Below are 72,089 nucleotides of genomic sequence, written 5' to 3'. Positions count from 1 at the left end.
TTTGTAACATGTTGAGCAAAGTGTTAAATCTTTGATAACTTCAAATATTACAAGTATTTCTTGTAGGGGTATAATTATATAATAGAAAACACTCACTGAATTGTAAGAATCCTCCATCATAATCATTAGCACAAAACAAAGCAAGATAAACATAGCTATATTGTACTATACATTTGACTTACATAGAACGGATTTTTAACACCACAAATAAACATGCTAAACTATAATAAGTATAGTTAGGGTTGCATATACATTTCAAACATTTTGATAAACTATAATAGGTATATTTTATGATCATTTACGTTACAAAAGTTTTTCACACGAAAAGGGGTACATTACAAAGTACCGGGTTTTCATATAAATGGGGTACATTACAAAGTGCCAGGTCTTTATACAAAAAGGGGTACAAATACAAAGTACCGGGTTTTTATATACATGGGGTACATTACAAAGTACCGGGTCTTTATACAAAAAGGGGTACGGATACAAAGTACCGGGTTTTCATATAATTGGGGGTACATTACAAAGTACCGGGTTTTTATACAAAAAGGGGTATAGATACAAAGTACCGGTTTTTTATACAAAAAGGGGTACAGATATAAAGTACCAGGTTTTCATATAAACGGGGGTACATTACAAAGTACCGGGTTTTTATACAAAAAGAGGTACAGATACAAAGTACCGGTTTCACATAAACTAGTATTTATGATATTAAAACTATACATCATCTACAATTGATAGACTTCAACTATAAGCGCCGAGCGTATATGCTAGAGTCATATATGAATTTAGTCTTGATTGGCTTAGAATTGGTGGGCCCGCCTCATCTCCTGTTCCTCGTTGGGTTGTGGACCTAGGGCAGACCCACTATATTCGACGTTTTATCTAACTTAAATCTTACATAACTTATATACGTTGGACGATTATAGGGGAAATCTACGGGTCATCCTAGGGTTCATTAACACATCATATAGGAATATTTTGTTCACACTTAACTAAGAAAATATTGGATTTTCTGGAAATCAAACTCTATCGATTTTGCAAGGAAAACCGTTTTTACTTCAAACAAAACTCTTATGAACTCACCAACTTAATTGTTGACACTTTTTCAAACTACTTGTATCCTCAGGAAATCAGTGAAACAGGAAAACTTTAGCGCTCTGAGGATGGGACGTTAAACCGTCAACACTTTGTTTTTGTCATCATAATGTAATTGATTTTGAAACATGTAAACATATACTTTGGTGTAACTTTTTCAATTATATTTATGACGGTTGTATTTACTTTGAGCACTATTCTATTCGTTGTTATGATACTGTACATGAAGTCCTCCACCCTCGGACGTTTCCGTCATCCTTGGTTTGGGGGTGTGACACAAGTGTGTGGTATTCCAGGTCACACTGCTTTGACCTGCAGAAATCGATTCAATCACTCGTATCAAGCTGATGAATATCGTAGTGTAAATAGTGTCACGTTTGGTAACTACTGTCATGATCCAAACTGTTACTTGGATACCGGAGCAACAGACCATCTCACAAGTTATCTTGACCGTCTGTCCTTACCAGAACGTTATCATGGCAAAGATCAGATCCAAGTAGCAAATGGAACATGTTTGCCTATTTCCCATGTTGGTCATTCAAAAATCCATAGTCTTGGTCGTTCTCTTATTCTTAAAAATGTCTTATATGTTCCTCATATTAACAAGCACCTTCTTTCAGCTGACAAACTCGTTTCTGATAATAATGTTTTCATTGAAATTCACCCAAATGTTTTCCTTGTTAAGGACATACGCACGAAGAAAACACTTCTAATCGGTAAGAGTAAAAAGGGTCTATTTCCAGTGCCGATCAAGCATATCCCTCATTATGTTGGAGTCAGCACCAAAGTTTCCTCATCTCAGTGGCATCAGCGTCTAGGTCATCCTTCCCCAGCAGTAGTCAAGTCGATTTTGAAGTCTACTAAATTAGGAGTTTCTTTTAATAATGTGTCATCTGTATGTGATGCGTGTCAACGTGCCAAGAGTCATCAGTTGTCTTACAATAATTCTAGTCATGTCACTTCATCACCACTTGAGCTCATCCACACCGATGTTTGGGGACCAACTCAAGTGTCTAGTGGAGGTTTTCGTTATTATGTTAGTTTTTTAGATGATTATAGCCGTTACACTTGGATCTATTTTATCAAGAATAAATCAGATGTGGAACAAGTCTTTTATAATTTTCAAAATCATGTTGAGCGACTCTTAAATACTAAAATCTGTAGTGTTCAATTTGATTGGGGTGGTGAATATCACAAACTTCACAAATATTTTCAACAAACCGGTATTTTGCATCGTGTGTCATGTCCTCATACATCCCAACAAAATGGGATGGCAGAAAGACAACACAGACATATTGTTGAAATAGTACTAGCCCTGTTAGCCCACTCTTCACTCCCACTTCGGTTTTGGGATGAGGCTTTCTTAACAGCTTGCTATCTTATAAATCGTATGCCAATTCGAACCATTAACAATTCTACTCCTATCACAAGACTTCTCAAAATCGCTCCTGATTACACTTTCTTATGAAATTTTGGATGTGCTTGTTGGCCGAGTCTTCGAAAATACAATCATCACAAACTTTCCTTTCGATCCACCTTATGTGTTTTCCTTGGGTACAGTTCAATGCATAAGGGGTATAAGTGTCTAGATAGGCAAACCGGTAGAATTTACATTTCACGAGATGTAATATTTGATGAGTCTCGTTTTCCTTTTGCTTCATCTGTCATGCACGGGACTCCATCACTCAATGCTACGGGTGCCTCGTTTCCCCAAAGTGAACCGAGTATCATGAATGACCACATGCGAAAGTATGACTTATCATTATTGTTAGCTAACCAACCTGATGCAGCTGCAGTTTTATCTAAGAGTAACAAGAGTCAAACAAGACCGGATCACACGGTGCCGTTTCATGCAGTTCAACAGCCCCTGCACCCTGTCACTGAACCTAATAATCCAACACCGGTTTCTCTAGATATGCCAGCTGGTGTGTCCTCCACCAACGATCAGACTCCAGAATTTCAAAATACTAATAACATAGGAAGTGAAACTGATGCTGGTCCAACTTCTCCTATTTTTGCAGCGGTTGACACCTCACCTGAGTCAGCATCTTCTCCAAGTTCTCCAGCACCACAGCACCGGGTTGTTACACGAAGTCAAGCAGGGAAGTATTTTCCTAAGTCATACAACGATGGAACTATTCGGTATGACCCTACTAAGCGAGCATTTTTTGCTGAACCAACTTCTCATCAGGTGGCATTGTCTCAACCTGAGTGGCACCTAGCAATGGAAGCCGAATTCAATGCTCTTCAAAAGAATAAAACGTGGGTCTTGGTTCCACGTCCCACTGGAGTTAACATCGTTGGGTGTAAATGGATATTTAAACTTAAACAAAATCTAGATGGCACTCTTAATAAATATAAGGCACGACTGGTTGCCTGTGGGTTCACTCAACAATATGGTATTGATTACCATGATACTTTCATCCCTGTTGTGAAGCCAGCCACAGTTCGGTTAATTCTTGCCCTTGCAGTATCTAAGAATTGGCATCTTTGACAAATTGATGTTAATAATGCCTTCCTTCATGGTTTCTTAAATGAAGATGTTTATATGAAACAGCCTCCCGGGTTTGAAGACTCTAGTAAGCCGCATTTTGTTTGCAAACTTCAAAAAGCCATCTATGGTTTAAAACAGTCACCTCGTGCGTGGTTCTCACGACTTAGTGATAAATTACATCAACTAGGTTTCCGCTCCTCCAAGGCCGATGCTTCTCTTTTTCTATTTCATCATGGGCAGCATACTATCTACATGCTCGTGTATGTGGATGACATTGTTATTGTCGGTTCCTCTCAAGCGATTGTTGATCAACTTGTGCGTAACCTCTCCGACTCTTTTCTGTTAAAGATCTTGGCAAACTCACTTATTTTTTGGGAATTGAGGTCACTTACAATTCAGGGGGAATTACACTGTTGCAACATAAATATGCATCTGATCTGCTTCATCGGGCGAATATGGCGAATTGTAAGAGTGTCTCAACTCCCATGTCAGTTACTGCAAAGCTCACAAAAGACTATGGCAAACTGTTAACTGAGGATGAAGCATTCTAGTATAGAAGCATGGTTGGAGGCTTGCAATATCGCACCTTAACTCGACCCGATATCTCTTTTGCTGTAAACAAAGTTTGTCAATATTTATCTAAACCCACTGACATGCATTGGGAGGCTGTAAAACGAATACTTAGATATATAAAGGGTACGGTTAACACAGGGCTACGCATTCAAAGTCAAATTCAAGATTGTTAAGTGTGTTTACAGATGCGGATTAGGCTGGATGTCTCGACTATCACAGGTCAATTGGAGGTTTCGTGGTGTTTCTTGGACCAAATCTAATCTCATGGAGTTCACGTAAACAACCCACAGTTTCAAGGTCAAGTACGGAAGCGGAATACAAAGCCCTTGCAAATGGTACATCTGAAGTGACATGGGTACAGTCCATACTTAAAGAGCTTGGAGTTTGTCAATCGAGACCACCTGTCTTATGTTGTGATAATCTAGGAGCTACATATTTAACTGCTAATCCTGTATTTCATGCAAGGACGAAACATATAGAAGCTGACTTCCATTTCGTTAGAGAGAAGGTTGCAATGGGGGCCCTTGATGTTCGTTTTATCTCAACCAATGATCAAATAGCTGATGGATTTACTAAACCAATTACACGTAACATGTTGGATCGATTCAAGTACAATCTTAACCTTGTTCCGATTCAGATTGAGGGGGAATGTAAACTTAAGGATAATACGAGACGTTTGAACGAAGATTAGATAAGATCAATTATATTTTGTATAGATAAGGATCCTAAGTGATTGTACTTATCCTTTGTATCTATTATTGTATATAAATATCGATCTATATCCCTGTGGGATGTTACAAGGAAAAATACACTTTCAACTAAGACCAATGGATCACTTCTGAAGTAGCAGCAAGGCAGGAGAAGCTTGTACTCTGCAAGTTGAACAAAAACATTTGGAAAAGTAATGATTAATGATTAAGAGATTAATTAATGTTGGTAACTAAAACAATTTTCAGTGGGATTAGTGTTTTAGTTAGATATGGACAAAATAGATTATACTATAAACTTGTAATGTGTTCAATAATGCTTTTACTTGGCTTCATGATTTTTTTATTAATCAGATGATATTACCATGTGAAAATTATATAAACAATATTATACCTCCTGAAGCTGACCAATAGTAGTGGTTGTCACATTAGAGTTAAACCAACATTCAGGACTATGTTTGCCTAACCCATCTTCCCACATACTTCAGCGATAGATCTGTTGACCCACAAGCTGTGAACACCTTCATCTGTGGGCAACCATCGACTTCAACCTTTTCCAATGAAGGCCACTGGAACTCGTTCGCCCCTAAAAAGAAAGCCACCAACTCTTGTAGATCAATTAGTTTAATACGCTTTAGACGAGGAAAGACCACAACCTTAGAGGAAGATGCCATTGTTGTTTTCTCTACCCCATGTTCTTCTGCCTTCACCACAATCACTTTCATTGCCTTGCAACTCTCTATCATTAACTCTTCAAGTTGTATGAGGCTTTCAAGTGTGGAAAGTGTGAATATATGTTCCAAAAGGTCACAATGACTAATTGTCACTATCTTTAGGTTGGCCAGTTCAAGCATAATAACACTCTTGTTGATCCCTTTAGTTTCAAACACCTCCTCCATCCCATGGCAAGAGTATATTCTCAGCACTTGAAGCTTTTGCATCTGTCCTGCTGCATAATATGGAATCACACTTGACATTGCATGACAGTAACTTATACTTATCTCTCTAGCGTATTGGCATAAGCTCCAAGAAACACCATCCCCTTGAGAAAACTGTAGCAAATGACAAAGGTAATGTAAAATTATATTTGATTATTAACAAAGCTTAATTACACTTGTTTATAAAAGTAATTTAGTTCAAAATTTGGTTCTTTGTAATGAGTAACTCACTGCTTAACATCACGGAAATGGCTCAGAAACGATGTAGCCTAGGAAATTGTAACACAAAAGTATTTTAATGTGGGACTAAAATTTTGGAATGCAAAATTAAGAAGCTTATAAGTTTCATATTTTCTACTTGAAACGAGGCACGATCTGACCAATGATTTCGTTTCAACTTGGTTAATGCTGGGATGTTTTTGTATACATATAATAGGAGGAGATTATTAGTTATTGAATATCACGCATAAATTAGTAAGCCATAAATTAATTTAAAGAAAGCTATTGATATGTTGCATTATTTAATAGAAATATGAGTTTCATATATATTAATTGTTGGAAATACATATACAAATACATGAATAACTCGGTATCTAATTACGCGCTGTTAAAAATTTCAATGAACTGTACATGTGTTCATATGAATGACGCTTTTTATGCCTTCTAATCTCATTGTTGGGTTGTTATAGCAGCTAATGAGCCAATTACATGCTCTAAGTTTTTCAATATCTTGTAAGCAGTTTGTTGAACTTTTATAGAATATGATTAGTATATATGGAGAATATTCTAAAGAAAAATATGGATTTTAAAATTAAATAGGTAGCTGAATATGTTGAAAATTACATACCCTATATTGATCAAGAAAGGAGGTAGTTGTAATGGTACTGTTGAAAGATATTTCATTGTTCCCACCCTTGGCACCACCACCACTAATACACTTGAGATTTTGCAGGTCATCTAAAATGAGAGAATCAAGAAGAGGGAAGAGAGTGGTGCGTGTTGTGTGGGTAGATGTTGATGTTGATGTTATTTTTTCTTCATATTCATCGTCTCTGTTTGAAACAACTTCTTCCATACCATAACAGTCTTCTATATGGACTCTCTTTAGGTTGGAAAGAAGTTCTGCCATGAGAGGTGAAAACAAGTACTTAATGCGTTTGCATCTGTACAAGTGTATGGTTGTGAGGTTGTGGAATGTGGATTCTGTCGTTTTTCCGTGAAGAGTTAAGAACTCATTCCAATTGCACTTCCACACGTGACTCATACTCTCTGTATTACTAATTTCCATGTTTTCAAGGTTGGGAAGTATTCGATGTTGATTATCTTGACTTGGTGGAGTACTCTTCATCTCAAATATCACCTCCACTCCTTCATATCTCATCAACTGAAGATCACGGAGGTTATGAAACGAGTGTATGAGATCGGGAGGGAACAGAGTATTCTGCACAGATATCCCAACAAGAAATGTAATTAGTAACTTTCATAGTTAAGCTAAAGTTGAATTAACTCAACCACCTGTAACTGCACAACCATTCACAATTCTTTTCCTTAAAAATTCTGATTTGAGAAGGATTATTTTTTTATTTTAAGTATTCTTTCAAGGAATATTTGGAAACGATGGAAATAGTCAACAATGTTAAGGACGTTCCAATGGTTGTCCTTAAAATAGTGAACATTTTGTTATTTGGTTGACTAAATTATGACATGGAAGGCTCAAAACAATCATGGTAAGACAGTGAAAACACTTTTTTTTTTTTTTTGAAATAGGTTGTTTGAATAATAAATTATGAAGAGCCGAAATTGGTTCCTAGCTACCCAACAAATTTTTTTTGGGTATCTATTGAAGAAAATGTGAAATCTTTTCAGTTGGTAATTTGTGTTGATAAGCAATGGTAGTTTATTAAATACAAACTGAAACTCATTAAACCGTACCTCTTTCCCTTGGCTACTTTCCACCGATCCATATTTTCTTCTAATTTCTCCCGAATTAAATATAGACATAGAGGTGAGTGCCCCCATATCAAAATTGGTGGTGGTAGGTGAGTATCCGTTTCTAAACCTGTTACATCTTGCAATATCTATGCTTTCAATTGCTTGAAAGCCACGGATAGGGATTCCAGAGTTATTTTCACCACCTTTTATCCTCCACACCTCTTGTAGCTTCCTTAATCCCCTTACATTAATTTTTCTCAAGTTGTAGGTACCACCTTCTTCTCTGGTCTCACCAACAAGGGCAGGTTTAGGGGGGGTCCAGGGTGGCACCGGCAACCCTTGACTTTTCCGGCCGCAGTGAAAAAGTTTTTGAAAATTTTCAAAATTTTTATTTTTTCTACTATCACGCAATTCCTGACTTTCTCGTGCAACCCCTACTGTGAAATCCTGCGTCCGCCCTTGCTCACCAATACAATCCAAGTCGATGTTGAATAACACTTCAATGGAACCACAATCACTGACTGTTAACTCTTCAAGATGATGCAACAATGGCATGGGATTACACGGAAATAGATTCACAAGATTCTTACAATCATCCACTTCAATCTCTCTCAACTTAACTTCCTCACTCGTCCCAAAGTCACAAGGCCATATTTCCTTCAAATTCTCCATACGCTCAATGTGCAGACGCTTAAGCTTAGGAATCAAAACCTGAAAAATAATGGTTTTCTGTTTATATCCCCTTACAACTATATATCATGCAATCAACTTACAAATAAATTTTCATATATATATATATATATATATATATATATATATATATATATATATATATATATATATATATATATATCACCGTGCGGTTATTAAGCATAATACACCATGTGAATGCAACCTCTTTTGAAGCTTCTAATCGAAAAGATTGTTTGAAATCTATCAATAGAAAAACATATTTACCTCTCCTCTTAAAAAGCAGGATGTTGCCGAATTATTCTTGGAATAAATGCTTGTGATATTTGGAATTTCTTTAATTTTTAACTCCATGAGGTGTGGTAGCGCAATCACGTTCACATTCCCGCACAAACTCAATAGTTGTGGTAGTCCTTTCAAAGATAGAGATATCAACTTGGGGAATGTAACTCTCTCTTCTCCACCACTCTCAACATGTATGAGTTCTTTCATAGCAAAGCAATTGAAAACTACAAGAAACTCAAGATTTGACAGAACATTTGCAACACCCAGTGTGAAAAGGTATTTCAACTCTGCACACTCCGAAACAACAAGCATTCTTACATTGCAGAACGAGGAGGACAAAGGACAAAGTGAGGACTTCATCCCTACATCTTCAAGATCATTCATATCGTCCACACATAAACAAAGCACCACCGTTTTCTCAAACAACTCATTAATTCTAGATTCCAATAGTTCACCTTTCTTGGTTACCAACTTCAATGTGTTTTCGAATGAATATTTTCTCTCCATTGAATATTCTTTATTTAAAGAACGTCCCACTGAGATCTTGAATCGTTCAAGATTCTCAAATGAAAGATTCTTCGGTTGAGCATTGTTTTTATGGAACTCAAACTCCAAGGCAGAAAGGTTCTTCCAATGTTTTGCCCCTTCATTGAAGTCATCACCTGTGATGCTAATACCCCTTCCAAAAGCCCAGAGCTCTTCAAGTCTGACCAAATTTTTAAAGACACCATTATCTATATGAAGACCATAACAGCCTGTCACATCTAGTACCCTTAGCTTCTTCAAATTTCCGATTATAGAAGGTCGCCTATTAAATTCAGAACCAGCAAAGCTGAGAACTTCCAAATTTGGCAAGTTTCCAATAGAAGATAAATCAAACGTCAACGAGCATTGATGCAAAAGAAGCACTCGAAGGTTGGTGGAGCGTTCAAGCGATGAGGAAAGCAATGGATATCTCATATGATCATATGATATAACCTGAAGCTGTCCCATTTCTTCATAAAAGTTTCGAGGGAACTTCAACGACGTATCTCCATGCATAAGTTTCAAAATCGAGACATTTGGAAACTTGAACTCACCAGGAAATTCAATCATACCCTTGCATGTTAATGAGATTCTTTTGCATGAGGAGCTCACATCATTTTCAATTTCAGGCCACCCTGGCTTACTACTACCATGGTTGACGATAGAAGCATGCTCAGCTTTAGAAAACATATCCAAAACAAAAGCACGCACCAGATCGTGCATTTTGACGTGCCTAACATTATCACCTTCAATCAACAAATTGGTATGCTTGAGCCGCTCAATGCACGAGTTCAGCTTGTATCTTGCTTCTCTTATAGTATCCATTCCCTTAAATAACTTCAATCCCCAGCCATACCTCAGTAGGTCCTCAGTAGGAATATTGAAGTCCTCTGGAAATAAACCACAAAGCAAAAAAGTAGCTTTGGTCACCTCGTCTTGGAGATTGTCATAGCTAGTTTGGAAAACAGTAGGCGCAATTGTGTTAATGTCATGGTGTTGTAAACGAGAAAGTGCATTCTTCCATGTATCCTTACTTTTACTTCTAAGAGTGCAGGCCATGGTTTTGATGGCAATGGGTAGACCGCAACACTTCCTTACAATTTCTTCCCTGATCTTATGGAGCTCAGGATCGACATCATCAGAAGGTTCTAAAAATTGGAGGAACAAACTGTGTGCTTCCGCTTCCTCCAGGACACTCACCTTGAGAACTAAATCAGCTTTAACTCCCATCTCAGTGCAAACTGATTGGTCCCGTGATGTAATCAAGACCTTGAAGTCAACGTCTTGATTTGGAAAACGGCTTAAACCAATATCTTCCAAATCAACTGGTTGCCATACATCGTCTAGTATTACCAGGAACTTCTTCTTTCCTCCATCTGAATTGTTTGCAAACCATGTACGGAGCTTATCAGTTCTTGCTGGTTTAGTGGTTTCAGTTAGGCTTATACCAAGGTACTCTGCAACAGCTTGCTGAATAGCAATGGGGTCTGTCTTTTCCCCTATAACCGCCTCAACATAATGATTAAACATTTTCTTTCCTACCACAACGTCCTTCAGCTTCTTCATCATAGTGGTCTTTCCCACTCCACCCATCCCACATAACGCTACCATGTGGGAACTATGGTTGGGCCCGAGTGCTTCCAGTGCTTTCATAAAAGTCAACTCTCTTGAGTGGAAGTCATTTTGATCACTTGATGGTTTAGAGGTGGACGCCATGATGGAATCAATTCTCCCCACAGGAATTTGTAGTTCAGTTCCTTGAATTTCAGGGCATCGTCCCATAACACTCTCAATCTCTTTAAATATCTTGAAGGCTTTCCTTCCGAGCTTGTGCCTACTCTTGAGATCGAGACAGCCGGGGACTTCACTTGGAAAGTGTGCCACCTTTTCATTCATGTGTTCGACTTCTATCAACCAAGGGCCGACTTGCGCAGGAACCTCAAGACGTCTTTCTCTATTTTGCTTCTTCTGGGATTCCACACCGAGTCTTGCAACATCCAAATCTTTCTTTTTGGTGTGCATATCATCCACGTATTTTTTGTAGGACACCAGGTAATCCAGTTGTTTTTTAACCGGAACCATAAGAACCTGAACAACTCCTTTCGTTATTTCACTAGCAACCTCCATTGCTGGAAATTCTCACTTGTTGTAGCACCTGCATAAATAGTATAGATGCTAACTTGTTAACAAAGGGAATTAGATGAAAATCATAGACTGATTCATGCATCCTAAAATCATTTCATCGAGTATAGTTGTATTAGCTTTGGCCCATAGACACATAATGTAATCGTAACCCGTAGAAAGTGTCTTCTCATAATCTACCACTAAAGATTTGATAGTTTTATACAAAATGATGTTAGGCCATCTACAATGGGAGTTGTATGAGAGTTTAATAGAATAAATGTAAATATAATATAGAGGAGAGAGTGTTGAGTTGAATGACCATGCAAGGTTCAATAGAATTCTAATGAAAATTTAAGGATTTTAAAAAAATTAAAGTGAATGTATATATTCTCTTTCCTACTTGGCATTTCATATAATTCTCCATAGGTTAAATACATTGAAGATGACCTTAATAGAAATCAACAAAATGGCTTTTCAATATGGTCAACTTTCTCGGATTATTTATTCTGTTTTTAAACAAAATCCAAAACATATGAAGTTTGAATAATTAAAAGATGAATCTTCAAATGTTTAATCGTTATTATTGAAATATAAAGATAAACAAAATATGAAAATATGACATTGTGATAAGATGATGTTAAGGTAAATCTGAAGGGTTGAAAACCAAATTGACAATGCTTTCTTTTCTAAGATGAAGGACTATAAGTGTAATTTGGAATCGTGGATGTGGCTATCAATAGTTGGTGAGTGCACTTTATTGAATGCACATGGGAAAAGAAAGAAAAGGGAATGAATGAATTCGTTGGTTCTTGTCAAATTCTAAGAAATTAAATATCCTGAAAGGTTCAGGACGATTATAAGTTTTAATTTTTAAATAAAAATATATAATAAAAAAATTAGACCTTGTGTAGCTGCTCACTTTCCCCCCTCAACGCCTCCCATGCACATGATCACAAATATATGTTATATTATATATACCGGATAGCGGATACATAATCATGCAAGGCCTTTCTTTTATATTCTATATGTGCAGCCAAAGTATAGAGCAATGGCCAATGAAATCACCAAATTGTAATCTTCATTTTATTGCCGATAAAAGGAAAACCTATCTGCAGCCGTAGATGTAGGATGAAACCATGTAAATCCTTGTGTTCTTTATTGCTTTATATTCTCCTATTTTGTGTGTGTGATAGTGTTTCCGTTGTGTGTACCCTGATTCATATCAGATGAGTCCACAATAATAACCAACTTGGTGTTACTAGCTTTGGTTCTTTAATATTAATATTACAAGAAAGTTTGTGAAAGTCACTATTTGCATTTAACATCTCTCTCATCATCTAGGTTAAAATGAAAAGACCCATGTTAATGACCATTACTATGTCTGAGTCTACCCAGCAAGGTTATCTAGATAAAAAGTTTTAATTGGGCAGATTTTGCAATGCATTGTCCTAACAAAAAAAAATTGAAACCATAATGGTATAACGGGATAATTTTTCAGAGTAAAATGCAATTCTACAATGGAAAATGAAAAATGAAAAATACAATCGTGTAATACACAAAAATAAAAGTAAGATGGCATATTACACACATGAATGATACTATGTTGCTATTTATTGCATTGAACACTTCTTATGTATATCAACCAACATTGGAGAACTTTTACACGTTGATGATGTTGAAAAGAGTCATTCTACATAGCACCAAACATTGATGTGCAAGCATATTGTAATCAACATCAGACACCATTTTAAATATTGTTTCATATATGGGCTTGTGGGATTTTTAATCTTGACACGACAATTTATTTAATTAGTATTTTAGTTTTGTTATTCAGCAAAACAAATAATTTGGTTTTTTTAATTGAATGGGTCACATGAACCAAGTATTAGTGCTGGAAAACAGGAAACGTGGGCTTAGTTGTGTTTAGGGTCGTTAGGTTTTTTTTGTAGGCTATAAATGCCGTCTTGTTTCATGAATAGAATGCATCCGTTTTGAGTTGATAAACAACTCTCCTTCTTCTTATTCTCTCACGTATTATAACCATGGTTGTAAATCGCTCAACGGTAGCTCGACGGTCGACTGATGTTAAGGGATTAATCGGTCTGGACAGGGATTAATCAGAGATCATAGATTATTAATAAAATATTAAAATTATTCAAATATTAATATATTTTAAAAAAAAACAAGTAGTTCAAAATTAGAAAATAAGAAACTTTGTAATTTAAAATTTTGAAAATACGAAATATGAACATTTTGGTATAATATTTGAAATTTTGAAATTTTGAAAATTTTGGAGTAAAAAAACAAAAAGTTGATTGTTTGAATTTTTAAATTTTTTTTTTTGACATTTTTTTTTTAACTTTTTTCGACTTTTTTTACTTTTGTTGACCGATTAATCCCGCCAAACCCGATTAATCCTAAATTTTTGATTAATACCTTAATCCTTGACGGTTGGAGAACGCCAAATGATTAATCTACAATTAATTGTCGATTAATCCCGATTTCTGCAACCATGATTATAACAGAGTTATATTCTGTTGATTGTTGCTGCAATGAAGTGAATATAAAGGGCCTGATTTTCCAACATTCGGTATCAGGGCCTAGGCTCAATTAGAAGAAGTCGGAGGTGATTTCATGTTGAATTGAAGATCACAATGCTGCAGAAGTAAATGTAAATGTTTGAGATTTCGATGCCTTTTCATTGATATGAGCTAGAATATATACAAGATTACAGGGGGATAATTGAGGAAAGTCTAATCACCTAAAGAGCTAATTTAGGAACATATACTATACAGTAAATACAAAATATACAACATAATTATGCTGAAATTATGGCTGAAATAGTTCTCGCTAATACTCCCCCGCAGTCGAATCGGTAGGTGGTCGAAAAGAGAGACTGGAGCGGAAACGGGTGAAGAGTTGACGTGGCAATCCCTTTGTGAAAATATCTGCATATTGGTAATCTGCTGGGATGTGAAGGACACGTACGGAACCCATACGTACTTTTTCTCGAACGAAGTGGATATCGATTTCAACATGTTTTGTGCGTTGATCTTGAACTGGGTTTTGTGTAAGGTAGACCGCTGAAATGTTATCACAGTATATGATTGTGGCCTGGCGCAATGGGAGATGGAGTTCAAGAAGCAGGTTGCGAAGCCATGTTGTTTCAGCGGCTGTATTTGCGACGCCTTTGTATTCAGCTTCGGCACTTGATCGGGAGATAGCAGGTTGACGTTTGGATGACCATGAGACAAGGTTGTCGCCAAGGAATACGCAGTAGCCAGACGTGGACCGACGTGAGTCCGGACAACCCCCCCAGTCAGCGTCAGAGTAAGCGGTAAGTTTAGTAGACTTGGAGGGATTGATGTGGAGGCCATGATTGGTGGTGCCTTTTAGATATCTCAGAATGCGTTTTAAGAAGTTGTAGTGCGGTTCTCTTGGTGCATGCATAAAGAGACAGACTTGGTGAACGGCGTATGCAATGTCGGGGCGGGTAAAAGTTAAATATTGGAGAGCTCCGGCGAGGCTACGGTATAGAGATACATCTTGCATTGGGTCGCCGATGGTGGCACTAAGTTTTGAGTTGGTGTCGGCGGGTGTAGCGCAGGGTTTGCAGTTTTGCATGTTGGCCCTGTGAAGAATGTCATTAACATATTGTTCTTGTGAAAGAAATAATCCTCCATTTTTGTGTTGAACTTGAATGCCGAGGAAATGGTGGAGAGGGCCAAGATCGGACATTGCGAACTCTTTGGATAAAAGATCAATGAAGTACCGAAGAGTAGTGGTGTCAGATGCAGTCAAGATGATGTCATCGACATAAAGAAGGAGATACGCCATTGTTGCACCGTGTTGGAAAACAAATAGAGAAGTGTCACTGTTAGTGCTTTTGAAACCACATGTTTGAATGTATGTGGCAAACCGATGATACCAGGCCCGTGGGGCTTGCTTGAGCCCATACAGTAATTTTTGTAATCGACATACATGGGTTGGGTTTTGCTTGTCTACAAATCCGGGAGGCTGAAACATATACACAGTTTCTTTAAGGTCCCCATGTAAGAAAGCGTTCTTTACATCAAGTTGATGAATAGGCCATGATCGTGATACAGCAAGACTAAGAACGGTCCGAATAGTGGTAGGTTTCACGACAGGACTGAATGTTTCGTGGCAATCTATTCCGATTTGTTGAGATTTGCCATTGATGACCAAGCGTGCTTTGTATCTCTCAAGATTCCCATTAGCGTGAAATTTATGACGGTAAATCCACATGCACCGTATAACATTAGCATTGTTGGGTCTTGGTACTAATTCCCATGTGTTGTTATCTATTAAAGCCTGGTATTCATTAGTTATAGCGGAGTGCCAGTTTGGATCAGATAAGGCATATTTGTAGGATTTTGGAAGTGGGGATATGACTTTATGGATTGTGGTGGTATGAAGGTTGAATGGTTGGGTTGGTTTTGTGATACCAGATCGAGAGCGGGTTGTCATTGGGTGTTGAAAAATTGGTGGTGGGTGAGTGGATTGTTGTCGTGGGTTTCGGCGAGTGTAGGTCAACGGGTAATGATTGGGAGTGGTTGAGGAGGTTTCAATCGGAGTAGGCTGGTGTGGAGAGGTGGTATGAGTGTTAGAGGTGTTTGGTGGTGGTGAGGTTGGCGGTGTTGGGTCGGCTGGGATAGTAGGTTGGTTATTTGTGATGTGTGGTTGGTAAAGAAGTGGGGATGGGTCAGTGTCAAGGAAAAAGTAGTTATGTGGCTGTGTAGGTGTGGTATTGGCGTAGGGAAAGGTATTTTCATCAAAGGTGACATGACGGGAGAGGATAATTTTACCCGTAGAGATGTCAAGGCAGCGATAGCCTCGGTATTGAGCTGGGTAACCAAGGAAAACACAAGGAATAGATCGTGGGGAGAGTTTGTGTTGGCGTGTGGCGTTAAGATTGGGGTAACAAGCGCAACCAAAAATTCGTAGGTGGTCGTATGTGGGATTTTTGAGATAGAGAACGGAGGTTGGGGTACGGTTGTGAAGTATTTTGGTGGGTAGGATATTGTGAAGATAGGTGGCAGTGTGGAGGGCATCGACCCAAAAGGAAGGTGGTAGAGAGGCGTGGGTTAAAAGAGATAACATGAGTTCGTTGAGACGACGAATCATGCGTTCGGCTGTTCCGTTTTGTTGGGAGGTGTGGGGGCAAGAAAAACGAATATGAAGACCGACAGTAGATGCAAAATGATGAAGCTGGTGATTGTCAAATTCTCCCCCTTTGTCACATTGTAGAGTTTTGAATGTAGTGTTGAATTGAGTTTGTATGTGTTTGTGAAAGTGTGTTATCTTTTCATGGGTTTCAGATTTGTATTTGAGTGGAAACACCCATATAAAATGGGTGAAATCATCAATTAGAATGAGATAATACTTAAAACCACTGTTGCTTCGGAGTGGTGATGTCCACAAGTCGGCATGGACAAGGTCAAAGGGTTTTATTGTGGTGGATGTGGAGGTAGGAAAAGGTAAGCGTTTGTGCTTAGCAATTTGACAAGATTGACAAACAAAAGAACGATCAATTTTATTGCAAGAGATATGTTTATTTGAACTAAGAAAATCCATTACAGAATGTCCTGGATGACCTAGTCTAGAATGCCAAAAGGATGAACTAGATGAAATAAAAAAAGAGAAAGTTGGAGCTGTTTCTGGCTTTGTGAAGGGGTAGAGGTCACCATCGCTATTGTGCCTCGTTAGGAGCATCCCAGTGTTGAAGTCCTTTATAGAAAAACCATAAGAGTCAAATTCAACAGATAAGTTATTAGTTCGACAAAATTGACGTACATATATTAAATTTTTGATGATGTTGGGTGTGTGAAGAATGTTTTTGAGATGAAATGGTTTATGTGGGTTTGGTAAAAGGGAGTGACCTGATCCAATGACTGGCACTTGATTACCATTTCCAACAAATACCGATTTTATAGATGACATACTTGGAATTGAGATTTTACCTGCATCCCCAGTAAGATGAGTTGTTGCTCCTGAATCCATGTACCATTGTTCATCGTTTGGGTCCAAAGTCATTGCCGAGAAAGCTGCTCCAAGTTCTGATGGTTCCAGTGGGTTTACTTCTGTAATATGGGCTTGTGGTGGTCGACCTTGTTGTTGCTGTGTGGGAGGTGCAGGCCAAGGTGAGGCCCAACCAGGCTGAGTAGGATATGGGCATGGTGGCGGTGAAGCCCACCAAGGAGCGGCCCAATAAGGAGGCGGATAAGTGGACCATGAGGGGCGATTCTGGCCAGGAGGAAGATTGCGCCGATTGTTCTGGTGCACAGATTGTTGGCGACTAGGAGGCGCTGGATTTTCCCTGTTTTGAGAGCGAGATGGTGGGAATCGGCGATTGGAGTTACGTTGCTGGGAAGGACGAGTTTTGTTGGTGAAATCCCCACGTCTTGGTGGTGGGTTAGGTCCTGATTCATGATCAACAGTAGCAACGACTTCCACAGGTGAGTGAGTATCTCGGGCTCGTTGTCTTTGATTCTCGAGTTGTAACATCGAACAGGCAGTATCCCATGTGGGAGAGGTCTGATTGATGTAGGCGGCCACTGTGTCAAACTCAGAGGGCAATCCACGGACTAGTTGCAGGACGAGGCGTTTCTCGTTGACAGGGCACTCTACATCGTTCAGTTGCCCGGAGAGATCCTTCAGTCGTTGACAATACGCTTCAAGGGATGTCATGGCTCGAAGGGTTAAGTTATTGAACTCATGTTCTAGGGCTGCTGCTCGAGAACCTTTGTTATTTAGGAAGATGTTCTGAAGTTTGGACCAAGCTTCGTATGCAGTAGAGGCTGGATCAAGGACCTGACCAAGAAGATCATCGGATATAGTCCCATAAATCCATTGAAGGACAATAGCATCAATTTCTGACCAAGTGTCATATGTTGGATCTGTTTTTGCAGGGGATGCTGTTCCGTCAATATGAGATAAAACTTTGTAGCCTTTTGCGTGTAGTTTGAACAGTCGAACCCAGGAGGAATACGTGACTTTGGTGCCATCAAGTACTCTTACTTTGGTCTGTATGTTGGTAACAGTGTAAACGGGATGGATTGCCTTTGTAGGGTTTGTCTGATTTTCACCAGATATGATAAGACAGGGGGCTCCTGGAAAAAAATTAGAAAGGAAGAAGGCTGCACAGCCGTGGCTGTGAAAGAAATCAGTTTTGGTATTGAGCCCTTAGCTCTGATACCATGTAAATGTTTGAGATTTCGATGCCTTTTCATTGATATGAGCTAGAATATATACAAGATTACAGGGGGATAATTGAGGAAAGTCTAATCACCTAAAGAGCTAATTTAGGAACATATACTATACAGTAAATACAAAATATACAACATAATTATGCTGAAATTATGGCTGAAATAGTTCTCGCTAATAGTAAAGACCGAAAGAAAGAAAGACAACAAGAAAGAAAGAAAGCAAGAAAGAAAGAAGAAAGAAAGAGAAAGAAAGAAAGTCATAAAGACGAGGCTTTTACATGAGAAATAGAGACCGGGTATAAAGTCTGTGAAGAAAAAGAAAGTTTAAGAGAAAGAATGACAGGAGGATCAAACCAAGGGGGATCAAAAGAGGTTGTGGCTCAAGGTACTGTTGTACCATTTCAATGTCCTAAACTGACTGAAACTAATTATATTACTAGGTTTATTATGAATGAAACTGTCTTGAAGGCATATGGACATTGGGATGCAATAACCAAGGGTGCAGTTGATGAGAAGAAGAATTATACCACTAAAGGCATAATTTTTCAAACCCTTCCAGAGAATGTTCTTTTTCAGGTTGCTAAACACAAGAATGCAAAAGATGTTTGGGAATCAATCAAGGTTAGGTATATTGGAGTCGAACGGGTGCAAAAAACAAGGTTGCAAACCTTAAGAAATGAATTGGAGATGCTTAAGATGAAGGACAATGAGTCAATCAATGACTTTTCGGGAAAAATAAGTGGTATTGTTGTCAAGTTCAAAAGTCTTGGTTCAACTCTTGAAGAGGAGGTGATTGTAAGGAAGTTTCTCAATTCGGTTCCAAAGAAGTACTTGCCAATTGTAGCTCCAATTGAACAATATTTTGACCTTGAAACTATGACATTTGAAGAAGCGGTTGGAAGGGTCAAAGCCTATGAAGAAAGGCTTCAAATTCATGAAGAAAAGGAAGAAGAGCAAAGTCAACTCATGATGGCAAGTGAACCAAGGCATGCTGATAGTAGTGGACATGGAAAAGGGGGTGAAAGGAACTATGAAGGAGGTGGAAGAGGTCGAGGTGACAAAAATAGCTTCCGGTGCTTTAACTATGGAGAATTTGGGCATTTTAGCTATGAGTGCACAAAGTGGAATGACAATGAAGCGAACTTGATCCAAGATGAAGAACCGGCATTGCTTTGATGAAGAAACGTATCAAGATTAAAGGGGTGAATGTGGGATTTTTAATCTTGACACGGTAGTTTATTTAATTAGTATTTTAGTTTTGTTATCAGCAAAATAAATAGTTTGGTTTTTTTGATTGAATGGGTCATGTGGACCAAGTAATAGTGCTGGAAAAGAGGAAACATGGGCTTAGTTATGTTTAGGGTCGTTAGGTTTTTTTGTAGGCTATAAATGCCATCTTGTTTCATGAATAGAATGCAGCCATTTTGAGTCGATAAACAACTCTCCTTCTTCTTATTCTCTCACGTATTATAACAGAGTTATATTATGTTGATTGTTGCTGCAATGAAGTGAATATAAAGGGCCTGATTTTCCAACAGGGTTCACCAATTGTTCACTTTCTCACCTAACAACGTTAGACGGGCTCCCACTAGAATTCCAAACCATGCACGCATGTCTTGGCGGATCCATGGAAAAGAGTAAGCCAGGGTACATAATATGCTTAACATAAAATAATATAATTTAAAAAAAAAAAAAAAAAAAGTAAAATGTTGATATTTTTTCAGAAACCTTTCCATTTTTTAGTTAAATAATTTATCAACAAATAAATGTAAGTTTAAACATGTGTTTATTCTAACAAAATAAGGATGGTGCAGGAATCAATTCACTTGATTCCTTAAGAATGAAATCTTTAACGGATCACAGAATACTTATGTGAAAATTAATTCACTTAATTCTCTGAGATTGCAACAGAAAAGAAAGAAACAAAGAAATCACAGCAGGGACAGAAATGTGATCAGAGGAACAGGTGAAGAACAGAAACAGGGAAACCAAAATTTCTGGTAAATCTACTTGTTTACCAAGATTTACTTAGAAAGGTGAATGGAAAACTTCATTAAAAATGTCACACAACCATACCCTATTTATACTAAACTAATCGGAATCCTAAAGTAACTCAAAACCTTAAATTAGGAAAGTTTTCCCAAAATACCCCTGGGTATAATTTGTCCCAGATTTCTGGATTAACCCAACAATAACAAGCCAATTAACAATCCCAATTAATATAAAATTTAAACTAATAATAACAATTAAAACTAATAAATAACAATAAAAATAAGAAAAAGAATGTACTTAAATAATTAATGTTTCCATGTTAGCTTCTGCGTTTACTAAAAATTAAAAAAATCCCAAATACTTGACGCTTAAAACTAATAAAATAACAATAAATATTACTTAAATACAAATAAACAATAAAACTAACAAATACTATTAACAAGTAATAATAAAAATTACCTCAATGTGTCTTTACTCAGTGCAGGGAAATCAGAGAGAGGCCAACAGCAGGGAAATGCAGTTCTCTCTTCGGGGGTTTTCAGAGAGAGAGAGAGAGAGAGAGAGAGAGAGAGAGAGAGATGGGTTGAGAGAGAGAGAGAGATATGGGTTGCCTTAGAGAAAAAGTTAATAATATTCTAAAATTTCAAAACGGGAAATCTAAATGGGATAGCTGTATGTAGTAAAGTTTACAATATTGCGATATTTAATTTGCAAAAAGCGTAACATGCAAAAATGGCCCTCCTTTATAAATTTTTAGAAGTTGCAAAACTGCTCCTCCTCCTGTTTGGAAAAAAAAAATGGTCCAGGTTTGGATATATATATATATATATATATATATATATATATATATATATATATATATATATATATATATATATATATATATATATATATATATATATATATATATATTATCTTATAAAAGAAATCTTACTATTTCTAAAAATAGATTGAATATAATAATATTATTTTTTTTAAGACGTTCAAATCATTAAGCTAATAGTACAAGTAGTCATCAATAAAATAATATTAAATTTTAACTTGTGTTTTGAATCCTTATATTTCTCAACAAATTCTATCTTCTTCCCTAAATTTTGGATAATTCAAAATTTGAAACCATCAGAAAATACATGTTGATTCAAATATCCCTCCTGCAGATGGTTTTTTCTTTACAAGTTTTTAATTTAATCCTTGTAATTGATTTCATCATTTTTAACTTTTTGTATTTTTATCTTATAAATATATTGGGTGAAAGCTTTATTATATCAGGTTTGTTTCTAAAAAGGTTTTTACTATGTTTCTTTAATGTGTTGGCTTTGCAAGTTTAAAGAACTCAACCAAGAGGGCCAGTTAGAGCATTGTATTATCATTAGTTTGTATATTTTGACATCTTACTTTTGCAATAAAGAACGGTTAAACACAAGATTTGACATGATTAAGGTAGTTTGTATATTTTTCATCTTGTTTAGTCTAAAAATGAAACCTTTTTCATTATTGGTCCTTATAATATCAAGTTTCATCACATGGACTTCCTGATTACGGTGATTATTGTCCTTATTATATGGTTCTATATAGATTTTGTTCAATATTTTAAGGTTTCGAGAACCTAAATCAATATGATTCCTTGAATTACATACCATCGTTGAAAATGTTTTAATTTGTGACCAAACTTGGTTTAAAATCACAATGAAAAAGTTGACACCTGAGTATTTTGGCATTCTCAAAGGCCTATTTATCGATTTTTGAATCACAACACGTGATATTTTAAATGTTTATTTTTATAAACTATTATTTATATATTTTAGCATTTTACTTAGTAGGACATTAAATTAATAAAGGAATTAAGGAAAACGAAAAAAAAAAAAAAAGAGGACGATAAACAGTACAAGTGGTTTGGGTATGTATAAATGGAAGTAATAACCATTTAGGGGGTGTTTGACAAAAAGGTTTATTGCTTATTAGTTTATTAGCTTATAAGTTAATAAGTAAGTATAGGGTAACTTATGAAAAAAATGATGTATTAGAGGTTCCCCACCGGAATAAGTTATTTTAATCCAAACACTTTTTTAACTTATAGTGATGTGGAACCTAATAAGTTGTTTTAAAAAAACTTAATCAAACACCCCCTTAATATGGTATGGTAATGCTCTTGAAAAATAGGTGTCATTTAATATTCATTTCTCGAAGTGAATGCAAAAGGGTTTTAACTCTAAAGAGATCAAATTATTCGCCGTCCGCCGCTTTGCGCGGGTAGACGGCTAATATATATATATATATATATATATATATATATATATATATATATATATATATATATATATATATATATATATATATATATATATATATATTCTTGACTTTTGTCCCTCATTCCGATATCGTCAACTTCATTCTTTTAAGTTGGTCATCCCTCCACCACTTCACTTCTACATAAAGAAAGGTTAAATTTCAAAATAGGAAATCTAAATGGGATAATCGTATGTAGTAAAGGTTAGAAAATATATTTATAAAAGTGTAACTTGCAAAAATGGTCATGGTTTATAATTTTTTGAGAAAGATTACAAAAATGATCCCTGTTGTTGGTAAAAGAAAAAAAACTTAGTTTTGGTCCAAAAATGTTTGGACTTGCGTACTACTACGAAAAGGCTTATATGACTCAGTTAAATCAATTAAATAACTCGGTTTTAAACCGGGTCTTATAGCCAATGAGTCATATGTGAAAAAAGAAATAAAACCTGGTTTTAAAACTGACTCATATCAGCCTCAAAAGAACACGATTATTTATAAATCCGGAACATATAAGGGGATTATAACACACAAGACCGGATCATACAAGGAGTTTAAGTTGCGGTTCTACCACACAAAACTGGGTCATATAAGAAGATTAGAGCCCGATTCCAATCCCCAAACCAGGTCATATAACGATTAAATATGCACCGGTTCCATTCAAATAATCGACTCTTTTCATCCATAAAAAAACACAACTTTCATTACAAAACCGAGACATATAACTACAGGAAACTGGGTCATATAAGTAAAATGGAGCAGGGTCCAAAACCGGACCATATAAGAATTAAATTGGCAATAGTTTCACTCAAATAAACATGACATTAAAGAAAATAATCGTTTTTGTTGGTTACATTTTTTTTGTAAAACTTTTGGGACTTACATCCAAAACTATACTTCTTTATAATTAACCATCTATAAAAATATGCACTAACTCATACATACATCCAAAACACATATTCAAAACAAACAAAAGGTATGTTGTAACATCCCGTTGTTAAGGTACTTCTAATTTCAACCCTTTAATTTTATTATATTGCATTTTGGTCCCTAAGTCCATGAAATTGTGCATTGGAGCCCAAGTGGCATTTTCGTAATTCAAACAGGGAGGAATACGACATGCGTACTAGTGTGTACGCTGAGCGTACTAGGGCGTGCCCTAGTATGCTGGGCGTACATCTATGTATGCAAGGCGTACTTGCTAAATGAGGAAACCCTAAATTTTAGGGTTTGACTGGTATTTAAGCATCTTAATGGCCTCATTTCCTTTCATCTTAACAACCTTCACCCTCTCTTTCGTGATTAAAACCCTAGAACCACCTTGTGAAGCCATTTCAAGCATTAAAGTGTTTGTTTGTGTGCTTAGAAGAAGAAGGAAGGAACCAAGCTCATCTTGGAGGGAAGAAGCATCTTGGATATGGAAGTTTTGCACCATTCTCCATCATTTCAAGGTATAAAGTTCATACTTTGATGGCTAGTTTACTAGATCTTGTTTATGGGTGTTTTGTGTTACTTATTGGTCCTAAAAGTCTCATCTTGAGCATGACATGTTTTGGACATTTTAAGTCGTCCTTTCAGACTCTAGAAGGGGTCCTTATCCATAAAAATGAAGTCCCATTGGTTAGAATTGCTCTATGCATCTTGTAGGTCTTAATGGATTAAGACCTTGAGTTAAGCACTTATTGGACTTCGAAAGTCATAAAGTTGGAAACTTTATGACTCTAGAGTGTATTTGAGCCTTGGATCTGGAATATGGGCTTAAGTTCTAAAGTTATTAATCACTTAATGGAGTTTGAAGTTTACGAGGGTATGCCCTGCGTACTCTGAGTACACCCCGCGTACTCGATCAACCACCCCGTTGGTAGTCAAGCTGTGAGGCCTCGTGTACTCGTACTGGGTCAACCCTAATTAGTTGACTCGACTGGGTTCACTCAGTTGACTTTGTGGGTTTGACCAGTTGACTTTGACCAAGTTTGACCAACTTTGACGTTGAGGTTATTTTGGGATTTTGATAGAATTGGACAATTTGTAGGATTAGGTGCCAGTTAGAGAGTTGAGATTCAGAGTCGGGACCTTATCAACTTCTGTTCAGTTTGTGAGGTGAGTTTTCCTCACTGTACTTACGGGTCGAAGGCACCAAGGCCGGCGCATTGGATTAATTTCATGTTATGCATGCTATTTTTACTTTAGTGATATGTTAGATCTATATCTTGGTATATAGGACAATGTTATGCTTAGTGATCTATAGATTTGTTTAACTGGCTGTAGACTGTTATATGATTATATGTTATATGTGCACATGTTTGGTCGGTGGTTGAGGCTTTACTGCATTTTGCATAAGCCAACATGTCAGGGCATACCAACCCGATGGTTGAATGGGCCCGAGGGTATTCCATCATGAGGATGATTGGACCCATAGTGTAATGGCATTCTTACCCAATGGTTGAGGGGCTTGAGGTATTCCAACCCAATGGTTGATTGGACCCATAGTATGTTGGCATTCCAACCCGACGGTTGAGGGGTCTGGGGTATTCCAACCTAGTGGTTGATTGGACCCATATTATGTTGTTAATTGTATTTGTTATCTGTTTATATGTTGGTACTTTGGGGAATCTCACTAAGCTTTGGGATTACATTTTTGGATTATGTTTCAGGTACTTCAGATGATCGCGGGAAGGAGAAGGCATGACCGTACACATCCTCATGTTTTGACTTATGATTTTGGGAAACTCTAATATTAAACATGCTTTGAAAACTATGTTGTAAACAATTTATGATTTTGGGTTGGTATTAATAGTTTAAACTTTTCAATATTTTTATGGATGTTACAAGTTGGTATCAGAACCTTGGCTTGAGTGAATTGGAGGAACACTCGTGTGAATCCAGTCTCAAATTAAGGAAAAAAATTTAAAGATGGTTTTCAAAGTGTTTTTAAATAATCAAAAAAGATGCGACGTGTACGATCAGTTGGAGCCAGTGAGTAGACCCCAAATTGTTACTTTAACTAAGGAAATATGTTATGAGATTCTCTAGCTATTTTACTAAATATGTTAGAAAATTGAAAATTTTCTTTGAACTAAGGTGCCTGGCAATGATTCTCTTAAAAAGTTTAAAATTTGCGCAGAGAAAAGTTTAATATGAATGTTTGACTACTGGAAAATGATGGGTTTTATACAAACAATCCTATGTGTGCATGCAACCTTAATTGGATCTATGTTTTTCACTATAAGACATACAACTTTATGAACACATAAGGAACCCTAGCATGCTCCTACTATTTTCGAAAATCATAGAGAACAATAGAACACATACCTTTGTTGTTATATTGCAATAACAACTAGTTCCTAAGATCTCTTGTACTCTTGAAAGCAAACACCACCACTACTAGAAAAACAACATTTTATGATGCTCATTGCGCGTCGTAAAAGGCTCAGACGACGCACAAATGCGCGTCAAGGAAGGCCCTGTCATAAAGAAAGACGATGCACTTTTGCGTGTCGTCTATAGACGACGTGCATTTACGACACTCATTTACGACACACAATTAGCCTTTACGACACGCAATGCGTATCAAGGAAAACCCTATCATAAAGGAAGACAACACGCATTCGCGTGTCGTAACCTTACGACGTGCGTGTTAATGACACGCAATGCGTATCAAGAAAGCCCCTGTCAAGAAAGGCCATGTCATAAATGAAGATGACACACATTTTTGAGTATCATAATTTTAAATGTTTAAAAAAAATATTATTTATAGATTTACTAATTTTCAAATTAAATAATACATTAAAAATCTCATAATACAAAATAAAATACCATAAATAACAAAGATAATTCATTTCACTAATATGTCAAATACAAATAATTACTCCAAAAGTAAGTAAATGTTATAAAAAAATGAACTCATTTATATACAATTGCATCATCTAGCTTACTATATGCCAACAACTCTCTGTGTGTTTACTTTTGCTTGAGTCCCGTTTCCTCCAAGGCTTCTAGCCATGCCAAAATATGATATCTTGAGTCTCGTTTCAAGAACCAAAATCACCTTCAATCACCCAATTAAACTCTAATGTTGGTAGACTGAGAGTTCCAGAATCAAGTTTACATCCATCACCTTCAATCACCCAATTACACTCTAGATCTTCTGTTGTTTGAAAGAAATTGGTGTTTGTAATCTATGAGCAAAACGCAAAGACCAAGGTTACCATTTGCTATATAGAAAGCACAACTAGACATATGAATATATAATACGCAACATAAACATTTTCATGAAAATGATATAGACAAATAAGTAAGAGTGATGATATTGATACCTTAATTACGCCATTGGTGAACGAAATTTTAATTGGTTGATAACAATACTTGACCTCTGAAAACAAATAAACAAAGGATCGCATCATAATTAGCTCAATGAAGTAATTCTTATACATTGTCTCTACCGAAAGATTCATCATGGAAACATTTTGTGTTGGAAATAACTAAACAAAAACCTAAATACTAAGCAAAAAAATTATAGTAATCACCATTTAGAGCAGGACAAGGAGTCCGATCAAGCCATATGAGACCATTTAAGCAGAAATTTAAGTCATTTGGTGTATCTCCAAAGTCACTTCCATATGCCCGGTATTTGCTACCATTTGCATTTTCCTTGAGTAACCCCTGAAACCAGATGCAAATATTTAGAACTACCATTGCACCACATTTACAATTTTATAAAATTCAAACCGCTTAATTTCCTTTTTAGCTTAATAATTTATTAGAAAAAATGTTAATTAAAAAGCTTCTCACCACATGGGTCAGCAATCTGCAAGGTCAAAGAAACCGAATTGTCATCATTCTTTATCCCTTTCAACCTGAGCTCGTTTTGCTGATGAATCCTCTTGAATTTAGCAACTCCATTTTTGGTGTTTAAACATACAGATTGATCAATCTCCATGAAATTCAACGATCTTGGTGTTGCCTCTTTCAGAAAAGGATCTTCTAGAAGCTTTTCCAGCAGATGATCTTTCAGTTGCTGAAACGAGACATTTTTCTATGAATGCCTTCAGTTCAGAATCACCCACTTTACTAAGAGAACCCGGTTTAATCCCATGTAGTTTTTTTTTAAACAAAAAAATCATTTAACTTATTTGATTCCATTAATAAAGCTACCATTTCCAAAACTTACCGAGGTTACTTTTTTATAGATTTGAGCTGGATTTTTGCATTCCCTATAAGGATACTCAAATGTCACCATTTCCTACAAACACATCCCAAAAGAATATATGTTAACAAGTTCATTGTATTCCTCTTCATAAAGCTCCGGTGCCATGAATTCAGGTGTTCCTAGTGAAAAAAACAACAACATTAAATTCATACTACACTTGAAGAACATGTTTTGTTTTTAGTTAGTCTTACCAATAACACTCTTGGCAGTTGGTTGCTGCATGACAGTTGCCAATCCAAGATCACCAATCTTGATTTCTCCATTGTTCCCATTCACAAATATGTTGTCACATTTCAAATCCCTGTGAATCACAGGTGGATTTTGACTGTGAAGGTAGTGAAGACCATTTAGAATTTGTCTTGCCCACTTCTTGATCGCTTTCAAATCAACCGTTTTATGTTTCTTCCGATATCTAATAAATGCAAATTAAGAGTCGAGTAAAATATATAATTTATTACATTGATTATATATATATATATATATATATATGTATATATATATATATATATATATATATATATATAAAATTAAGAGTTGAGTAAAATATATAATTTATTACAAAAAAAAAAAATTGTACATGTAGTACATGAAACTATCACATGTTGGCATCCTACCGAACAAGGGTCCAATCTTTACATAAGAGAGGGACCCCAAATATAATATTTACGGAAATGAAGTAATAACTGTAATCCTTATCCATTATGAGTTAATGACAAATTTTAATCTACGACTTGCAACAAGTAAAATTAGGAAGAACAAATGTACCTGGATGTCAAGTTTTGAGCACTTGTTATCTTGTAATGATAATCCTCTATTTAATTTAGCTTGTCTTAACACAGAGGTAAAATGGTCATTTTATCCGGACATAATTACCCATTCAGCCAATACAAGAGTTAAAGGCATTTACCATTTTCTCCAAATATCAGGGGCCTTACGGAGAGTCCCATCTCCACTGCATGGAACATCACACAGCACACGATCAAATAAAAGTTCAGTCATACTCATACCACCCAAATCAGAACCATTTGTTGTATTATTCTTTTTCCAGCAAAAACTTGGGAAATGTTGAGCTTCAAGATTAGTCACAGCCAAGTTAGAAGTGCACATTCTCTTTGTTAATAGAAACATATAATATTTCCAAGAAAATACACTTACTTCAAGTATGTTACTACGAACAGCTTGTCCAACAAAAAACACTTCAGAAAGATCAAATCTTTGGTCATCAATAGCCTGAACAATACAAAATATATGGTTATATAAACAACAATACTAACATAAATATATATTAAAAAAAATATTAGTAGAGACATAAGTGATAATACCTTGTTTTTAGGAGCAAAACCAGTCAAACGCCTAATGAAACACACAAAACAACCAGTGTCGATGATATTACAGATATACCCCTGAATCAAATGAGATAGTAAGTTATTATATTCAAAAACAAACTGCTGATGTATTTTCCCTTTTTCTACATATGTCATGCTTAACAAAAAAAAGTAAGAGAATCATACATTCACCACTGAATGTGGATAAACTTGACTTACATCTCCAGGCAATTGTTGAGTTGCATCTGCAAAAACAAACTACTGATGTATCAAGTTCTTGTACAGGTTCCTAAAGTACAACAAACCAAAAATAATGGAACAGAAATTCCCTTGATATTAATAAGAATGTGAAATGCCACATCAAAAATTTGTCAGAACTAAAATACATACCGTTGTGTAAGTATTCAATCTTGTGATGTGGAATCCATGCTTAGAAAGACCTTCCTCTGTTTGATTTTAGTACATATATGACCTCATGAGATAGTGAAAATGTCATATGTATAAACATATATAATTATGAAGATGAAATGTGGCTTTCTGTTTGTCACTTATAGTAGGCAAACAGTTATATCATTCTAACCATTGTATCAGAAAATATATAAACAGATACAATTGTTCAAGTTTATAATTTCTTAAAAATCTATTTAATACCTGGACTGCAAACTTATATGCTAAGACTGTGGTTCGGTTGTTGAGTGCACCTATATCAGGAAGCGGATAAGATCCTGATAAGCATAGTATCTCAAAACGGCCCTACAAACAGCTCATATTCATATTCACCCATGTAAGCTTCACATACATAAAGCTTACAACTTTTACAAGAATATGATAAAGGCTAGATAATGTATCAAGTTATGGAAAATGGTTATTATTGTCAACATATTTGAAAGAATATTCACTTTATTTGAAAGAAAAAACTTGAAATACTTACTAAAACATCCTTTTGGATTAGAACTTCCAAGCCTAGTCCCCTGTATTTAAAAATTTGATGAAACCAATAAGGTGTCAACTTGGATTTGAACTTGGATTTAAGGCATGGTGGAAGAATCTAGACCAGGTATACCATCTTCAAGTTCCCCTATATCAGTATCTTCTAATGGAATTACTGAAGTAACAATTTTTATAGATGGTATATCAACAGAAAAGGGAGGGCCTATGGGGACCACATCTTCTTGCTCAGTAACAGAATGTGCCATGTCAACATATTTGTAAGAAATGGAAGTATTTCTAGGATAGCCTTAAAACTAAGTGTTAAAAGTCAAAACGAACCCAAAAAAATGTGACGTAGGCAAGGAAACAAATGTTCTAAACTTACACCCTTTTTCCCCTATGCAGATTTTCTAATAAAACAAACAGGTCATAACATGAAACCACATATTTCTGAACCAGAACATCAATTCAAAACCCTAGATTTCATTTCAGTATGCAATTAACAATCCTAATCAGAAGTTAATTTCCCATATACACAAATACAATTACAAAAAAAATCTCAAATCAAAGATTGTTAGCAAAGAAGGCCGACTTAGTCTAGCAGAAGAACCTTTGTGAATCATTAAGATACATTAACATATAACAATGGAACCAATACCCACATAAATCATATAGACACACTAACATACAACCAAAGACACAATAGCATCTACCTTATTTAAGAGTTTCATAGTTCAAGTTCCATGTCCAAGAGGCACAATAACATATATCCAGAGAGAGCATTACCAACACACATAATATATACTTACCTATAAATGTAATCAAAATTTTAATCAGGCTCATAATAAGAAACAAAATATTAACTGTAGCCAAAGAAATGAAATTAGTATAACACACACTTATCAAATTCTTAATCAGTACTCACAATCATAAATTTTTTAATTAGACCTCAGAATAAGAAACAAGTTTATGGGTAGACAAACCATTAGAGAAAAAACGCAGCAAAGAAAATAGAACAAATAATACATACATGTGGAATAAGATCATTCTGATGGAGAAGAAATCAACTTAATATTTAGTAGGCTTGGACCAGAGATCGATAGTGAGACCTGTAATTACGTGGTCAGTAAAAACCGAAGATCAATTGAAATATTGTGGGTATCAGAGAACACTATTGAAGGTGAGACCCTAACCTGAAGTTCGGCCAGTGAGCGGCGGTTTCCTGCATTTTGTTGAAGGTGAGGGAAGCACGGATATAATCAATCAAACTATAATTTTAGAAAAGAACTTTTTCAATGAAGGGATGGGAAATTTCTTTGGCTGTCGATTTCAAATTTCATGGAGGGAAGGGAAATTTTCGGCTGGAGGGAAAGGGGAAACGAGCCCTAAATATTTCGAAGTAGCTAGGCTGACCGGAAGCAAGGATGTGTAGAATAAAAAATAAAAACCCAAATTAGATGTGTAGAATCCATTACAACCAAGTGAGGAATTTATCAAAATTAAGTGACACTGCGCTTAAATGAGGGATAATCGACCTGGGAGTTTTCGGGTATGACGACGACATAATCTTTACAGGCTTGAAGCTTCTCATCTCCAATAAGGGGTTGTATTTGTGATTCAGTAATTTGTCACGAGAAGAGGTGTCGATCATGTCGGAGTTGTCGATTGGAGTGGCGATGGCGATGACCCAATCGGTGTGGGCCCTCATCGTGCCGTGGAGTACCAATGAGTCTGCCATTTTGTTGATATTGTAAGCTCCTCTCGGATGATACAAGAGGCTGAGAGAAGCGAAGGTTAGAGATACCCCATTTTTTTAGGGTTCATTGGTAGAGGATTGTAGAAGGAGAAGGAGATAAATGGCAGGGTGTTTAATTTTTTGGTATTTCATTTCCCGGCTATTAAAAAAAATTAGAGAACGCGCCCCTTCATTAAAAATAATAAAACGACACCTTTAGAGGACACCCTTTTTTTGTTAGGTGCCCTCCGTGTTTTTTTAGACACTGATTTAAGGGCACGCAAAAATGAGTGACCTCTATCCTTCAGTTTTTGGAAACCTAACATTATTTTTATGGACACACAAGAATACGTATCGTAAATCTGCGAGTGTCATTGTTTGCGCGTCATTAAAGGGTATTTTTCTTATAGTGCACAAATGTAGTGCCTCTAATGGCTCACAAACACACTTGAGTGAGAGGATGAATATGAGAGAGAGGAGGAAAGGATACTAAGCACAAAATCGGCTCTTCCTAGGGTTTTCAAGAGGGTGGGACAAAATCAAAGGCCAAGGGGTCTTATTTATACTTCAGGCTAGCTAGGGTTTCAAGGTGGAAACCCTAATCCCTTAGCTTAGGGCCTAAGCAAGTCCATGGACTCCTTTCTTTAGGCCTTTGGACGAAATCTCCTAGAACCTTCTAGGATTTTCATTCAAGCCCTAATGAAGTTGATCCAATGGCCCAAAGCCTCAACTATTGAATAATTACAAAACAACCCCTGCACTTTCAATCTGTTCCTTTAATCCCAAAATTAATTCTAAATTAATTTCTGATTAAATACTAATTAATAATATGATTCCAAATTATTATATTAACCATATAATATAATAAATAAATCATATTAATGCCCCTAACAACCTCTCTCCTCAACTGTCATCCTTTCTAGTCACCTGTGTGAAGGCAACCCAAAAGGACCATGTTACTATCGGGTCAAGTATATACCAAATATAGTTATGGGCTTAGACACCTAATCCAACAGAAAAAATATTGAAGATACCACTAAACCAATAACAATAACAATAACAATGACAAATGATAAACAGTTATGTAGTATGGTTTCAAAACAAAAGAGAAAAGAATTGAATTAATACTTCAAAACTAAAACTAAAACAAGGGAGAAAAGGATTCAATACTAAAAGACTAGAGCTAAAACAAGGACACAAATACCATCGTTTTCAAAGGCTGATGTCAATCAAACGGTTGAAGTTAGCATAACTCATCTCATATGCTTTTAAATTTTGGCCATAAAGAAGAAGCAAATATGATCTTAAGTTGTAACCTAATGCAATAGTTCACATCATCTGACCTAAAAAAACATGAATGTAAGACCATTAATGCATAGAAAACAAAAGTTTTAGGCAACATTAAGGACGATACAAAAATAAAATTACCCTTCATATTAACTTGACATTAATAAACTTGGTCTCCCGGTTCAACAAAAAAAATAATCAAAATAAACTTAGGTCCTGTTTGGCATAACGCAAGGAAAAGAATGGAGTATTCACAAGGCGTGTTTTTCATTCCTCGTAACCTCCTGCCTTTTTTTTCACTCCATTCACTACAAGAAAAGTTCTTTTTAGTGACCAATTGTTTTGTGACCACCAAAAATTTGGTCACTAATATGATCATTTAGTGACCATATATTAAGTAGTCAATGAAATTTGGTAATGCTCCAAGTTTAGTGACTAATTCTTTGATAGTCGTCACTCAATGGTCACTAACTGTAGAAAAAATAATATTTATATAATTAATTTCATAATAAATATTAGTGACGAAAAATAGCGGTCACCAATTTGACCCTTAGTGACCACAAATAGTTGTCGCTACGTCAAAGACTTATGGACAAAAATAATGGTCATTTAGTGCTAATTTTTTAGACCCACACATTGTGACTACTTAATAGGTGGTCACTTAATAAATTTGTGACCAGAAAGAAGTGGTCACTGGTAAAAAAATATTATGACCATCAGGTAGTGGTAATTGAACTAAAGAGAAGTCAGTTACGAAAATTATCATTTGGAATAAATTAATAACATTTCATTGGATAATTTACCAACTTAAATGACAACAATACCCTTATTTTGAACGGAAGAGAAGTTGCATCTCCATGACGCACAATCCTCGCCTCCCTTTCCTCTATCCACAATCTGCATCGACCACCGACACCATCCTTACCTTGCCTTCCGTCCGCCGGCGCTGCTCCAACGCATGTATGTATACCAACACAAGCCTCTAATACTTACAATTTCATCTTTGCTTCGATTTTAGGTATGTTTCTCAACGCTCATCTACTTCGCATGATGATCGCTCTTCCAGAAATAATCAATCAGTTGAATTTTGAATTTTGAATATAGAACATCGAATTGATGTTAAGTTTAGGTGGATTTCGCTATTGTTGGATCATTACTGGTTCTGTAATAGGTTAATTTCGCTAATCTTAATTCCTTCAATTTTATGAGCACCAAGTGATCGATGAAATTCCACAGTGACATGTTAATAGTACAACTCTAGATCGAACCAAACACCCTTGTAGTAGCCAAGACCTGTGTTTCCCATTTGCTTGAATACTTTTGGTTTCAAACTCCGTAGGACATTATCTTTTATCAATCTCTTTTTTAAATACTAAAATGTGCATAGTTTTAAATAATGCAGGTTGTTGAAATGGTTGTGGTATGGGAAACTATTCAAATGGAGTGGGTGGTGGTGTTGTGCATGGTGGAAGAGTGGGTACTGGATTGTATCATGGAAGGCTGAGTGAAGGTGGTACCACATATGCCAAACCTTCTCTTTCCCTCTTTATCTATTACCGGAGGCCATGGTGTCCTTGTTGGTGGTGTTTCATTTCCACTGGTCCAAAATTGGCACAGGAGATGACTATGTCCCTCTTGCAATGATAAATACTACTAACAGCACCTGTTAGGCTTCCTATTCTTAAAATTTAATACTTATTCACTTACTTCATTTGTGGCTTCTAAGTTATTCATCAAGTGTTTACACTCCACACCATATTACACTTATATGTGTACGTTTGCAGGAATGTCCAATTGGCATTTTTAAAGATATGGAAGAAACTAATGATCAAGTTATTATTTCAGACACACATTCATGTAATGCCTTAAGGGCATGAGATTGTTTCTGAGGTATTTTTGTAGAAATTTAATATTAGACAACTTTAAGATTAATATTTTTTTTATGGAATAAAAAGGGTTTGTATTTTGTATTTAAATTTAAATTTCACTTTTAAAGATGTGGAAGAAACTAATGACCATGTGAAGATTGATGGGACACATGAAAATGAAACTAAGGATGTAGTGGTTTTAGGTAAAGCATGCATCAGAAAATAAACTTACAAGGGCAACACTACTTGAGCAAACATTTATCGGTTTCAAAAACACGAGCATCCAAAGATTCAATGAAACCTAGAACAAGTGGAAAGAAAGGTTTAGTAATGAAAACAAGAAAAGAAGTCACCAAAAACCTTCTACTCCCTTACCTTGTTTGGGGGTAAGTAATCTTCTAAATTTTCATTTTACAACAGTATAAGTAATCTTCTATTTTTCTTAATCATTTATTTTCAGACACTCAATTTAATCTCATTTGCATTAATTGGTTTTCTTGAAAAAAAAACTGTTCGATGAAACGACCTCAAGGTAAAAGTTTCTTTTGCTAATCTTATGTCTTTGTTAGTAAAAGTTGTATGCCCTACGAAAATAAACCACAATACTTGGTTTTATTACTATCATCATTAGCCAAAGTAGCAATCTCTATAAAAACTTGAAGGTTATGATCCATTGGTGGTAAGTCTTGTAAATTTTTTGTCCAATGGTTTATATGTTCATGTCATTTTTATTCCCATTATTTCTACTTCTCTGCAAAGTAGATGTGCCAATCTACAGACCCAGTAGGATGTATAAATGGTTGGACAGGTGATCGACTGAACTTCCCTCACTCAAAAGCAAATGGTACTGTAGAAGTATTGCATCTTAGACGTTGCAGGTTGGAAGTATGTGAATAATTCTATAGTATCCATTCAAAGAAAAACTACATCCAAAAATCATATTGTTGAAATATCATTTGATCGGAAAACAAAATACCAATCTGAGTTCGGAAATGTTGTAGCATTCCAGCAGGCATTCTAAACAATTTCTTAAGTGTTATGTTATAAGAACATCAATCTATATATATATATATATATATATATATATATATATATATATATATATATATATATATATATATATATATATATAATTTATGAATCTTAATAGTTCTTTTTTTTATCTAATATCAGTGGGTATAACAATACAAAATATATTTTCTACAAGATAATGCTGTAAAAATGAAAATTCAATCAATTATACTTACGATGCTAATTTTTGTCAGGGTCAATAAATAAACTTTCATTCCATTCATCTGTTTTTTCCTACCTACCAAACATTGCTGATAAATAACCCATTCCGTTCAAGACTTCAAGAATTGTAACCAAACACGACACGACATGGAATGATAATGATACATTCCATTACTTGGTAGTTGGTCCATTCCATTCCCTTGTCATTACATTCCATCCCACTAAACATAGTTTATGCCCCTGTTGAATTCCTGCATAAAACATATAATAAATATAAAGTTGAAAATATAGAGAAAAATGGTTGGGATTTTGACAGCATGATAAAAAAATATTGTCCATGACTTGTTTTCAGAGGTACTTTAGGAATACCTACCACTTGTTTCGTCTTTATAAAGGAGTTGATGCCTTCCTCTACATAATAAGAGCCAAAAATCTGTTTGGATTCCTTTTAGCTCCGGAGTAGATGAATTCCCCATGGTGAAAGTGGTTATTGCTGTGCATTTCTCAATAGTTAAAGTATTCAATAATGGGAATGAAAAATCCACCTTCCCTATGCAAAACCCTTTGAGACATGGAAGTTCATCAAGTTTTAAGGACTTGAGACGAGGCAATATAAGCTCACTCATTTTGCCATCAGATTCTTCCTCTTCTTCTACAACAATATTTGCATCCTTAACAATTACCCCCTCCATCTGGCGGCAGATAGATATGCTTAGCTCCTGGAGTTGCTTTAGGCTACCAACAATGGAACTACTAAAAACATGTTGTAAACTATCACAACCAGCAATACAGACTGTTGTTAAGTTAGGAAACCCGAATAATGTCCATCGATTGCACTTCCATATATACCTGAGACATGGAAGTGTATAAAGTTCTAAGGACTTTAGATGAGGTAGCACAATCTCATTCATTTTTCCATCATATTCCTCCTCTTTTTCTTCTACAACAATATTTCCATCCTGAACAATTACCTCCTCTATATGGTTGCAGCTACTTATGTGTAGCTCTTGGAGTTGCAATAGACTACCAACCATGGAACTATTCAAAACATGTTCTAACATATCACATTTTTTAATAAAGAGTCTTTTTAGGTTTGGAAACTCAAATACCGTACACTGATTGCTCTTCCATATATGCCTGAGACAAGGTAGCCATTTTAACTCCACTTGTGTTAGGTTTGGAAGGTTGACAAGAGTAGTAGTAGTTTGTGATGATTCATCAAAACCACTGTTTGTCCCTTCAAAGGCTTCAAACACCTCCTCTACCAAATCGCATTCACTTACCTGAATCTTTTCCAGCTTTTGCAGTTGTAGCAACTCACTGGATGGAACAATTTTTTGAACAGATATATCACCTGCCACACGTAGTTCGATCAGATTATGAAAAGACCAATGGATCACTTCTGAAGTAGCAGCAGGGCAGGAGAAGCTTGTACTCTGCAAGTTGAACAAAAATATTTGGAAAAGTAATGATTAATAATTAAGAGATTAATTAATGTTGGTAACTAAAACAAGTTTCGGTTGGGTTACTGTTTTAGTTAGATATGGACAAAATGGATTATACAAACTTGTAATGTGTTCAATAATGCTTTACTTGGCTTCATGATTTTTTTTATTAATCAGATGATATATGCATGTGAAAATTATATAAATAATATTATACCTCCTGAAGCTGCCCAGTAGTAGTGGTTGTCACATGAGAGTTAAACCAACATTCAGGACTATGTTTTCCTAACCTTGTTCTTACATACTTGAGCTGTGGAGCTGTTGACCCACCAGCTGTGAACACCTTCATCTGTGGGCAACCATAGATTCCAACCTTTTTCAATGAAGGCCACTGGAACTCATTCGTCCCTAAAAAGAAACCCACCAGCTCTTGTAGATACTCTAGGTGAATACGCTTTAGACGAGGAAAGACCACAACCTTAGAAGAAGATGCCATTGTTGTTTGTTGTACCCCATGTTCTTCTGCCTTCACCACAATCACTTTCATTGCCTTGCAACTCTCTATCAGTAACTCTTCAAGTTGTACGAGGCTTTCAAGTGTGGAAAATGTGAATATATGTTCCAAAAGGTCACAATCATCAATTTCCAATCTCTTAAGGTTTCCCAGTTCAAGTTTAACAACACTTTTGTTGATTCCTTGAGTTTCAAACACCTCCTTCATCCCGTGGCAACAGTATATTTCTAGTTCTTGAAGCTTTTGCATATGTCCTGCTGCATACCATGGAATCACACTTGACAATGCATGGCACTCCAATATTTCTATCTCTCTAGCGTATTGGCATAAGCTCCAAGAAACACCACCCCTTTGAGAAAACTGCAGTAAATAACAAAGTTAATGTAAAATTATATTTGACTATCAACAAAGCTTAATTGTTTGTTAAACAAATACACTTGTTTATAAAAGTAATTTAATTCAACATTTGGTTCTTCGTAATGAATGACTCACTGCTCAACATCGTGAAAATGGTTCAGAAACAACGTAGCTCAGGAAGTTGTAACACAAAAGTATTTTAATGTGGGACTAAAATTTTGGAATGTAAAATTAATGATGTTAGGAAAGCATATGTTTAGAATAATAAGCTTATAAATTTTATATTTTCTACTTGAAACTAGGAAAGACCTTGCCAATGATTTCGTATCAGCTTGGTTAATGCAGGGATGTTTAGATTATTAGTTGTTGAATATCATGAATAAATTAGTTAATTAGCCATAAATGAATTTGAAGAAAGTTATTGACATGTTGTGTTATTTAATAAAAATCTGAGTTTCATATTGTTGGAAATACATATATAGAAATACATGAATAACTTGAAATCTAATTACATGCTGTGAAAATTTCAATTTCTTGTGTGTTGGGTTTATAGAATATGATTAGTATATAGAAAACATTCCAAAAAAAAATGGATTCTAGAAAAGAAATTAAATAGGTAGCTGAATATGTTGAAATTAGCATACCTTATATTGATCAAGAAAGGAGGCAGCAGTTGTAGTGGTACTGTTGAAAGATATTTCATTGTTCCTACCCTTGGCACCACCACCACCACCACCAATAGACTTGAGATTTTGCAGGCCATACAAACTGAGAGAATCAAGACGAGGGAACAGAGTTGTGCTTATGTGGGTAGATGTTGATGTTATTTTTTCTTCATATTCATCATCTCTGTTTGAAAAAACTTCTTCAATAGCATCACAAAATCCTATCTTGACTTTTTTTAGGTTGGAAAGATGTTCTGCCATGAGAGGTGAAAACAAGTACTTAATGCTTCTGCACCATTCCAGCTTTATGGTTGTGAGGTTGTGGAATGGGGATTCTACATGAAGACCTAAGAACTCATTCCAGTTGCACTTCCACACGTGACTCATACTCTCCATATCCAATATTTTCATTTTTTCAAGGTAGGGAAGCATTCGATGTTGATTATCTTGACTTCTTGGAGTACTCTTCATCTCAAATATCACCTCCACTCCTTGATATCTATCCAACTTAAGATTACGGAGATTATGACACGAGTTTATGAGACAGGGTGGGAACACAGTAGTCTGCACAGATATCCCAACAAGAAATGTAATTAGTAACTTTAATAGTTATGCTAAAGATGAATTACCTGATCAACTATCTGTAACTGCACATTCATTCACCATTCTTTTTCTTAAAAATTCAAATTTGAGAAGGATTATTTTTTATTTTAAGTATTCTTTCAAGGAATATTTGGAAACGATGGAAATAGTCCACAACTTTAAGGACGTTCCGATTCTTGTCCTTAAAATAGTGAACATTTTTTTTAAATAAGTTGTTTGAATAAAAAGTTATGGAAAGCTGCAATTTTTATTTTGTATTTCTTTTGGGTATCTATTGAAGAAAATGTGAAATCTTTTCGGTTGGTAATTTGTGTTGATAAGCAATGGCAGTTTGTTAAATACAAACTGAAATGCATTAAACCATACCTCTTTCTCTTGGCTACTTTCATGTTCTCTCCCAATTTCTCCCGAATTCAATATAGCCATAGAGGTGAGTGCCCCCAGATCAAAATTGGTGGTGGTAGGTGAGTATATGTTTCTAAATCTCATACAGTCTCTAATATATATGCTTTCAACAGCTTGAAAGCCACGGATAGGGATTCCAGAGTTATTTTCACCACCTTTTATTCTCCACACCTCTTGTAGCTTCCCTAAGTCCCATACATCAATGCTTCTCAAGCTGTTGCTGCCGCCTTCTTTTCCGGTCTCACCAACACAATCCAAGTCGATGTTGAATAACGCTTCAATGGAACCACAATCACTGACTTCTAACTCTTCAAGATGATGCAACAATGGCATGGGATTGCACGGAAACAAATCTACAAGTTTATCACAACGGAACACCTGAATCCTTCTCAAGCTGATGCTGCCTTTTTCAATTGCAGCAACACAATCCAAGTCAAAGTTGAATATCGCTTCAATGGAACCACAATTCCAGAGTTTAAGGTCTTCAAGATGACACATCAACGGCATGGGATTGCACGGAAATAGATTCACAAGATTCTTACAATTATCCACTTCAATTTCTCTCAATTTAACTTCCTCACTCTTCTGAAAGTCACAAGGCCATATTTCCTTCAAGTTCTCCATACGCTCAATGTGCAGACGCTGAAGCTTAGGAATCAAAACCTGAAAAATAATGTTGTTCTGTTTATAGCCCTTTACAAATAATTTTTCATATAAATTTCACTGGTTATTAAACATAATACACCATGTGAATGCTGTTAACTTTTATATATGTGGAAGATTAACTTACATGTACACAACAGGTAACACACACACACAGCTTGTACACAACAAGCTTCCACAGGAAAGGGATTTGGGAGAAGATAGGTTTGTGGGTTTGTGTTTGGATATGAAGTGGTTGCAACTCTCTTTGGTGGTTCTCTAATGCATGCAGACAATGTTCCCGGTACACAACTAGGGAACACAACAAAAACCATGAAGAGGGAAACACACACTAAACTATCTACTACTACCAAAACCCATTTACATGGGTGGGACTTCAACAAACTCGGTGGACTACATCTTTGTTCCACTTGTACATACACACAAACACTACATGCAAATGTATAGGAAATTAAGATTCCTATATTAAACAACAAATCATATGGCATACAACTAGACAAGTGCCTTAAATAAACCAATATCAAAAGCAACAACTCCAGTACCACTACAAGAAAGGTGGGTATTAGCGGCGATGCTAGGCATTAGCGGCGACATGTAAATGACACGACACTAATGCCTAGCGTCGCCGCTAATACCCAAAAAGTAGCGATCTGCGTCAAATGAACCCGTTCGATCTTTATTCAATCGAATGGTTGTAACGACGTGAAAAAGGCACTTGGGTGTCGCCGATAATACCTACTTGTCGCCGATAATAACCTTGCGTCGCCGCTAATACCCTTCACCACTAAAGGTCCGCATAGATAACCCCTCCAGCTCGCTGTTTTCTACGTCTTCTGTCTACCCCTTTCTCTCATTCTCTCCGTCACGGGTCTACCCCTTCTTACACCGCTGCAGATTGCACACACGAAAGTTGCCACCGCCGTCCAAACCTCCATTGCCTCCATTACTGGCGACCTAGACTTCCATTACCAGCGACCAAGAGGAGACAAACACACTTCGATTCCAAAAAATTTACCGATTTAAGGTTGAAATTCTTCCCTATTTTCGTTTCTTCTTCTGTTTTGATGTTTATTTAGTGAGTTTAAGCTTTTAATTTAAAGTTGTTGCCGGAGTTGTTGCCGAAATTGTTGTCGGAATTGTGGAATTCTTACCGGAAAATTTTGAAATTAGACTACCACAGGTTCCTTTTCATCTTTCATTTTATAAGTAGAATGTATTTGTATATGTATGATGCATGTATATGTTTTTACATTAGTATTTTTTTTTTTGTATGTGTATGTTATTTGTATGTGTATAAATTGTGAATGTGTAGTTTGTATGTATGAAAAAAAATTAGGTTGCTATAATAGAAGAAATAGTATGATGCTATAATGAGTATGTGTAGAAAACATGTTTATGTCTATTTGTATGTATAATGTGTGTATTTATGTATGTAATGTGGAAAAAATGAAAAAAAAAATATATATGTTGCTATAATGAATATGTAATATGTCTATAATGTAAAAAAAAAAATATGTTGTATTTACATGTATGATTGTATTAGATGTTTATTATGTTCTTATTTTCTTGTTAATATGGTTTCAAAGTGCTTAATTTGGTTAGTGACTTAATGTTGGTCATTACAATTTTAGTTTAATTAGGTAGGTTATTAATAGAAACATACTTTTAGTAGTTTTAAATTAATTATAAAATGAAGTTAAATTAATTTAAAAATATCAATAAAAAGAAATATTAAATTAATTGTAAAAGAAAATTAAACTACTTTTAAAATCAAATTAATATTAATATTAAAATTAAAGTATATTAATTATAAATGCATGTATTTATGGTGAAAACAAAAAAATTATGTAACATCCCGTTTTAAGAAGAGTAATTAAATAATAAATCAGGAACCCTGTGAAGTAATTATTTTGATTATTTTATATTATTAGAGCTCAAAATTAAATAATAATGAGCTGGGAGTTGGTTTCGGGAAGCCAAATGACAATATTTAAATCCCCAGGGGTTAAAACGTAATTTCACGATTTATTATGAAGGGATTTTAAGGAGTCAGGGTTTAAATGGTAATTATTGGACTTGGTTTGAAGAGAATGGAACGAGAGGGACCAGTTCTATCATTTTCTCCATAAGTTTGCATGGAGCCGAGTATTTAACTGTTTGGTATCCCACGCAAACCCTAACCCTATTCCCAGCCGTCACCTTCTCTTTATACCTCCCTATCATCTTCAATCGGCCGCCATCTTCTATCTCTCAACTTCGGCGTCAACACCATGTCGCTTGTTCCGATCAACTGAGACCAACGAATCCATCCACCATGACCAAAGAACCTGAAGACCACCGAGGGGCAGCGAGCAATTCTTCATCACTGTCGGGTTCCTTTTTCCCCCAGCCGCCGCTCACCTTCGTTGTTGGAGTCGGAGTTGTCGACGAGGACCGAGCGTCGCTTCTTTGCCGCTGTTGGACTATTCCGAAGAGGTCAAGACCTCTCCAATCGCTCTTCTTCAATGTTGTTCTAATCTTGCCGATGCCCCTTCATCTTTCGCTGGCTCTGTCAACCTCCGATCACCGCCTGCCACCATAGGGTGGATGTGTGCATGTTTAATTAGTATGTGTGTATAGTTTAGTGTGTTGCTGTGTGTTGGGTCTTGGTGTTGTAAAGTGTATTCGGTGCTGGAATAATAATATAGAAACTCCAAACCACCACCGTGAGGTAGTGTTTGCCGCCTCTTGCCGCCACCGACCGCCGTGTCGGGTGGCGGTGTGCTTTGATTGCGTTTGGACCTCGTTTGAGGGATGTTTGGACAATGTGGGACCAATGCAGCCCTAGTGGGCCTAATGGAACCCTAATGGGCCAATAAGGCCCAATGTGACTTAAAGGCCCAATCAATGGACTAATGGACTAGTACTAGGTTGGAAACCCTAATTAGGGTTTGGAAAACCCTAAGGGCATAAAACCCTAATTGTGGGAATCGTTAGGGATACACACGAGAATTAATTATTAAACCTAAAATAATAATTAATAATCTTTGGCCACTGGCTTAAGGCAATAATGGACTTAATGGATTAAGTCCTTAATGGGTTAAGTAAGAAACACCTAACCCTAATCATTATTTCATGTGAAAGCCCTAATCTCATTCGGGTCTTGAATTGGGCCTTCCTATTGGGCTTTGGCGAGTGGACTATTGGTAGGCCATCCAAGAACGAGTTAATGGACCAAAGTAATTAGATGAGATTTAGAATAAGGCCCATGTGAGGACTTGGGCTCAATTTGGAAAATTAGGCCATAGATGGGCCATAATTGGGCCTTTATGATTATGTGATATTGGGCCATGGGAATTGAATTGGAATAATTAGATGGGCCTTAAGGAAATACCATGTAGAGGTCTGGGCCTAATTTGGAAAATTGGGTCATATGTTGGGCTTTGGCCCATTATTTGACTTTTAGGCTTTTATAGTGTGAGTTGGGCCTTGGGCTTGGAACCCGATTATTAATTGGGTATTGTTTGATGTTGACAGTTCGGGAATCTATCAACCATCAGCTGGAGTTTTATATGCGGGACTTTAGCAGCGCCAGGTGAGTTATCCTCACTATATCAACAGGGTCTAAGGCACCAAGGTCGGCCCTTTATGATTTACATCCTGGTTTAGGATGGTTACTATGCTATTGTTATGCAAGATTTCATCCTAGTTTAGGATGGTTGCTATGCTAGAGATCGATTAGATCGGTATCTTGGTTATAGGAAGGTTGTCATGTTAGTGATCTGTTAGATCTGCATGTTTACTTGTTTATAGGTATGTACAGATGGTTGTTGGTTTGGGGAAAGGGTTGAGGCAGGTCTTGCTGTGTGAAGTAGGCCAAGACACCCTGAGCGGACCGAGTAGACTGCAGGCCCTAGCCGGGCAAATCTAGTCAGGCCGAAGGCCCAGCGAGCGGTCCAGATAGGCTGAAAGCGCTGAGGAGGGCGGTCCAGACGTGCCGAGGGCTCGGAGAGCGGTCGAGATAGACTGAGGACCGGGATTCGGTCCAGTCAGACTGATGGCTCACAATGCATGTTGTTTTCCGTTTATTGCTTATATGTTTATATGATATGGTTATATTTGTATGGCGTTGGTATTTTGGGGGTAACTCACTAATCCTTCGATCTTACATTTATCGATTATTGTTTCAGGTATTCTGATGATCGCGGGAAGGCGAAGGCGTGATCGTGCACCTCCTTACATTTTCATGATTGATTCTAGGAATACTCTAATGTTTATATTGTTTAGAAAGTAAACTGTAATAACTTGATGGTTTTAAATGTTTTAAAAAGTTTTAAATTGGCTTGTATTTTATGATTGTTATAAGTTGGTATCAGAGCCTTGGTGTGAGTGAATTGGAGGAAACACTCATGTGTGTCCAGTTTGAAACTGAGGACAAGGTTATAAATTGATTTTCTTAAAATGTTTTCAAACTAATAAAAGAAGGATGCAAGGGTACGATCAGCCGGAGCTTGCGGATAGACCCCAAATTACCTTACGGATTATTTGAATTATGAGATATGGTTAGAACAGCATGCTAGTACTAGGCTAGGGATCTTCAAGAATTGCATGATAGAATTGCTTGATTATATGATGCCTGATAGCCTAGGGTTTTTCCTTATATGAAATTGACATCATTACTGCAGTTGCTTAGTGTATGCATCACAGTTGTATATAATTAAGATCTTATAGCCTGAGAATGTTTGGTTTGGCCTTATTTCCTGTTCTTGTTTGATGAAGGGCTTAGGGTAGGATTAGGTATTAGAAAGTCTATAGGGTCCAACGTTATGTATGGTTAGCATACACGAGTGTTGCAGGATTGGTGGAAGTTTCATGGGTGGGTTGTGTGAGGCCAGGAGGCCAGTTATGAGATATTTAGCATTCCTCTAGGAGTAAGGATTGAGTGCTCACCATGTTGTGTATTCAGTTAGGGCGTTATGGTGATACTCTAGACAAATATGGATAGGTGTGGAAGGTAGTATGGGCCCGTACTACTAAAAGCACATGACCCATACGCATAGCAAAGAAGTCACAACCCCTAAGGTTTAGTTGGGAGTTGGTTCCCTATTATTATATGGATTATCCGAGATCTCTCTGATGTATCATCAGAGTGTTGGTTACGAGACGTCTTGAGACCGGATCCAAATTAAGATTGGGAGCTGGTAGCGAGGATAGGCCAGTATTATCAGAGGATCGTGTCAGGGAGATTGTCTGGGGTCAGATTCCGGAGATGTTTTGGTGTAACAAGACCGCCATGGTTGAGTAGTTCAAAGAGCACTATGCAACCATTGCTGAGACGACTACCACAACAGCTTCAATAGCTTCAACGACGGCAGGGGGAGGAGCTGATCGAGCTTTCCAATACTGGGACTTGTTACTGGGACATATTATGATGAGCAGAGGGTTGCAGTTACCTGGGATCATGGAGATGTTCCATACTCGTTACATTCCGCAGGATAAGCAGGAGAGGGTAGCACATGAGTTTCTAGATTTGAGGCTGCGGGGGTTTTGCTCCAGGCCGGAATGTGAGTCGCAGGGACTCCTGAAAGGAGTGATGATTATGTTTAGTTGGGGTTTTGCAGTTGGAAGTAAAATGGTTAATTGATGGATTGGAATGTCGTTTTATAGGGCAAGGATTGTGCCCTTTCAGCTTTCGAGCTCAAAGGAGTGAGCAGACTTGGGATCCCAAGATCAGGTAGTATTCTAGCTCGGGGTCAGTTGGTCACAGGGATTGGCGACAGTAGTCTAGCGCTGGTAAGCGTGGGTGGGTCGATGTGGCATAAGTATCATGTGAGGTCCGGATCGCCTTGGATCTTTGGTGTCGGACGGAAATGACTGATTATGCGATCAGTTGTGCTTTTGGGATTGGAGACTATGTCTTGGGAGTAGTTTGTAGTCGGTTTAGGGCAGAGGTTGTTTCAGCTACTGCAGTTCAGTGGGAGACGATTGAGCGGGTAAGTGAGTGAGGGTGCGAGACACTGAATGATATGGTTTCTTGATCCCGAGAACGAGAGTTTTTTTAGAGCACATTGGGAAGAGAGGTATCATGTGGGAGGTCTACGGACAGGGTCCCACAGGAGGGTTATTCAGCGTTGTCAGGATATAGTAGTTTAGTAACCATTATTGATTGGCGGGGGAAAGCGCCAAGGCAAGTAACTCGTTGCTGAGATGTTAGTTGGAGCATCTACCTTTTGACTTCAGGATTTGAATGGGGGATCATTCAAGTATTAGGGACTGTCGGGTTCACTGGGATTCAGGAAGTCTTCAGCTAGTTCTTAGAAGTGTGCGATCACTTGTGGTTGGCTAGTAAAGGAGTACTAGTTGGGAAGGTCTGGTTGTTATCAGATTGATCGTTGGAAAGTGAGAAGCATTAGGAACTCTCAAATTTTCATGTATTGTGAAGACTTAGTTGAATCTAAGTGGGGGAGAATTGTCCCGGGATTCAGAAGTGGAAATCGTTTCGAAACTGGGATAAGTTTGCATCCTTGTCAGGAAGAAAGGCGGGCCAAGTGGCTGTTTGGTTTGAGGGTTTTGTGAATTGGGAGTTCGGTAGAACTCCCTAACATGTGTATCGTGTCTTCTCGTTGCTTGATAGCAGAATTTGGAGAATCAGTTTGGGGTTCTAGTCATGAATTTATTTCAGTTTAGGGGTTCGGTCGAGTGTGTGCTCGACTATGAGGGTTTTTGGATTGATAGATTGAGGGTTGTGTTACCTGCAAGGACTCGACAGTACTTTCAGAACTGGTGTGCGGGTTATTTAGCATTGGTGATAGATACGCGGATCAGGGATCAGACCACGGGTTCCCGAAAGAGTGGGCGATCAACATGAGGTCTAGAATTAGGCCGAAATTATAGTCCACAGATTGGATTAGGAGTTCGAAACCCCAAGTGGGGGAGAACTAGCTATATGGGAAAGGGCAGCAGGATGGGTCCGGGTTTATGCACAACAGACTTAGAGCGGTCTGGATAGACGAAATGCCAACGGGGGGTACCATTCAGGCCGAAGGCTCGGGGAACGGTCCAGATAGGCTGAAGGCCCGGTGAGGCGGTCCAATCATGTTGAAAACTCTGTATGTAATCCGTTGGGTCTAATGGTCAGATAGTGAGGGAAGTGTTGTGAGACTACGGGAGGACCCGTAGCACTCGCGAGTTGTTTCAGACGATTAGGCCAGGGTGGGCCAGTTCGCAAGATTGTGGGTAAACCACAGCATAATCGGAATCAGGAAACCGTAGGTCGTTGGAGACCGGACATGATGTAAGACTACAATATTCTGGTAGCGCTCACTTTTCGTATTCGGTTCAATGGTGACATATTGTCAGATTATCATGGTCGCATGGACCAGAGGATTGATGGAGCCATGAGTGGCGATATAGTTAAGGCGGTTATTGCTAGTCGAAGTTTCTTTTGGAAATCACGTGGGGCGACTGTAAGATCGCTCGTTAGTTCAGCAAACGGGCGGGAATCCAGTATTCCGGATGAGCTTCTGTCATGTATAAGTGTACTGCAAGGGAAATTTGGTCTGTGACTCTATCTTTCAGTAGGAACCCCAGGTTATTCAAAAGTTGAATAACCAGATGAGAGACAAGCAGACTGGGCTCAACAATATTAATTTGGTATGAGAGGTCTGTCAGGAAGCCAGACCATCTCGAGACTTCAGGTTATGGAGCGAGTAAATGTGATCATATTGCAAGGGATTTGTTTATTTTCTGGTCTTGGAACCCTGTGAGGGTTGGTTACAGTTTCCTTGGTAAGGTTAGGCTGAAGCTCGGGATTGTAGTTTAAGTTGTTCGGCGTGTAAGGAATGAGAAGAAACGATTTTGAGGACGAAATCAAATTTAAGCGGAGGAGAGTTGTAACATCCCGTTTTAAGAAGAGTAATTAAATAATAAATCAGGAATCCCGGGAAGTAATTATTTTGATTATTTTATATTAGTAGAGCTCAAAATTAAATAATAATGAGCTAGGAGTTAGTTTCGGCAAGCCAAATGACAAGATTTAAATCCCCATGGGTTAAAACGTAATTTCAGGATTTATTATGAAAGGATTTTAAGGAGCCAGGGTTTAAATGGTAATTATTGGACTTGGTTTGAAGAGAATGGAACGAGAGGGACCAGTTCTATCATTTTCTCCATAAGTTTGCATGGAGCCGAGTATTTAACTGTTTGGTATCCCACGCAAACCCTAACCCTATTCCCAGCCGTCACCTTCTCTTTATACCTCCCTATCATCTTCAACCGGCCGCCATCTTCTATCTCTCAACTTCGGCGTCAACACCATGTCGCTTGTTCCGATCAACCGAGACCAACGAATCCATCCACCATGACCGGAGAAGCTGAAGACCACCGGGGGGCCAGCGGGAGATTCTTTGTCGGGTTCCTTATTCCCCCAGCCGCCATTGCACCTTCGTTGTTGGAGTCGGAGCTGCCGATGAGGACCGAGCGTCGCTTCTTCGCCGCTGCTAGACTGTTTCGAAAAGGTCAAGACCGCTCCAATCGCTATTCTTCAATGTTGTTCAAATCTTTCCGATTCCCCTTCGTCTGTCGCTGGCGCTGTCAACGTCATTGCTGCCTAGCCATGTTCATTGTTGCATGGTTGTGGACATCTGGGAACCTTTGGGAACGGGAAGGAACTCATCGCAGCTGCCTACTGCCACCTCCAACCACCGCCTGCCGCCATAAGGCGGCTGTGTGCGTGTGTGCATGTTTAATTAGTATGTGTGTATAGTTTAGTGTGCTGCTGTGTGTTTGGTCTTGGTGTTGTAAACTGTATTCGGTGTCGGAATAATAATAGAGAAACTCCAAACCACCACCGTGAGGTGGTGGTTGCCGCCACCGGCCGCCATGTCGGGTGGCGGTGTGCTTTGATTGCGTTTGGACCTCGTTTGGGGGATGTTTGGACAATGTGGGACCAATGAAACCCTAGTGGGTCCAACGGAACCCTAATGGGCCAATAAGGCCCAATGTGACCTAAAAGCCCAAACAATTAACTAATAGGCTAGTATTGGATTGGAAACCCTAATTAGGGTTTGGAAAACCCTAAGGGCATAAAACCCTAATTGTGGGAATCGTTTGGGATACACACGAGAATTAATTATTAAACCTAAAATAATAATTAATAATCATTGGCAACTAGCTTAAGGCAATAATAGACTTAATGGATTAAGTCCTTAATGGGTTAAGTAAAAAACACCTAACCCTAATCATCATTTCATGTGAAAGCCCTAATCTCACTCGGGTCTTGATTTGGGCCTTTTTATTAGGCTTTGGCGAGTGGACTTTTGGTGGGCCATCCAAGAACGAGTTGATGGATCAAAGTAATTAGATGGGCTTTAGGATAAGGCCCATATGAGGACTTGGGCCCAATTTGGAAAATTAGGCATAAATGGGCCATAATTGGGCCTTTATGATTGTGTGATATTGGGCCATAGGAATTGAATTGGAATAATTAGATGGGCCTTAAGGAAAGACCATGTAGAGGTCTGGGCCTAATTTGGAAAATTGGGCCATATGTTGGGCTTTAGCACATTATTTGACTTTTGGGCTTTTGTAGTGTGAGTTGGACCTTGGGCTTGGAACCCAATTATTAATTGGGTATTGTTTGATGTTAACAGTTCGGGAATCTGTCAACCAGCAGCTGGAGTTTTATCTGCAGGACTTCAGCAGCGCTAGGTGAGTTATCCTCACTATATCAAAAAGGTCTAAGGCACCAAGGCCGGCCCTTTATGATTTACATCCTGGTTTAGGATGGTTGCTATGCTATTGCTATGCTAGATTTCATCTTGGTTTAGGATGGTTGCTATTTTAGATTTCATCCTGGTTTAGGATGATTGCTATGCTAGAGATCGGTTAGATCATTATCTTGGTTATAGGATGGTTGCCATGTTAGTGATCTGTTAGATCTGTATGTTTACTTGTTTATATGTATGTGCACATGGTTGTTGGTTTAGGGAAAGGGTTGAGGTAGGTCATGCTATGTGCAATAGGCCAAGACACCCTGGGCGGACCTGGTAGACTGTAGGCCCGGGTCGGGCAAATCTAGTCAGGCCGAAGGCCCAGCGAGTAGTCCGGATAGGCTGAAGGCCCTGAAGAGGGCGGTCTAGATGTGCCGAGGGCTTGGACAACGGTCCAGATAGACTGAGGACCGAGATTCGGTCCAGTCAGACTGATGGCTCATTATGCATGTTGTTTGCTTTTTATTCTTATATGTTTATATGATCTGGTTATATCTGTATGGCGTTGATATTTTGGGGGTAACTCACTAAGCCTTTGAGCTTACATTTATCGATTATTGTTTCAGGTATTATGATGATCACGGGAAGGCGAAGGGGTGATCGTACACCTCCTTACATTTTCATGATTGATTATGGAAATACTCTGATGTTTAAATTGTTTTGAAAGTAAACTGTAATAACTTGATGGTTTTAAATGTTTTAAAAAGTTTTAAATTTGCTTGTATTTTATGGGTGTTAAAAACTATGTATGTTTATAAATGTGTGTTTGTTTTCCATGTGTATGTGTATTTGTATGTATAACTATATATGTTTATATATGTATATTTATTTACCATTTGTGATTGTAATGTATATATAAGTGTATTTTAGTATGTTAATTTTTATATATAGATGTGTATTATATACAAGTCAATATGTTTATATTTATATATGTATAAGTGTATGTATATGTATGATCACCTAACTTGTGTATTTGTATGCAATTTTGAAAGTATAATATGGATAGTGTATTTGTATATATATGTAATATGTGTATTTATATGGATATGTAATATGTGTATTTATATGTATGCGTATGTATGTATTGTATGCAATTTAGAAACTACAATGCTATAATAAAAATATGAAAAAGAAATAAACAAAAAACAAAGTAGGATGCTATAATGGAAAGTATTATTTTCTTTATGTGTATTTGTATGTATAGAAAATTATATATGTAGTTTGTGTATTTGTATGTCATTTGGAAACTATGATGTTATAGATGAAAAAAAACAAAGTAGGATTTTATTCATATTGTAATTTTACAGACTATATATGGGGTTTAGTTGGACGATACTCTTCTAAATGATGGTGGATATTATAGGCCTAGGACATGGAGGTGATGGAGCCCGGGATCTACCACCTGCACTAGGCTTTGGTCGTGGACAAAATGAACAAGATGGTAAGTCTTATTATGATATATTTATTATCTATTTTTATCCAGTTATTATAAGCTATCGTGACTATTAATTTTAATTATATTTTTCAGCTGAGCTTCCTAAATAAAGAAAAGGCCTAGCAAAAAACATCCAGCTATCAAAGCTGATAAGGGCAAACAAGAGAAAGCCCGTGGATTTGGATTTCGGCAGAGAGTTCACATATTCCCCTGTCGGGATTTGTGGTAATTGGTTTACCCGTGAGATTGGGAGGTATATGTGGTTGAACATCCCTTTGAACGTATATGGCTTGGACAATGTTTCCCCCGCTTTAAGGAATGCCACAATCGTACATCTAAAGGTAACTTGGATAATATTTTAAGTTTTAGTTGTGAATGATATTTAATTAACTAAATTTTTTGTATTTATAGAATAAGTTTAATTTGGATAAGGTTAACATGGACCCCGAGCGTGCTCAGTTGTTGCAGAGCATTGATGCAAATTTACAAAGAGTTTATAGAGGCCAGAAAAATAAAGTGCATAATTATTTTCAGAATGTCGGGGGGCTTACAGATATCCCAAGGGGATTAGCCAACCCCCAGATGGTATGTCACGTGAAAATTGGATGCAAGCATTTGAACGTTTTCAAACGCCCGAATTTGTAAAGCGTTCGGCATCAAACAAAGGAGTCCGTGCACAACAACAAGTTGTAAACAAAGGGGGGCCATGCTCGTATGGCAATGTATGCTTCAAGAAGTAAGGTATGGTATATTTAACTGTTTATTTAAATTATAATTAATCTAATTTTTAATGTTATATAGGACATCACTCGAACCGAAGCATTTCGTAAGGCTGATACTGATCGTCAAGGGGTATTTAGTAGTCCTGCAGTCGAGCAACAATACGTAAGTGATTAATTTGTATTTTTATATAAGTGTTTATAGCGTCCAGAAGTATTTAGCAATCTAATTTCTATGATATATATATATATATATATATATATATATATATATATATATATCATTTTTTGAAAATAGAGAATGCTTTACTCCTTGAGATTAGTCAACAAACTCAAGCTTCTTCTGATGTCAACGGTTTAACACCAAAGGACACACAAAATTGTTTTGAAAGAATATTGTGTGTCCGACGAGGCCATATCAGAGGCATCGGGGGTAAACCTTCTATGGTTATGTCGATGTACGATCAGGAACAACCACTAACACAGCCATCGCCACAATCACAGGTGACAAAACTATTTAATTTTGGTAATTGTTTCAAATGCTGGTAATTGTTGGTTTAGTAATAATTTAAAATGTTGGTAATTGTTAGTTTGATAATATTTTATATGTTGGTAATTGTCAGTTTGGTTATAGTTTGATTGGTATTTTGTAGTTTGGTAATTTTTAGTTTATGAAAGTACAATGCTATAATGGAAAAAATGAAAAAAAAAAGTGCAATGATATAATGTATTATATACAATATGTGTGGTTTGGTAATTGTTAGTTTATGAAAGTATAATGCTATAATGGTATTTTGTAGTTTGGTAATTCTTTGTTATAGTACAATGTTATAATGTGTTTATGCAATATGTGTAGTTTGGTAATTGTTAGTTTATGAAAGTACAATGCTATAATGGTCTTTTGTTGTTTCCTACGTCTTCTGTCTGCCCCTTTCTCTCATTCTCTCCGTCGTCGGTCTACCCCTTCTTACACCGCCGTCGATTGCAGACACGAAAGTTGCCACCACCGTCCAAGCCTCCATTTCCTCCATTATCGGCGACCTAGACTTCCATTACCAACAACCAAGAGGAGACAAACACACTTTGATTCCGGATTTTTTGTCGATTTAAGGTCTAAATTCTTCCGTATTTTCATTTATTCTTCTGTTTTGATGTTTATTTAGTGAGTTTAACCTTCTAATTTAAGGTTGTTGTCGGAGTTGTTGCCAGAATTGTTGTTAGAATTGTGAAATTCTTGCCGGATAATTTCGAAATTAGATTACCACAGGTTCATTTTCATCTTTTATTTTATAAGTAGAATGTATTTGTATGTTTATGATGCATGTATGTGTTTTTACATTAGTATTTTTTTTGTATGTGTATGTTATTTGTATGTGTATTATTTGTGAATGTGTAATTTGTATGTATGCAAAAAAAATGAAAAAAATTAGGTTGCTATAATAGAAGAAAAAGGATAATGCTATAATGAGTATGTATAGAAAACGTGTTTATGTCTATTTATATTTATAATGTGTGTATTTATGTATGTAATGTGGAAAAAATGAAAAAAAAAATACGTTGCTATAATGAATATGTAATATGTCTATAATGTAAATATATATATATATATATATATGTTGTATTTACATGTATGATTGTATTAGATGTTTATATTGTTTTTATTTTCTTGTTAATATGGTTTCAAAGTGCTTAATTTTGTTAGTGATTTAATGTTGGTCATTACAATTTTAGCTTAATTATGTAGGTTATTAATAGCAATGTACTTTTAGTAATTTTAAATTAGTTATAAAATGAAGTTAAATTAATTTTAAAAATCAATAAAAAAATATTAAATTTATTTTAAAATCAAATTAAACTAGTATTAAAATCAAATTAATATTAATAATAAAATTAAATTAAATTAATTACAAATGCATGTATTTATGGTGAAAACAGAAAAATTATGTATGTTTAAATATGTGTGTTTGATTGCCATGTGTATGTGTATTTGTATGTATAACTATATATATATATATATATATATATATATATATATATATATATGTGTGTGTATTATGTACAGGTCTATATGTTTATATTTATATATGTATACGTGTATGTATATGTATGATCACCTAAATTGTGTATTTGTATGCAATTTTGAAAGTATAATAAGGAAAGTGTATTTTATGTATATGTAATATGTGTATTTATACGTATATTTGTGTATGTATTGTATGCAATTTGGAAACTACAATGCTATAATAAAAAATGATAAAAAAAAACAAAAAACAAAGTAGGATGCTATAATCGAAAGTATTATTTTTTATATGTGTATTTGTATGTATAGAAAATTATATATGTAGTTTGTGTATTTGTATGCCATTTGGAAACTATAATGTTATAGATGAAAAAAAAAATGGATGTTATAATAGAAAGTGTATTATTTTTTATATGCAAAACATGTAACTTTATTCATATTGTAATTTTACAGACTATATATAGGGTTTAGTTAGACGATACTCTTCTAAGTGATGGTGGATGTTATGGGCCTAGGACATGGAGGTGATGGAGCCGGGGATCACCACCTCCAGTAGGCTTTGGTCGTGGACAACACGAACAGGATGGTAAGTCTTATTATGATATATTTATTATCTATTTTTATCCGGTTATTATAAGCTATTGTGACTAATATTTTTAATTATATTTTTCAGCTGAACTTCCTAAAAAAAGAAGAGGCCTAGCAAAAAACATTCAGCTATCAATGCTGATAAGGGCAAACAAGAGAAAGCCCGTGGATTTGGATTTCGATAGATAGTTCACATATTCCCCTGTCGGGATCCATGGTAATTGGTTTATCCGTGAGATTGGGAGGTATATGTGGTTGAACATCCCTTTGAACGTATATGGTTGGGACAATGTTTCCCCCGTTTTAAGGAATGTCACAGTCGTACATCTAAAGGTAACTTGGATAATATTTTAAGTTTAGTTGTGACTAATATTTAATTAACTAACTTTTTTGTAGTTTTAGAATAAGTTTAATTTGGATAAGGTTAACATGGATCCCTAGCGTGCTCAGTTGTTGTCGAGCATTGATGCGAATTTACAAAGAGTTTATAGAGGCCAGAAAAACAAAGCGCATACTTATTTTCATAACGTCGGGGGGCTTACAGATATCCCAAGGGCATTAGCCAACCCCCTGATGGTATGTCACGTGAAAATTGGATGCGAGAATTCGAACATTTTCAAACGCCCGAATTTTTAAGCGTTCGACGTCAAACAAAGGAGTCCGTGCACAACAACAAGTTGTAAACAAAGGGGATCGTGCCCGTATAGCAATGTATGTTTCAAAGAAGTAAGCTATGGTATATTTAACTGTTTATTTAAATTATAATTAATCTTATTTTTAATGTTAAATAGGACATCACTCGAATCGAAGCATTTCGTAAGGCTAATACTGATCATAAAGGGGTATTTAGTAGTCCTACAGTCGAGCAATAATACGTAAGTGGTTAATTTGTATTTTTTATATAAGTGTTTATATCCTCAAGAAGTATTTAGTAATCTAATTTTTATGATATTTATCATTTTTTGAAAATACAGAATGCTTTACTCCTTGAGATCAATCAACAAACTCAAGCTTCTTCTGATGTCAATGGTTTAACACCAAAGGACACACAAAATTGTTTTTAAAGAATATTGAGTGTTCGACGAGGCCATATTAGAGGCATCGGGCGTAATCCTTCTACGGTTGTGTCGATGTACGATCAGGAACAACCACTGACACAACCATCGCTACAATCACAGGTGACAAAACTATTTAATTTTGGTAATTGTTTCAAATGTTGGTAATTGTTGGTTTAGTAATAATTTCAAATGTTGGTAATTGTTAGTTTGATAATATTTTATATGTTGGTAATTGTCAGTTTGGTTATAGTTTGATTGGTATTTTGTAGTTTGGTAATTTTTAGTTTATGAAAGTACAATGCTATAATGGAAAAAAAAAGTGCAATGCTATAATGTATTATATACAATATGTGTAGTTTGGTAATTGTTAGTTTATGAAAGTATAATGCTATAATGGTATTTTGTAGTTCGGTAATTCTTAGTTATAGTACAATGTTATAATGTGTTTATGCAATATGTGTAGTTTGATCATTGTTAGTTTATGAAAGTACAATGGTATAATGGTATTTTGCTATTTCCTACATCTTCTGTCTGCCCCTTTCTCTCATTCTCTCCGTCGCCGGTCTCCCCATTCTTACACCACCGTCGATTGCAGTCACAAAACTTGCCACCGTCGTCCAAACCTCCATTTCCTCCATTACCGACGACCTAGACTTCCATTACCAGTAACCAAGAGGAGTCAAACACACTTCGATTCCGCGTTTTTACCAATTTAAGGTCGAAATTCTTCCCTATTTTCATTTCTTCTTCTGTTTTGATGTTTATTTAGTGAGTTTAAGCTTCTAATTTAAGGTTGTTGTTGGATTTGTTGCCGGAATTGTTGTCGGAATTGTAGAATTCTTGCCGGAAAGTTTTGAAATTAGACTACCACGGGTTCCTTTTCATCTTTCATTTTATAAGTAGAATGTATTTGTATGTTTATGATGCATGTATGTTATTTGTATGTGTATTATTTGTGAATGTGTAATTTGTATGTATGAAAAAAAAATGAAAAAAACTAGGTTGCTATAATAGAAGAAAAAGTATGATGTTATAATGAGTATGTATAGAAAACATGTTTATGTCTGTTTGTATGTATAATGTGTGTATTTATGTATGTAATGTGGAAAAAATGAAAAGAAAATACATTGCTATAATGAATAAGTAATATGTCTATAATGTAAAAAAAAAATATGTTGTATTTACATGTATGATTGTATTAGATGTTTATTATGTTTTTATTTTCTTGTTAATATGGTTTCAAAGTGCTTAATTTTGTTAGTGACTTAATGTTGGTCATTACAATTTTAGCTTAATTATGTAGGTTATTAATAGCAATATACTTTTAGTAATTTTAAATTAGTTATAAAATGAAGTTAAATTAATTTTAAAAATAAATAAAAAAAATATTAAATTTATTTTAAAATAAATTAAACTAGTATTAAAATCAAATTAATATTAATAATAAAATTAAATTAAATTAATTACAAATACATGTATTTATGGTGAAAATAAATTAAATTAATATTAATAATAAAATTAAATTAAATTAAGTACAATGTTATAATGTGTTTATGCAATATGTGTAGTTTGGTAATTGTTAGTTTATGAAAGTACAATGCTATAATGGTATTTTGTAGTTTGGTAATTCTTAGTTATAGTACAATGTTATAATATGTCATATGCAATATGTGTAATTTGGTAATTGTTAGTTTAAAAGTATAATGCTATAATGGTATTTTGTAGGTTGGTAACTGTTAGTTATAGTACAATGCTATAATGTGTTATATGCAATATTTGTAATTTGGTAATTGTTAGTTTATGAAAATACAATGCTATAATGGTATTTTGTAGTTTGGTGATCGTTAGTTATTGTACAATGCTATATTTTGTACTTTGCTTGTATGTCGAATGTATATTTTGTATATAGAATGTTATAATGTTGGTTTAACTTAAAAGACTATATTGTTTTATTTGTAGTTGGAAATGCTACAAACAATGTTAAAAGATTTGGCTTGTAGTGCCACACTTGAAGATTGGTTTCGTTCGTTGCCACAACGAAATGAAATCAGAGGAAACGAGGTGAGCGATGATGACGAGCAGCTAGTTGTAGGATTTTTGTATGTTTTGTTTGTATAAGTATTTTAGACTAGTATTTTCGGTATTTTGTATTATGTTAAATTGGATGAATATTTTAAATGGATGTTGGATTAATATTTTGGAATGGAAGGACGTGGGATTAGCTTAATTAATATAATAGCAGATTTTATACTTTTTATACAATTTTTGTCAATTTTAATGTGAAATTAAAAAAAATTACCAATACCGGCGACGCCTTTAATGGTGACAGTTGGTTATTAGTGGCGACGAACCGTTATTAGCGGCGACATCTCGCATTAGTGGCGACATTTTGATTATCAGCAACAAAGCATCAACGGCGGCCTTTTAGCGACGACGCGTTGCCGTTAATACTATTAACGACGACAAACGCTACCTTTAGCGGCGACGCGTGTCAACGCTAATACTCTAATTTCTTGTAGTGAGCTATTGTATGCTTGAGACAAGGTGAAGTGGGTTTGATTACTTTAACAAATGCAACCTCTTTTGAAACTTCTAATAGAAAAGATTGTTTGACATGTATCAAGAGAAAAACATAATTACCTCTCCCCTTAACAAGCAAGATGTTGCCGACTTATTCTTGGAATAAATGCTTGTGATATTTGGAATGTCTTCTATTTTTAACTCCATGAGGTGTGGTAGCGCAATTACGTTCACATTCTGGCACAAACTCAATAGTCGTGGTAGCCCACTCAAAGATAGAGACGTCAACTTGGGGAATGTAACTCTCTCTTCTCCACCACTCTCAACATGAATGAGTTCTTTCATAACAAGGCAATTGAAAACTTCAAGATGCTCAAGATTTGACAGAACTTTTGCAACACCCAGTGTAAAAAGGTATCTTAACTCTGCACACTCTGAAACCACAAGGACTCTTATATTACGGAAAGAAGAAGACTGAGGACCAATGAAGGGTTCCACCCCAACATCTTCAAGATAATTCATATCTTCCACATGTAAACAAAGCACCACCGTTTTCCCAAACAACTCATTAATTCTAGATCCCAATAGTTCACCTTTCTTGGTTACCAACTTCAATGTGTTTTCGATAAAATACTTGCTCTCCATTGAATATTCTCCTTCTAAAGAACGTCCCACTGAGATCATGAATCGTTCAAGATTCTCGAATGCAAGATTCTTCGGTTGAGCATTATTTTCATGGAACTCAAATTTTAAGGCAGAAAGGTTCTTCCAACGTTCTGCCACTTCATTCCAGTCATCACCTGTGAAGCTAATATCCCTTCCAGAAGCCCAGAGCTCTTCAAGTCTGACTAAATTTTTAAAGACACCATTATCTATATGAAGACCATCACAACCTGTCACGTCTAGTACCCTTAACTTCTTCAAATTTCCAATTGTAGAAGGTAGCCTATTAACGCGAGAACCAGCAAAGCTGAGAACTTCCAAATTTGGAAAGTTTCCAATAGAAGATAAATCAAACGTCAATAAGCATTGATGCAGAAGAAGCACTCGAAGGTTGGTGGAGCATTCAAGCGATGCGGAAATCAATGGACAGATCATATGATCATATGATATAACCTGAAGCTGTCCCATTTCTTCATAAAAGTTTTGAGGAAACCTCAACGACTTATCTCCATGCATAAGTTTCAAAATCGAGACATTTTGAAACTTGAGATCACAAGGAAATTCAATCATACCCTTACATGTTAATGCGATTCTTTTGCAAGAGGAGCTCACATCACTTTCAGTTTCAGGCCACCTTGGCTTACTACTACCATGGTTGACAATAGATGCATGCTCGGCTTTAGAAAACATATCCAAAACAAAAGCACGCACCAGATCATGCATCTTAACGTACCTAACATCATCACCTTCGATCAACAAATTGGTATGCATGAGCCGCTCAATGCAGGCTTTCAACTTGTATCTTGCTTCTCGTATAGTATCTACTGCCTTGAATAACTTCAATCCCCATCCATACCTCAATAGGTCCTCGGTAGGAATATTGAAGTCCTCCGGAAATAAACCACAAAGCAAAAAAGTAGCTTTAGTCACCTCGTCTTCGAGATTGTCATAGCTAGTTTGGAAAACAGTAGACGCAATTGTGTTAATGTCATGGTGTTGTAAACGAGAAAGGGCATTCTTCCATGTATCCTTACTTTTACTTCTAAGAGTGCAGGCCATGGTTTTGATAGCAATGGGTAGTCCGCAACACTTCTTTACAATTTCTTCTCCGATTTTATTGAGCTCAGGATCGACATCATCAGAAGGTTCTAAAAATTGGAGGAACAAACTGTGTGCTTCCGCTTCCTCCAGGACACTCACCTTGAGAACTAAATCAGCTTTAACTCCCATCTCAGTGCAAACTGATTGGTCCCGTGATGTAATCAAGACCTTGAAGTCAACATCTTGATTTGGAAAACGACTTAAACCAATATCTTCCATATCAACCGGTTGCCATACATCGTCTAGTATTACCAGGAACTTCTTCTTTCCTCCATTTGAGTTGTTTGCAAACCATGTACGGAGCTTATCAGTTCTTGCTGGTTTAGTGGTTTCGGTTAGACTTATACCAAGGTACTCGGCAACAGCTTGTTGAATAGCAATGGGGTCTGTCTTTTCCCCTATAACCGCCTCAACGTAATGATTAAACATTTTCTTTCCTATCACAACCTCCTTCAGCTTCTTCATCATAGTGGTCTTTCCCACTCCACCCATCCCACATAACGCTACCATGTGGGAACTATGGTTGGGCCCGAGTGCTTCCAGTGCTTTCATAAAAGTCAACTCTCTTGAGCGGAAGTCATTTTGATCACTTGATGGTTTAGAGGTGGACGCCATGATGGTATCAATTCTCCCCACAGGAATTTGTAGTTCAGTCCCTTGGATTTTAGGGCATCGTGCCAGAACACTCTCAATCTCTTTAAATATCTTGAAGGCTTTCCTTCCGAGCTTGTGCCTACTCTTGAGATCAAGACATCCAGTGACTTCACTTGGAAAGTCTGCCACCTTTTCATTCATGTGTTCGACTTCTATCAACCAAGGGTCGACTTGTGCAGGAACCTCAAGACGTCTTTCTCTGTTTTGGGTCTTCTGAGATTCCACGCCGAGTCTTGCATCATCCAAATCCTTTATTTTGGTGCGCATATCCTCCACATATTTTTTGTAAGACACCAGGTAATCCAGTTGTTTTTTAACTGGAACCATAAGAACCTGAACAACTCCTTTCATTATTTCACTAGCAACCTCCATTGTTGGTAATTCTCACTTGTTTTAGCACCTGCATAAATAGTATAGCTGCCAACTAGTTAATAAAGGGAATTCGATGGAAATCATCTTGATTTAATTTCCATATTGCATCCTAAAATCATTTTATTGAGTATGGTTGTATTAGCTTTGGACCATTGGCACATAATGTAATGGTAACCTGTGGAAAGTGTCGTTTCATAATCTACGGCTAAAACTTTGATCATTTTATACAAAATGATGTTAATAGAAATCAACAAGATGGCTTTTCAATATGTTTAGGATTATTTATTCTGTTTTAAAAAGAAAAATTCAAAAACGTATGAAGTTTGAATGATTAAAAGAAGATGAATCTTCACATGTTTAATTGTTATTATATAAATGTAAAGATAAACAAAATATAAAAATATGATGCTGTGATAAGCTGAGTCCACAATGATAACCGACTTGGTGGTACTAGTTTTGGTTCTTTGATATTTATATTAAAACAGAGTTTGTCAAAGTCCCATGTTATAATGACCATTACCATGTGTGAGTCTACCCAGCAATGTTATCCAGATACAACATTTTCAAAGTTTTAGTTGGGCAGATTTTTCAATGTATTGATTTGTCCTAACAAAAAAAAATGAAACTATAATGATATAATGGGATAGTTTTTCAAGGCACAATGCAAGACTGAAAGTTTTTTAAAGTACAATCCCTTAATATGGACAATGAAAACTGAAATTACAGTCTTGTAATAGAAAACTATAAAAGCAAGATGTTATATTACACACATGAATGATACTATGTTGCTATTTATTGCATTCAACAGTTCTTATGTATATCAACCAACATTGAAGAAGTTTTACACGTTGATGACGTTGAAAAGGGTCATTCTATATAACACCAAACATTGAAGTGCATGCATATTGTAATCAACATCAGATATCATTTTAAATATCGTTAGATGGACTCACCACTAGAATTCCTAACTATCCTTGCATGTCGTTGTGGATCCATGAAAAGGAATAAACTAGTGTCCATAATATACTTTATATAATTTTTTTTAAAAGTAAAATCTTGATATTTTTTCAGAAACCTTTCCATTCTGCAATTAAATAATTAATTTATTAACAAATAACAAGCCAATTAACAATCCCAATTAATATAAATTTTAAGCAAACAAATAACAGTTAATTAACAATTAACACTAACAAATAACAATTAAAATAAGAAAAAGAATGTTTCCATGTTAGCTTCTGCGTTTACCTAAAATTTAAAAAAATCCCAAATACTTGACACTTAAAACTAATAAACTAACAATAAATATTAATCAAATACAAATAAACAATAAAACTAACAAGTAATAATAACAATTACCTCAATTTTCTTAACTCGGTATAGGGAAATCAGAGAGAGGCTAACAGCAGAGAAATGGAGTTCTCTCTTCGGGGGTTTTCAGTGAAATCGACAGCTGAGAGAGAGAGAGAGAGAGAGAGAGAGAGAGAGAGAGAGATGGGTGACTCTAGCTAGGAGAGGAAGAGACTAGAGATAAAAAAGAGGAAGACAGAAAAAGAGAAAGAGATAAGGATAAAAAAGATGACGAGATAAAAAAGAAAAAGATAATAATGGATGACTACAGACTAAAGAAGAGAAAATAGTTATTTTTTTGAAATTTTAAAGCAATTTCCTAAATGTGTCAGCTTTATGTAGTAAAGGTTTAGAATATTAGGATACTTGTAAAAAGAGTAACCTGCAAAAACGATCCTCTTTATATATTTTTAAGAAGATTGGAAAAATGTTTGGCAAAATACTATTGTTTTGGTCCAAAAACATTTGGATGTACACCCATAGTGTAAATTAAAATTCTTTTTGTGATTTTTGTCCAACGTGCTAATATCCTCAATTTCATTATGTTATTAAGTTTAAACCTGTAGAAACCACGGTTGATAAAGAAAAGCAGTATTCATAGTTCGAAATCATAATGATATTTTAGACGCACACAATCAATCACACATACATATAGATCAGTCATTCTGAAAAAAATAAATATATATAAAAGAAACATGTCAATATAAAGAAAAAAAGGAACAAAAGTAAACGAGTGTAAAGGCAGAACAATCTATCATTATAGTTGATGTTGCAATCACATGTATCATGTTCTCTATGTCTCCTTCTGGTCACCACTCCTTAGTGTCCCTTCCTATTTTCCCATCATCCCTTCTAATTTCATAGTACAATGCTTAAATAAGAAAAAAATTGAAAAAATAAAATAAAATAGAAATTAAATTAAACATATATTACCATCTGTAACCACAATAAATTGGAAAGTGCACACCAAAAAAACATTAGAATAACTTGAACACAAGTTGCCATCACCAATTCTACCTATGGCCGGAACAAACCCAAATGCATCTTTCAAGAAACGACATTTCGGGGACCTTCGTAGATTTAGGCCGTGTAAGATTAACAAATGTTTGTTTTAGGGGATTTTTGTAATTTGACATCAATTCCTTTTTAAAAAATGAAGTAAAACTTACTCCATTATTAAAAGCAAAAGTCGTAGTTTTCATGGTTAACTTTTCAAACCCTTGCACTTTACCTTTTTATAAACAACTTAAACTTTATAATAAATCCTTCATGGTTTACTTTTCAAACCTGTTGTTTATGGAATCTGTTTTCATATTTACTTCTGTATAGTGTTTTATTAAGTGGAGAGTCTAGAACGTAAATGCACATGGTTCACTATTTAAAGAAAATTGATAGAAAATGACCAACAAAAAAAAATGCTAGTTGTAGGTCTGGATAGGATTGATTTGTATAAACAAATTTTTTTAAGTTCTTACAATCATATTCAATGAGGAGGCTATCCAATGAGGAGGCTGGGAAGGGAAGAAGGGAGTGTGGGCGACTATTGGAGCCTGTGGCGGAGGGGCGGATGCCACGGTGGCAAGTGGCAATCGGCTCACCTGATTTGTTGATCGTCAATTGTGATGTGGCGCACCAGATAGTGATCGACGATTGTGAAGCGGGAATTGAGGTTTGGAGAAGGAAATGGCGTTGGGACTGACTGGTAATTAACGGTTATTGTTTTTTTTTTTTTGTTTTTTTTTAATTTAACTTGTAGTGGGTTTATTCATATTGGATTATACCTCGAAAAATCTTGAGCTATTAAAATGTAAAATATGAGTTGTATATTTTTTTTCTTGCAAAGATATTAGGCTTGTTCACTATAATTATTTAAGGTAGGTCACGAAATTAAAAATATATAACTTTTTATATATATGAGAAAATAGGTGGGTCAAGTGACCCACCTTGGTTTTATATACATTCAATTGGTACCAATGTTACAAAATCATGTCATGGTATATTTAACAAAGAAAGTTATGACTAGTAATATCTCAGAATCTTACAAAGGAAGTTTTCTAAACCGAATGGTGAATCAATTTAAGCACATGCGAACGATTTCTTCTCTACTAACCTGTCAAGATCTAAATACAAAGTTTAATCTATTATTTAAGAGAGAAGTATAACACAAAATACAATAAGTCTTATGTGATATGACACATATATTAAGCATTTGCACATCCTTTCGGGTGCCACTGAATCCATTTTCTGCTTTACCGTTTGAACCTCAATTTTTTTAGTAGCAAGGAGTGAACATTGTTCTTAGGACATAGCAATGAAGTTTTGAAGAAACCAAATTGATGAATAATAAAGTGATAAACTAAACTTCGTTATCTGGAGCAGCTCTTTTCGCTGCAGCATCACGAACTCTGCATAGAAGATTTGGAAGAAGAAAAAAAAAACAGTTCATTCATCATAATATAAAAAAGTGTGGGTTAAGCAAAAATACAAAGGATGAACGACAATTGTCGCCATTTTTACACCAATTTCAAAATTTTCTGTTGTAGCTTTTTGACTTGTTGTATAATAAGGTGGGACTGTAAGACCTCATTAGAGGTCCCAATTTCAATTTAATTATTCAAAATGGATTTACTTGGGTTTTCTTTTACCTCGGACACGTCAAATCGGTAACCATTACAAGTTAACTACCACTACCCATACCTTGTCTCCAATTCCAAATGACAGTTTTCTTTCCATTAGGCTATCCGGAGTGGGGGAGTAAAGGACGTGCGATGCTGACTTGGACAGCCAAGTCACGCGTGAACACCGCCCTGGTGTTCGGTGACTTGGCTGTGAAGTGGCTGGTAACACGCGCGAAGACAGCCAAATGGGAAGAAGAAGGGTCTGGCAACGGATTTTTGACTGTTTTCTTTGTTTTGTTGTTTTTTTTTTCTACTGTTGGACCCAAAAAATAAAAAATAAAAAATATTTAATTTTCAATTTAGAAAACATATACATATACTACAACTATAAATAATACTTATTTTACATACATTTTACACTACAAAAACACACAATCTCTTCCCTTTTTTTTCTTCAACCTAGAGATCCAAATCAAAATATATCACCCACTCTAAACGTCTCAAACACTCCAAATGATCAATTTGCAAATCTTAGTTACATGTAATTGATAACATCTCCAATCCAAAAAAAAGTTTAGGAAAAATATGGAAACTAGGTTCTAGTTTTTTAATATTTAAGTTTTATTTTCTATGTTTTTTTAGTAATTTATGTTTAATTTTTTTTTTGTTTTTTATGTTTTTCTATTAATTTAGGTTTTAAATTTCTATGTTTTTTAGTTAATGTAAAATATTTATTTATGTTTGAATTTATGTTTTTTATCTAATTTAATGTAAAAAAATAAAAAAATAAAAAGATAAATATTATGGAGTGGTAACCACTTCCAATGTCTAGTGAGTTGGTGGTGGAGCTGACGTGACATTGAGTTGACAATATTTTTTCTGTGGTTTGGCTGTGACCACTCCCACAGCCTTATGTATTGAACAGTCTGCTTAGCAATCAGGTAAAAACCAAATGCAACAAAACTCATTGAAGCATACTTGTACCACCTAGAAAAGGAAGCATTCAGTATACATATACAGAAGTAGAAAATAAAATTTAATGATATTAGAAACATGAAAACATCTTCCTGCATATTGAATTTAGTCATGAAATGCTTCCAACTCTCTTTAAAAACAAACCGAGAAAAATAAAACAATATATAACCAATATTCACACACATGAAAATATTGATTTGCAATCATTTGATTGATAGTTTTGTGAGACATAAAATGGTCCTTTGAGGGGTTGTTGGACCCGAATTGTTCCAATGCCATCTTTTCTGAATTATTACATTGATATCTTTTATAGCTTGCATCATTTAAGGGGAAGCCTCAGATTGATAGTTTTTAAATACAAACTTGAAATACCAATAGCATAGTGCCCTAAACCCATTGTTCCGAGAAAAATATTTAAAAAACATTTAAATTGATAATAAGATTTAAGATTTTTTAAAACTTTTTTTTATTGATTATTTAACATTAATATATATTTATTTGAATATCCAATATACATTATGTATATGTATGTAAAAACATTTAATATAATTATGAATCATAAAACAGAATATTAATTTGAATAGAGTGTAAAGAAAAACACAATCAATAATTGAAATTAATAATATTGATATATGAAAAAATAAATATAACAATATATGTAATATAAATAAATAAACACAAAACAATAAATTACAAATTAAAAAATACAACTTGTTTATAAATTTCTAAAAACTTCATGATATTTTTTTTATCATCCAAGTATAACATTCTTATTTTTATCCTTTAGCTTGAACATGATAGATGTTCATATTTGAATCTGCATAAGCATATAAATAAAATAGTTATGAATGAGATTAATAATGTTTATAAAAAAAGTTGTAACATCTATAAGGAACATACCATTAGCACATGGGTTAATAACATTTGCAGAAGATGGAGTTTAATCGGTAAATGTTGTACGTCCCAAAAATAATGACATAAAATTTTCGTTTTTAATTTAATAAATCGTTAATACATATATTTCCCATAAAACAAGGGTAATCAAAATCTAGCAAAACATCATCATATCAGAGTAATTCATAGAATGCGGAAACATGTGGTATGTGCCCTGCAATCACCCTGAGCTCTTCCATTTGAAAACCAAAGTACCCGAAACATAAATTGAAAACTGTAAGCATAAAGTTTAGTGAGTTCCCAAAGATACCACATATCACGCATACATAGATCACGTATTGGGCCTCCCCCCCCCCCCCTCCATCAGTCCTTGCTCGGTCTCGAGTCTCACTAGGCCTCGGGCCCTGGCATCGAGCCCCGCTTGGATTACAGATCTGTCATTCACCAGGCCCATACACATAATCACATAACTGTATAATCATATAAATATTAAACCTACTAGCACATGGAATAATCACAAAGACTATAGCATATGATACAGTTATCGAGCCTCACCCGGCATCGGGCCTCGCTCGATAAGCATAAAAACGGATACTAATAACTAACATACAATATATTCATCAGGCCCCGCCTGGCATCGGGCCTTTCCCGGTAAGCATACCATCATATAACACATTCAAGAGTCATGCGGACATTTAACATCCTAACATATAAATCATGGGTCGACATTAGTTCCTTTGACACGCTAAACCCAGTGAGGAGACTCACCTCGCACTGCCGAAACATTTAGATAATCCGTGGCTGCTGGCTGACAGATCCCCGAACTGTCAATATCAAAACAACATCCAATCAACACTTGGGTTCCAAACCATAACCATAAATCAATTATTAGGGTAAATGACCACTTTACCCCTGACCTAGTTTGGAGCAAGACTTAGGCCTAAACATAACATCTAAGAAGGCCCAAATACTAAAAAGCACCCAAGGCCCAATCCATGGCCCAATTTTCCAAATTGGGCTCAAACCCATTGGAGGCCTTCTCAAAATAATTATCAATCCAAAACACGATGGCCCAACAGGGCTCAAGACAACTAAGCCCAAAAGATGGCCCGAACCGAACCCAAACATGCAAAAATCCTTCTTGATTGAGTACACGGGGTGTACCCATCTGTATGCTAAGTTTACTCGCTGTTTGGCTTGTACACTGTGCGTACAAACTTGTACGCCCAATATACTTCTTCATTAAGCTCTTAATGTTTAAGTCCAGAAGTCCAATTCACAGATCCAAGTCCAAACGAGTGTCTAGAACCATAAAGTCATTGACTTGGTGACTTTGCATGCCCAAAAAGATCCCAACTTCGATTTATAACATTCCACTTTCAATATAATGGACATAACTCTTGCATAGATGGTTCAAAGCTTCAAAGATGGCAACTTTATCATTCTAGGACAAAAGAACACCAAGAGTAGCAACTCCAAGCTTCAAAAATGATAATAATAATCCACAAGATCTCATCTATGGGTGTAACGCCCCAATTCTCAGGTATTGTCTAAATATGAGTTTTAGGGTTAAGCCTTACTCGACGAGTCGGTTGATCTACTCGTCGAGTAGCAGTGGGAAGGATCGCAGGTTAAGTGACCTACTCGATGAGTCTATATTGGGACTCGGCGAGTAGGAGCTGGCAGCTAAAACCCTAAATCCCGGGGTTATGCACCCTATTTAAGGGAACACAAACCTCTTTCAGCCTCTTTGCAGTCTCTTATCAAACCCTAATACGTGTGTGTGTGTGTGTGCGTGTGTGTTCATTGTGTGTTTGAAGCCTTGGAAGGGATTTTGGTGAAAAGATCTTGGGAAGCAAGTGGTTTGAAGCAAGGAGCTTGGGGGAATCTGGATATACTCCATTTATCATCTCTTGGGAAGGTATCAAGTTGTTATCCTCTTTCTGTTTCGTTCTAGACCTCCTTTGTTAGAGATTAGGGTTCTTGGTTGGATTATAAAGTCATTTTCTAGGGTATAAGCCAAGATCTGAAGTTGTAACTTCAGATCTAAACTCTCTGAGGATTAAGGGACCATAAAGTTATTAGTTTTGGCAAGTTTGAGCCCCTCCCTATGTGTAAAACCCCATTTCAAGCATAGTTAGAGATTTTTGAGACATTGGATCCTTGCATGCACGTAAAGTTTGCAACTTTACGTGATAAGCAGGCCTAAGGAGGTTGGATCTATAATTTGGGGCCTTGTCATGGCTTAAAAGTTGTCTGCATGATAAAATGACTGAATGAACTCGGCGAGTAGCACAGTTGACTCAGCGAGTCACATGAAGATGGTCGTGAACTCGACGAGTTGGAAGAACAACTCGGCGAGTCTGATGAAGATTGCCATAAGACTCGACGAGTTGATGAACAACTCGATGTGTCGGATGAGTTTTAACCAGGACATGTTTGCATGTAGGTCCGTCGAGTTCAAGGAGGGAACTCGACGAGTGGCCTTAAGGGTTGATCGAAGATTCGAAGGAACTCGACGACTCACTCCGATGACTCGGCGAATTGGAATGTGCTTCAGAGAACTCGGCGAGTACCCAAGTGTACTCGGCAAGTTAAGGTCAACATGGACTGTTGACCTTGATTGGGGACTTTGACTATGACCATGGGTTGACTAGTGGTTTATGGAGCACCTTATAAGGTGAAGGACTTATGAGCATGTCATATTATGGTAATAAGTGGTGGAGTCTTTGACAAGTGATCGGAGAGCTTTGATTAGTTACCGAGCTGACATCTTCGAGGTGAGTTATCCTCATTATACTAAGGGGTCTAAGGCACCAAGGTCGGCCCATTGGATTTGATATCCCAGTAGTTATTGAGATGATAAGTTGAGTCAGTAATGTATGTCAGTTGATATGCTAGTCGGGTAGATCTATAGGACTGCCTGTGACATTGATTGATTATATGTATGTGCATTTATCTGTTACATGTCGACATGTTATGTGGGGTGGGTTGAGGTTGTACTGCTCCGTGCGGTAGCCAACAAACCCGAGAGTATTCCAGATATGAGCTGAGGGCCCGGTAGGCATTCCAGACTCATACTGAGGACTCGGGAGCATTCCAGATACGAGCTGAAGGCCCGGTAGGCATTCCAGACTCGTACTGAGGGCTCGATGGCATTCTAGATACGAGTTGAGGGCCTGGCAGGCATTCCATACTCGTACTGAGGGCCCAGGGGGTAATCCAACTTGTAAAGTTGTGGGCCGAGTGCATGATGTTCTGTTTTATTGATAGGATATGCTGATGTTGATATTGCTATGTGGACTGTATGTGTATCAGTATTTGGGGTAACTCACTAAGCTTTCGTGCTTACAGTCTCAGTTTATTGTTTCAGGTACATCAAAGGATCGCGACAAGGCGAAGGCATGATCGAACTGCTCCTCCTATTATATTTATGTTTCTGGGAAAAACTCTGATAACCAATATTTTGAAAACAAGTTGTAATGTTTTGATGAACTTGACATGTATAAAAAGTTTAAATTGGTTTGAAATTTTTGGGTGTAACAATGGGACCCAGTTCCAAAACTCAACAAAGGATATGTAAGCTATAACATAACAATTTTAGAGCTTTATACCTCAAATGAGTGCCAAATGATGATTATAACCCATATCTGCAAGTTCCCACTCTTCCAATGAAGCTTCAAGATGACGCTCTTCCTTCAAAACTTCAAAAATGCACCTAAAAGACCTTCTAAGCTCAAGAATATTCAACTATGGGGTTAGGGTTTCGAGTATATGGTTAGGAGGACAAGGAGGCTGAATAAATAAGGGTTTCAAGTCCATAAGGATGATTATATAATGGCCAACCTCAGAAATTAGGGTTTTCAAAAGTCCTCACGTACGCCCCACATACACTTTTGTACGCCCAACGTACACCTCCGGATCCATGATTAAACCCTCGCATGAGTACGCTAAGCGTACACCATATTACGCCCAAAGTAATGCCCTTCGCACCAGTATGCCCCGCGTACTCCCTAGGTACGCCCTGCATACTAGGGTTCCCTCAAAAACCCCTAAGCACTTCGAAGGCCATAACTTCTTCGATATAAACCCGATTTCGAAGATCCATATATCCATGAAAAGGTAACACGAAGCTCTACACTTTAATCAACTCATACCTGCCTTACCATATCACAATCAAACATCCATTTTCCATAGAAGCCCGAGATGACATATTACCAAAATACCCTTTGGCTCCAAAGCACAAGTCGAATACCCATACTATCCA

General features: G+C 36.2%; 3 protein-coding genes, 1 long non-coding RNA gene and 1 pseudogene across 7 annotated transcripts; 2 read left to right on the top strand and 3 right to left on the bottom strand.

The window, feature by feature from the left end:
* Positions 1-4,857: 4,857 nt before the first annotated feature.
* Positions 4,858-11,492, bottom strand: LOC111889510 (disease resistance protein SUMM2). The gene is given in 6 exon segments (XM_052768268.1): positions 4,858-5,037; positions 5,267-5,347; positions 5,349-5,924; positions 6,658-7,251; positions 7,743-8,453; positions 8,700-11,492. Coding segments are annotated over 6 exon segments (4,686 nt in total). The 5' UTR covers positions 11,370-11,492; the 3' UTR covers positions 4,858-4,983.
* Positions 11,493-18,928: 7,436 nt separating this feature from the next.
* LOC111889518 (uncharacterized) lies at positions 18,929-19,768 on the top strand. Its single transcript, XM_023885668.1, has one exon. The coding sequence runs from the start codon at positions 18,929-18,931 to the stop codon at positions 19,766-19,768; it is 840 nt and encodes a 279-aa protein (XP_023741436.1).
* An 8,187-nt stretch (positions 19,769-27,955) lies between these two features.
* Positions 27,956-29,186, bottom strand: LOC122196570 (probable serine/threonine-protein kinase WNK10; annotated as a pseudogene).
* A 4,931-nt stretch (positions 29,187-34,117) lies between these two features.
* On the top strand, positions 34,118-36,255 carry LOC111889512 (uncharacterized). 3 transcript variants are annotated; one of them, XR_002849559.3, is made up of 3 exons: positions 34,182-34,374; positions 34,759-35,246; positions 35,353-36,255. It is a non-coding gene; the product is annotated as an uncharacterized LOC111889512 (long non-coding RNA). The 3 variants fall into 3 exon arrangements; XR_002849563.3 differs by having other exon boundaries at positions 35,428-36,254; XR_002849561.2 differs by lacking the exon at positions 35,353-36,255 and having other exon boundaries at positions 34,118-34,374; positions 34,759-35,332.
* A 146-nt stretch (positions 36,256-36,401) lies between these two features.
* On the bottom strand, positions 36,402-63,503 carry LOC111889509 (uncharacterized). 2 transcript variants are annotated; one of them, XM_023885660.3, is made up of 7 exons: positions 63,345-63,503; positions 59,319-62,033; positions 40,408-41,109; positions 39,418-40,002; positions 38,120-38,776; positions 36,831-37,893; positions 36,402-36,708 (listed from the first exon to the last, which is right to left on the bottom strand). In XM_023885660.3, the coding sequence occupies exons 2-7, from the start codon at positions 61,986-61,988 to the stop codon at positions 36,629-36,631; spliced, it is 5,757 nt and encodes a 1,918-aa protein (XP_023741428.1). In that variant the 5' UTR covers positions 61,989-62,033; positions 63,345-63,503; the 3' UTR covers positions 36,402-36,628. The 2 variants fall into 2 exon arrangements, with proteins under 2 accessions (XP_023741428.1, XP_023741427.1); XM_023885659.3 differs by having other exon boundaries at positions 59,319-62,016; positions 63,345-63,502.
* Between the last annotated feature and the right edge of the window lie 8,586 nt (positions 63,504-72,089).

Source organism: Lactuca sativa, chromosome 2, assembly GCF_002870075.4.
Source record: "Lactuca sativa cultivar Salinas chromosome 2, Lsat_Salinas_v11, whole genome shotgun sequence".
Classification (NCBI taxonomy): Eukaryota; Viridiplantae; Streptophyta; class Magnoliopsida; order Asterales; family Asteraceae; genus Lactuca; species Lactuca sativa.
Note: the sequence above shows the minus strand (reverse complement) of the source record. Positions and strands in the feature narration are given on the sequence as shown.

What these genes read in the sequence shown, in the direction of transcription:
- LOC111889518 (XM_023885668.1), top strand. Translation starts at nt 18,929, where the DNA reads ATGACAGGAGGATCAAACCAAGGGGGATCAAAAGAGGTTGTGGCTCAA.
- LOC111889509 (XM_023885660.3), bottom strand. Translation starts at nt 61,988, where the DNA reads ATGGAGGTTGCTAGTGAAATAATGAAAGGAGTTGTTCAGGTTCTTATG. An exon ending in CCTTTCTTGATCAATATAAG is followed by an intron (nt 38,777 to 39,417) that starts GTATGCTAATTT and finishes TATTTACTGCAG; the next exon opens with TTTTCTCAAAGGGGTGGTGT. An exon ending in TTATAAAGACGAAACAAGTG is followed by an intron (nt 36,709 to 36,830) that starts GTAGGTATTCCT and finishes TGTTTTATGCAG; the next exon opens with GAATTCAACAGGGGCATAAA.